This window comes from Embiotoca jacksoni, unplaced genomic scaffold (assembly GCF_022577435.1).
Source record: "Embiotoca jacksoni isolate LCO1_2020_lvr unplaced genomic scaffold, fEmbJac1.0.p SCAF_15, whole genome shotgun sequence".
NCBI classification, from domain to species: domain Eukaryota; kingdom Metazoa; phylum Chordata; class Actinopteri; family Embiotocidae; genus Embiotoca; species Embiotoca jacksoni.
Window position 1 is genome coordinate 14,788,668 of NW_027185285.1, and position 71,843 is coordinate 14,860,510.

The window sequence follows — 71,843 nt, forward strand, 5'->3', positions numbered from 1 at the left end:
TCAATTACTACCAAAAAAAACACACACACATTTCCCTCCGAGCACACACACACACACACACACACACACACACACACACACACACACACACACACACACACACACACAGCGGTTCTGTGAGCTTTGTGTTTAATTCTAGATGACAAACAGGTCTGTGTTAACATCAGCCTGCCGTTACACTTCCCTGCTGTTTGTCTGGGACTCTCAGCTCCTCTCTGTCATTACCGCCTTGCTGCTTCTGCCCTGTTTGTTTTGGTTTTTGGTGTTTTTTTCCTGAAAGAGAGGCCCAATATCAATCTTCTACAGACACATTCCCCCCAAAAACACTCAGCTTCTCAAGATCTTAGAAGGGGTTTATTTTGCTTTGCAAATGAAATTTCACTCAGCATATTAAACAGTTACTCTCGCACAAAGCAGTTTTGTGGTACCAGTAGCTGCCAATTCCACAAATAATAAAATTCAGCACAAGATTGGAAAGGGAGGGGTTTACAGCAGACTGACAGGATTATAAAGACGGCTGAGCAGACCTTGATCCTGCCTTTAAACGCCTTCAGTTCTGCTCGATGGCACTTCACACCACTAACTGTAAGTTATAGAAGGACAAAGCCTGCGTGTACAACCATAAAAGGCTCCGGTCGGCCAATGAAGTGTCGATGACGATGAGTGATTTTAGTGTTTGTTGAGGAGTGATGGTGGCCTGCACATTAGATGTTGGATGAATGAAATATTCTCCAACACATCTGCAACAGGTGCTCCAAACAGAGCGAGTAAAACAACATGACCACCTCACAATGGGATTCAGTTTCCTTTTCACATGTTCCTCATAATGACATCAAAGATTACATATATGGTCATGGAAAATATTTGTATTAACATAAACAGATAATTTCTCTTATTTTGTTTAAAAATAGTGAAATGGGTCCAAATATGCCTAAATATAAAATAAATGATACGTATTTATGTCGTGGCATGAATGGGTTCATCTCCAATGTATTCATTTTTGAGGTTGTATTTGTATCAAATTGCATTATATTATTTGGTATTGCTGTTTTTTTTTTCCTTTAAGCAAAGTATATATACCACAAAGTAAAAAAAAAAACTATTACAAGTTAAAAATCCTACTTAACTAAAATAAGTATTCCCAGCAAAACGTATTTAAAGTATCAAAAGTAAAAGTATCCATTCTCTGTAGTTTAATTCTGTGGTTCCCAACCGAGGAATCGGGCCCCTCCAAAGAGTCACAAGAGAAATCTGAGAACATTTATGTAGGAAAGAAGAAACAGCAAATTTGTAATTCACACAACTGTGTTATTATTCCTGAAATATGTACAGTTTAACCCCTTTGGTCCTCAAACATGCATTTCATATAGCATGAAGCCCTCTGAGAAGTTTATTAAGGCAATGTGATGCTGACAAGTCACAGACATCTAAAACATCACTAGGGCCACAGGTCATAATATCTTTCTGTTTATTTGTTTTGTTTTTTTCTTTATAAAATCTTAAGAGTATCTTACTTTATCCGTCAACAAATTCCATGCAGTACAATATCCCCCCCCCCCCCTGAAATGAAGGTGAGAAGAAAGCAGCATGAGATGGAAATATTCCAGAAAAGTACTTAAGTAGAGCACATAAGTAGGTGCTCTTCAGTCACTTTCCACCATGCAATTACTTGCCTTTGTCTTTGTAAGACTGGCCAGACATTTTGTTTTGACTCAACTGTCTCTAATTAGACACAATAATGATTAATTCAGGGTTATAAATTATAATAAACTACTGCTGTATGTGCTAATAAGCAGCATGTGTACTATCAGGCTACGGCCCCTTTCACCTGAAGAATCTCCTTAATCTGTATGCGTTGCAATCCGCTGAGGATTGGCTCTTATTCAGTGCACAACTGTGCACTCTGCGAGCCACTATCTGTTGCCTATGAAATTTTGTTGGAGGGCTTACCTGTCCTCTGCATTTCGTGTACTACACAGTGGTCAGAGGGGCTTCCAGCTCAAGTGCACTTAACTGTGGCCTGAAGGTTGTTTTGTGATGTGCTCTTGTACATAATGTACTCCACTGAGCTCCACAGAAACAATTTTTGGGCATGACCTGTATGCACTAGACTCTACCATCTCTTTTATAGCCAGGAGAAGCCTGTATTTTTTGCACTAGACAGTCTGCAGACTGTCTTTAATCCGAGGGGTTTCCTGCTCCACCGTAGCCCGCAGACTTGGTTCCAGCGCCTGCTTGTATGCAGTCTACCCCACTATACTGTTTTGAAGCCATATGTTTCAGTGGGTCCTGCAGAGAGGGCTCGGCCATCTGTAGCGGCCTGTGAGTTATTTAATACAATAAGCTATTTCTCCCAAAAATGTTTTAAAGGAGGCGAGATTGATAGACAAGTCATGGAATAAGACATTTAAAGATGCATGCAAGCGGTAGTAGCTGAAGTGGTGGTCTGTTTGTCTAATGGGAACATTTTCTCCCTCTGATCTGAAATGGTTTATTCATTCTTCTTCTGTGTTTTCTCTGTGTCCACCCTTAATCACACTCTGGGAAAATAAAATAAAATCACAGGAGAGGGACTGAGTCTTTTTGATTGGCCAGGTCACCGCTACTCAACCTGCACTGAATCTTTAATGGCTATGTAAAAGATTTGTAGGTGTCACAGAGGTCTAATTAAGCAGAATAATTGGGGATTGGTTGTCTGGGGTCTTTAAAAAATTGAATTGATGTCAGCCAATATAAACCATTTTAAATCAGTGGTTAAGAATAATAATAATGATAATAAAGTTCCCCTGTTGCTTTGTAAACTAATAACAATAAATTTATATTCATAAAGTCACCACATGCAAGAGAGGCACAATTCTGGACCAATTATTTATCATCAACACTGGCTCTTCTCATTCAAATGAGGCCCACCTCCAGTTTGAAACCTTTCCAGTGTGAGCACCAGTTAAAACGCTGCCATGAACTTTCTACAATTATACCAATTAGATAACAAGGGTCAGGTCATCTATAGCTTTTATAAGAAATGTATTCTTAGCTGAATTACTAGCTTCTATATTAACATCCTATCGGCACGAATTGCAATTCCTGCACTCGGGTCCCTACAGCATCCCTTGCTGTCTGTTGATAACTGTACTAAGCAGTTATGTATCAGTAGAAGCATCAGCAGCTCAGAGTGATCTATCTGCAGCTCTCTCTGGCTTCTCTCTGTATTGCCCACACATTAGAGTGGGCTGTGGAAGCGAAACATTGTTAGATGTTGCAGGGCTACATTGCCAATAGAAAAAAACAATTAGAAGAGCAGAGTCACACAGACAACCAGAATAGAATAGAATAGAATAGAATAGAATAGAATAGAATAGAATAGAATAGAATTCAGGTTTTACTAGTCCTCTCCACCCATGTATGTATATACCTGTATGTCTGTGTTGTGTGACATTGACGGTGATGTTGAACCTTAATCATCACAAGGCCAGCAGTATCATGTCTCACTTGAGAGGCAGGGTCACACAGATCCCTCTCCAAAAATCACAGATACCCCCCCCCCCCCTCTCTCTCTCTCTCTGCTGCAGTGCACAGGGGCTGGGGTCTCAACATGGGCTGTCAGTCTCCAATCACACCACTAATCTTCTCTGATACACCCCCATGCAATACAACCCCTCCTCTCCCGCTACCCACAGACACACTCATTGCATGTACTCATACACACATCAGTTAGGCCTTATAGTGGCCAACAGCCAACAATAGCTTTTTAACTATATTGAGTATTGCTTATAGCTTAGCACATGAAGAGGGATATTACCACAGAAAACCGTTGCTGTGTTATCATCTTAGGTTGTTTTTTAGGTCATAGGTAGCTTTTACGAATAGAATAAAATAGAATGTCTTACTTGCTTTCCCTGGCCGAGGCCTTTGCAGCAGCTTCTGCACTGTGAGCAGATCCTCGGTCTTCACCGCCTGCAGCAGTTCGTGGTCCTTCCCCATCTTCCGCTCTGAGCCGCTCTACTCCCGCAGCATCCTTCGACACAGCGGCGCTTCAGCCCAGCCTCAGCACGCGGAGGGTGCGTCTACCGCGGCCGCGAACAGCCTCCCGCCTCCCCCTGGGTCCCTGACTGGATGAGACCCCTAGAGCTCTGGCATATGACGGGGTGAGAGAGGCGTACAATGAGAGGGAGAGAGGGAGGGATACTGGGTGAGATGGAGGGATGCTCTCGGATCCCCCCCCTCCCGCTAGGTGCAGCTGGATGGAGACGAGACCAGGGGCTACTGGGCCGATCCAGATTCCAGTAAGAGCGTGCTGGCGTCTCAGCGTGCGTGATATTTTGACGGTGGAGATGAATGGTTGGGTTTCTACGGTTTGCTCGCGAACCTCATCTGCCTCATCGGCTGAAGGCTGAACGGTCTCCGCTGCAGCTGCGCTCCAAAACAACGATTAACCGAGTGTATCCTTGAGGAAGAAGACGTCAAACAGACTGATGTTACGAGAAGCCTCGCAGGCTCAGACGCTGCGTTGTAAATATAGTGCGTTTAAAAACGGGTACGCGCGGTGTTCGTTTCTCCCGAGGTTGTGCCGCTCTCGTGCTTTGCGTCGTAAACACAATCCAGTGGTGCTGCTGCTGCAGCCATCGCTCCGCGTGCGCTCTGTATTTGGTAATGATTTTCTCCGCGTGGGGGCAGGGGTAGTGAAGGGGGGCACGTACACGCGCCCGCGCGCTCTACAGCTGGCCCAGCTCGTACCGCTAAATGGCTCGTGCTGCAACTTGGGGGCGGACCAGGAGCGCGGTGCTCTCCCTCCTCCTTTTTCATCTCTCTCTGGCTCTGTTTCTGTGGCCCTTTCTCTTTGCTTTACGGAGAAGCTACAGAGATGCATCGAAGAAGAAACAGAAAAAGTGAATGCATTCAACGCATTTCTTCTTTTTGGTATGCTATAGCACTTAAATCAGGCTGCACACCTGCATTGACAGCTTGTTTAAATTACCCAATCGATGTCACAGGTATAGCCTAACCAAGAGATGCATGGGATTTCAGATGTGTGCAAACACACGGTGCTCTGTCACATTTCAAAAAGAAATCTACACATGCCTTCATCTAGGCCTACTGAGCAGGAATAAAGCTACGAATTGTACAGGTCCCCCCCACCCACCCCCCAAAAAAAAAAAAAAGAAAAAGAACAGACTGGTCCTCCTTCTCCCAGCAGGTTACAGGTATGGGCTTGTGCTGAGTATCATATTGCACTGACCTTAAACACAATCAACTATATGGTAACGATTATTATTATCCATATCCATATAAGTCATTTTATCCAATAGTAATTGAATTGTTATTATAAGAAATACATTCTGATGGCTGATATTTCATAAATGGCAGAAAAAATATCAGAGGTGCCATCAAAGCAATGCAAAAATTTCTACAAAGAAAGAAACGTTAAAATACGTTAAAAAGAAGTCCTATTTAAACAATGTTGCTTATAGCACGCTTACACACTGGAGTGAGATGTACATTATACCTGCTGAACATGCATGTGAGCATTGTCATTGTAAGCAAGTTCAGGAAATAGATTTGTTTCCTTTCTTGCCAATATGTGACAATCACTATAGAGTCAAACTAATCCTTGAACAACCAATTTTAGGTGACATAATTAGAATTGATATGTGGAATACTGAATGCATTTTTCAGCATTTAGTCTCCACACACGTCTGTATACCTTGCTTATAGTCGACGCATGGTACCTATTTATGTACATAATATGCTGTGTCTGTGAAGACAATTAGAGAGGCAAGAGTAGGCTACATATCAGTGAACATGACCCTGACTTCTATCTCCAACATTTAATGTGTTGTCTTTCTCTGTCCACCCTTCTCCAGATTCTTAACTCCACTCTCTTCTCCATTGTATGTGTGTTGTATGTGTGTTGTGTGTGTGTGTGTGTGTGTGTGTGTGTGTGTGTGTGTGTGTGTGTGTGTGTGTGTGTGTGTGTGTGTGTGTGTGTGGGCAGTGTGCAGTGCTTGGATGCTGCTCTCTGCCTCCTCCACATATCCAGTGAGTTATGTAAGAACACTAAAGAGTAGCCCATATGGTACTAGAGAGTATTTATAAATCTGTCACTGTTAATGCAAAAGCAGCTCACTACCGTGGAGCTGTGTTAACACTATTGTTGGATATATAAGTGCTTTCTTTGGAGTGTTTACCTGCAGCCCCTTCAGCCCTCTTTCTGTGTGTCTGTCTTCTGGTTTTGTCAGACGGGAACAGATCAAGGCTTTGAGACAAACTCAATGTCCAGGGGAGGAAACTAAATTAATGAGCCACTTACCGCATCTATTGCACTCAAAGAGAGTCCTGTCCCTTGTGTGTGTGTGTGTGTGTGTGTGTGTGTGTGTGTGTGTGTGTGTGTGTGTGTGTGTGTGTGTGTGTGTGTGTGTGTGTGTGTGTGTGAGCGTAGTTTTGGTTGGTCATGGGGGTAAGGTACCGTTTCTGGGAGTAAGTGAGAGGCTTATGCAGGGGTACATGAATGTCACATTCACCATTGCATCACCTCACAGTTAATAAAACACTGAGACTGTTCGAGAAAAAGCAAATACTGGAACCTGCCATGCTTTAGAGGACGAAGAATTCATTTTAAAAAACAAATGATAAAAACGTAGAAGCAGCACGAGAAGAAGAAGCAAATTAACATTAAGATATGCTGATGGGATCAGCAAATAATTCCATATGTCAGTGAACATTTTGCTCACTTAATGTAATATTCTCACAAGGGATTCACAATTGTGTGTTCTGTTCTTGTTTAATTTGAGAAATGTATAGCAATTCTTAATGTTTAGCAAAACAGTTGGACGTTAAGACACAGTACACATTAAAACCCTGTTTATTTAAAGCTTGAAAGTCACTTAATTTAACTGGAGCTGACATGGGTAAGGCTGTGTGATACTAGTTATATAAAATCATACTGCCCTCAAGTGGATGGTCACCACGCACACACCTCCACAAAAGGCTTTCAGTTTTTCGTGTCGTCATCAAGTCCTGTTCCGACTGTTAAAATGACTCCGTCACTTCGAAAATGGGTAAAGAGTAAAACACGTGTACTTTATACCCATTTAAATATCAAGCAATGGTTAGCATATTCATGTTCAGCTACATATTGTTATATAGGTGATAGAGGATCTCATACCAGTCAACGTACTAGCAGAGGAACAAATGATGTAATAAAACAATTGTTACACAGCACTGCTTTCGCATGAAATAAAATTTGTTTAGCTTTTAAAGCGTGAAAAAGTTAAGTTCAACATCATCAGAAATTCAGGAAGGCAACAAGCCTCCAGGCAGCCTCCACCATGGTAATTTGAAATAAAAATGATGACTTAAACCACTAATGAGGAAAACGACACAGACACCTTGCTGAAAAATAAAACCTTTACATTTAATTTTTTTTTTTTTTTTTTTTTTTTTTTTTTGGATCTCTCAAATGTATAGCCCTACTGGTAATAATGAATTGCTTATGTTGTCTTCTCAATCGTGTTTTTTACGTTTTTTTTTTTTTTTTTTTTTAAAAGAGTACCTAAATGCATCCCAAAACCTCCCCGTTTTAATTTCCTGTCCTGTAATTGGTCGAGCTGTACGTCCATCAAAACAGAACATCGCAGCCAGACGGATAGAAGGGAACAGGTTGAAAAGAGCGGAGAGACTCGTCTCATCATTATACTGTTGGTTGCAGGTTGTAACCGGACATAACACACAAGCTGGTGAGGAGCTGGTTTGTTTCATTTATTAATAGGGATTGTGTTTCTTGCTCGCCACACAGGAGGACTTGCTTTCCGATGCATGAAAAATCAATTCTCGCATTCACGAGCTTTACCCTGCCAAGATTATTTCTGGCGAGCTATCGCGTTAGTAGTTGTGTGTGTCTACCTCATGATGTTATAGGCAAACATTGTATATTGGCTGCTGTTAATTTCATTGTGTTAGTATAACTACTTTTATATAATAGGTCGTTACAGCCTGAACTCCAGCTCCTGGTTGAACTCGTCTACACAGTCACTGTCGAACAATAAACGTCATCGTAAAATAGAAAAATCCTGTGTTGTTCAGCTAGCTTAGCAACATGAGGAAGCTAACGTCGTGATTGTTGATAGCTGCGTGCAACGTTTTCCAGCCTCGATTCATGGATCCAGGACGGAACCGATCAAACAGCGCTGATCAGCCAAAGCAACACGCAACGCCAATATACACATTTAATGGAATAATTGTATCGTATAGTTTAAGTTTCACATTTTGTCGTTGCACATGGTTGCATATGGCACGTCATTGTGGTCCAACCGTGTTGTTATTGTGTTATTGTTCCAGGAATATCAAGTACACGTGTACGCAGACTTATTCCAACCTTGTCCTGATGTAGTTACTCCAAACTTTAATCTTTCACCTGATCGTAAACACACGCGCAGCCTCGTATTCTGACATACAAAGGAACATTCAATTTAAGGTCTGAGTAAAAACGTCAGCAATAAAATAATCAGGAAGTTGGACGGTTATTACGAAGTAAGGTAGCATGTTTTAAAAGAAAGATCTGTGAGAAAAAAATGTTTTAGTAGATTTGGATAGTACTGTATTGACAAAGGTGATCGGATGCTGGCAAGATGGTGGGGCCCTTCACAATAAAAGCTCATTCTTTTTTTTTAATGACTTGAATTTATTTTATGAAGCATCTGGTACAGAATTGGTTGAAATTGTTTGAAAAATTCTCTGGTGCTAATGTGGTCTGACCTTTGGTTTGGGACTTAATACATTTTATAATCTTTCTCCTTTCATCCAGGATGTTGGAGATGCACCCAATGCAACATGTAAGGATAGAGTCCATAATATATATATTTTTAAATGGTGTTAAGCTTTTCAAATGTTTGTATTCTAAGAAAAGAAGGAATTGCTCCATTAGTGTGTCACTTAATCCAAAAGGAGAACTATCTTTTTTTTGTCTGCAAGTCTTTAAGAGCTAACGAAAACGTGTTTCCTGTTCCTCTACTATTTGAGTAAAGAGAATATACACATTGGTTTTAAAGGAAGTAATGGCTCCTCCCTGTCCGCTGCAGGAAGGGCTCAGCGCAGCGTGGGTGCCCAGGGATCCACTGCCTGAGTGTGGGGAGAGCAGTGGCCGAAACCCCACAGACATGAACCACACTAAGGGTGGCCTGGTCATCTTCACCGCCAACTCGCATCCCTCAAGTCGTGAGCTGGGCAAGAGGATCGCAGAGTGAGTACAGGAGGCATTGGTCTCACACACACACACACACACACACACACACACACACACACACACACACACACACACACGCACACACACACACACACACACACAGATGACCTGCAGGGCACAGCAATGCTGGCAAAACTTTTTTTCTTATCTTCGAGTAAACAGTCAATATGAGTCCTTCAGAAACAGCTCTGTCACCTCTGTTGTCTCAGGCGCAACTTTAAACTCTTGAACTCTTGTTCATTTGTTATGAAAAAGCTTCACTTTCACTCATGCTTCCTCAGAGCTAAATTTGGTTGTGCTGCATTTACATCTGAATTGCGGCAGCTGTACATGTTCTTGTTAGCGTTACAATACAGCCAGTACTCAGCTTCCTGACTTACAATCATCATGCAGCAAAATGTGATCATGTTATAAAAAGAATCCTTTTTAGAATGACAATTTACTGCAGCTTGGTATCAGAATACATCATTTCCCTCCTTGTTTCATTCCTCGCTATTGCTAATGTGTTTAAAACAGCGAGTTTTCAACTTTCCTAAAGGAGGTAGAGATATTGTATAGTTCGTTCTTTCTTTCTTTCTTTCTTTCTTTCTTTCTTTCTTTCTTTCTTTCTTTCTTTCTTTCTTTCTGTATAAATTTAAACAAACTTTACCTCTGTAATGTTGTTGTAATAGTTTTTTAATATAATTAAATTGTTATTGTCTCCTTTCAGGCGGTTAGGGGTGGAGCTTGGCAAGGTGCAGGTGTATCAGGAAGCTAACAGAGGTAAGATGATGTCTTAACACATTTACTGGCAGTTAACACATAGTACACAATCCCAAAGTCTCTGCCTACCTTAAAAGGTTAGTCCTGCTAGTCATGCTTTATCGATTATAGACATAGCTGTTAGTTTTGTGTGTAGTGTGTTGTTATTTATGTGTATCGTAAATAAAATAGATATTACAGATTACCTGAGTTCTATCAGACATGACACCAGTTTTGAGCAAAGCTAAGACACATGGAGAGCTGCACACTGAATAATGATTGACAGTTCAGAATACTTTGTATGTCAGCAGATTCATTGTTGAACATTAAAATATGTTGAAAAGTGTAATGTGATATCATAATGTAGCAAGTTCTATGAGTTCTTTGACATTTTGAACATGTTACATAGTCCTTATATAATGTATAATATCTGGTGTTAGAGCACTGTAGCCATTAACAGAAATGAATGTAGATTTACTGGTTTAATTTTTTAACATGAGACTTTGTGTTCAGCTGCATAGTTTTAACTTTTTAAGAGCATTATGGTTCTTTTGTCTACTATTAGAACTGCGCAGAAATCCTTGTCTGGTGAATGTAATTAAACAGTAAAAAAACAAGCTCTTCAAAAGCAAAGCAGCAGTCGCCCGTTAACCAAAAAGCCCATTTTATTTGACATGAATTGACTGCCTACACGTCAGTATTAGTAGAAAAAGAGTAATGGTAATTTGTGGTACAAAACTAAATTAGGACCAGATTGTGATCCAAAGATCTCTGTCTGCAGGGAAACTAAAAAAAAAAAAAAGTGACGAGCAGCTATAGAAACAGTTTTTTGTTTTGTTTTCCTGAAGAAGAAAAGTTTTGTTTGTTATATATCTTAGGTATTACTGAAATCAAAGTCCAATCTATGTTTTGTTGCTTATTATAGGATAATTTAGTGGCTGTACTTTTAGTATTGTGTCCTTCGTGCCTGATGAACGTCTGACTGATTACTTATAGGGGTAGGCAAGGTTGTTGTTTTTTCCACCATTGGGCAAAAATTTCATAATAACCTTTCAGCTTATTGTATGATCTGAGAGAAAACTAGACTTCTGCCCCTCCTCTCGGCTCGGTACTCAGGCTTTAGAAAATCTATTCCGTGAAAGCGACTTTTGGCCAATCACGGGACATTTCAGTGAGAGGGTGTTTGTATCGGCTGTGCATTTACATTCCTTCAGATATTAACTCTGATTCAATGGCAAAAAAAAATCCTGAAGAAAAAAGTAGCTCTTTTAAGGTCTTTCATCATGACTGATTCATCTTCCGGATGTGTGCACATGCTCGTGGTCGTCTGGCAGGAGGACAGAGAGGGGTTTTCAAGTTCTGGCGGGTTTTTATTTGGTTGTTGTCATTTTCCCTTTTACAAAAAATTGCACACCCGAACTTTTAAGTGTTTTTAGGAGGGGAACTTTTTTGGTGTCGGATTTTGTCAAGTCTGGGAGAGGAGAGAAAGTTCTTGTTGTGGTGGATTTGATTGTCTTGCATCACAGCTGGTCAGTGCTTGTGCACCAGCAGGCTGCTGATTCTCAGGCAGACTTTCCAAACAGTCACTGCTTTATCGGCCAGTACACAATCCCGAAGCAAGTTTGACAAAACAAAGAAAGTTTCCAGGGGGGGGGGGGGCTACGGGCAGAATTAAGCGGTGTTACTAGGATAAATTGTATGCTTGTTTTGTAGTAGTAGAGGTAGTAAGATGTGTATTCCTCACTATGTATATGCAAAGATATTTCTTTCTGCAGCTCAGTTTGTACGAGATATCGAACTCTCCTAATCTCGTTTTGGGTCGACGGCAGTACTGTCTCCTGTGTCCTCTGTGTTTTGCTGGACATTTGGCTCTGGGTTGACGGCATTTTGTTTTCTAGTCTCTGTTCTGTGGGAGGCCCATTTTTGGAATTCTAGTATGTACGATTTCACGCAGTGAGGGCAGGGCGTGGTGGGGAGTGGCAGTTAAAGCTGACAAGGCGTTTGCAGGCTTTATCTATGAGATAGGAGTGTGCACTCGTGTGCCCGAATGTGTGTTTATGTGTGTGGGGTTTTTTGCCGCTCTTTCCCCTCTTACATCCTGTTTTGTTTCCATAGAAACGCGGGTGCAGATCCAAGAGTCGGTGAGAGGCAAAGATGTTTTTATCATTCAGACAGTGTCCAAGTAAGAAAAAAACACTTAATCATTTTCAAGATTTCAAAACCGTTCTTCACCTGACACATGTCACTCATACCTCATGTTTGATTAATCCCCACCCCCCACCCCCTGCCACACACACACACACACACACACACACACACACACACACACACACACACACACACACAATCACACACACACACACACACACACACACTCTCTCTTCCTCTTTTCAGGGATGTGAACACCACCATAATGGAGATGCTGATCATGGTATACGCATGCAGGACATCTTGTGCTCGAAGCATCACCGGCGTCCTCCCCTACTTCCCCTACAGCAAGCAGTGTAAAATGAGGAAGAGGGGGTCCATTGTCTCCAAGCTTATTGCCTCTATGATGTGTAAAGCTGGTAAGTTGGAGAGGACAATGACAACAACACGAAACAGTGGAGAAGACTCTTCTCGCATGCTTTTGTCTGTTTGTGGTGTAACATATTGTACAATTTTATCAGCAGAGCATTTGACATGCATAAAGTCATATGTAAAAAAAAAAAAAAAAAGGATGTTCACCAGACTAACATGACAGTGTTTGTGTAGGCCTCACACACCTGATCACCATGGACCTCCATCAGAAGGAGATTCAGGGCTTCTTCACCATCCCAGTCGACAATCTGAGAGCCTCTCCGTTCCTGCTGCAGTACATTCAGGAAGAGGTAAAAAAAAAAAAAAAAAAAAGTTTTTTTTTTTTTGTTGTTTTTTTTTGGTTTTTTTTACCTTAAGCTCCACTAGCTTCCTTAGTTTGTGCCTGTCAAACTCCTCATTCTTACACAGAACACATTCACTTTACAATAGCAGATAGCTTATTTGAACCTGCCATATTTTCCCATTATTGTGGCTTTTGTGGGTCATGTTAACTTTGTCATTGAGGTTCAGGGAAACGGGGATTTACACAACACCATATACATCAGGCAGAGGAGAACAAGCTCCCTGCAGCTTTCCAAAATCCTTTTTTTTAAACATGAATCATTTAACGTTTGTGTTCAAGTCTGACTGAAAACAAAGTAAACAGAAACCAGCTGCCTTTTTGCTGCATCAGAGGACGTTCCCATCTGGGTGTTTTTCTCAGTGTTTTTGAGTTTAAATCGGCACCGTCAAACATAAGCTAAAGAGTGACTAATGCTAACCAGTAGCTAGAAGGTTCATTGTCTCACGATAAGAAAGTGACACTTTCCTTTTAAACCTAATGTACTTCACTGAATTGATCTTTTTTTTTTTTTAATTAGTTAATCCCTCCATCATTTTCTGCTCATCCAGGTTCAGGTCATTCTGAAATTAGGACTGGCTGGGACGTACCACCACGTCTGAAACGGGTGTTAAATGGCCTTTTTGTGGTATTAAAGATCTTTAACGGACTTAAATGTACCTTTGTAAACTCTGCAGAAACCTCTTTTCATTGCAGCGTGTCCTTCATTTTAGACAGAGATGCAGTCCAAAGCGGAGTCTCATTTGTGGAGCTGGTGGCTGATTATTGACGACTGTTGCAAGCAGATTTAATCAGACATAGCTTGTTAACTAATTAAGCCGATGAGTTGGATAAAATCACTTCCTCCAGCTGAGTTTTTAACCTCTCTATCTTAAATACAAACTTAACGGCTACAGACTGAAACTGAATCTGCATTTCTGAGGCTAAAATGCTGGGAGAGTGGGGGGGGGCGCATTGTTGTCGTTTTGCAGTGTAGGGCTTGTGCGCCCTCGTGTTGTTGGTCTCACAAGCAAGAATGTAAAATGAAACTATTTTGTAGCTGCTGAGAATACACACTGAGACATGCAAAATTTAAGCTTTATTGTTTCTGTATTTACCTTTTGATCAACCGAGAAGAGGCTTTTTGGATGACGGACTGACCCATGTGTCAATGTTTGACCAATGTTTGTTATTCCAGATGAAGAGTTTGTGGGGGAGGGGTTATTGTAGTATGAACTTCCCCGCATCCAAGCGAGCCGGACTAACATTCGCTTGAACCCTGATAGCCTCCAGCAGACTGTGAATGGCTTGAATGGGGCATTTTTTTTGTTTGTTTATTGAGGTATCCTATAAATCCACTAAATAATGCGGTACAATTCTGTGACTGACACGTGGAAAGAAGTAACTTTCTATGATTAGTTGTCACAAAGTCAGAGGAATTTAGCAAATCGTCAATTAGATGCAAATCCAATGCTAATTCTGTGTCCTCGCTTTGTTTGAACCTCCAGATCCCTGACTACAGAAATGCTGTGATTGTTGCCAAATCCCCAGCTTCTGCCAAAAGGTAGACTCTCTTCACTCTCTGTGTTCATGAAATCCCAGCTGCGGAGCTGTAACTCATTATATTTGAGTTCACGAGTTAATTATATACCTGCTCTGTTCTCTCTCTCTCTCTCTCTCTCTCTCCACTCAGTAGAGACCTTCCCATGTTTCACACGGTAACTGTAATGAAGTTGTGTCCCATGTGTTAATGCTTTTTGGCCGTGCACGTCTCTGTCTGGGTGTGCAGGGCTCAGTCGTTTGCCGAGCGGCTACGTCTGGGTATCGCGGTGATCCACGGCGAGGCTCAGGACGCCGAGTCAGACCAGGTGGACGGGCGACACTCGCCGCCCGCCGTCAAGACCACCGGAGCCATTCACCCCAGCATGGACATACCATGTAATACGCACGCGCCGATATTTTTGCACACCGTCACTGAGACGCTGCTTCTGGATGACAGATACGCTGCGATGCAGCGGCTCTCACTCTCCCTACGCCCGTTTGTTTGTCTTTCAGTGTTGATCCCGAAAGAGAAGCCTCCCATCACTGTGGTCGGAGATGTGGGAGGACGCATCGCCATCATCGTGGTGAGAAAGATGAGCAGTTCCACTGGTTTTGAACGCACGGTTTTGTTGTGAACGTCGATATACAAACAACCGTCAGCATGTGTATATACGACGTCTAAAGCTTTTATCATAAAATAAGTGCAAGTGAGCAAAAATAAGATGTCAGCCACGAAGCAGTTTCCCAAACAATAGCTGAGCACAGTAAAGTTGAATATGATGGATGAAGGTGTGCGGGTCTTCATCTGGCAGCTCACTCGAGCTGCTGCTTTGTTTTTTTTGTCCTGCAATAATTAATGCATGAACACCATCTGCTGGGACAAAGTCAATTCTGTTTCCTGTGACTGCTTCATAATAAAAGCCACCAAATGTGAACGCAGAGTTAAATCCAGCTCTGATAGAGCGTTGGAGGGAATGGGGGACAGTGGGGGACAGTGAGGTCAGGCAGGATCACACACAGTCAGATTCACTATATGCATTTAAATGTTGGGCTGTGGATCATTTTAACAGATGTTTTTCATGATTTAATCAATTTGCTTTTGCTGCACACCTTGATATTGATGTGAATATACAACAAACAACGTTCACTGTGCCTCTGCCAAATATTTAAGCTCTGAAGATGATGTCCATGTGAAGGCTCTCCCTAGAGGGCGCCGTGCTCCTGAACAAGTTGAATGTCGACATGCTTTAAAAAGGCTCGTTTATCTCACAGGATGACATCATCGATGATGTCGACAGTTTTGTCGCCGCTGCCGAGACGCTGAAAGAAAGAGGAGCCTACAAGATCTTCGTCATGGCAACGCACGGCATCCTCTCCTCCGATGCGCCCCGGTTGATCGAAGAGTCGGCCATCGACGAGGTGAGCGCGCAAATGCTTTTCTCAACGCGAGCGGCGTGGCGATGTCATCCCCACCTCCGACCTCACAACTGCCCCCCCTCCCCCGATACTGTCTCCCTCAGGTGGTGGTGACCAACACGATTCCCCACGAGCTGCAGAAGTTGCAGTGTCCAAAAATCAAAACGGTGGACATCAGCATGATCCTGTCGGAGGCCATCCGCCGCATCCACAACGGAGAGTCCATGTCCTACTTGTTCCGCAACATAGGAGTGGATGACTGAACGATCTGTGACACGCACGCACGCACACACGCACGCACACACACACACACGTAAATACCATTTGCCTTCTCAAACTTCTCCAGAAACATAGAGATGACTGATAATCATAGTGTAGCAATCTGCTCAAACTGACACACAGATACCCTTCTTGTATCATAATGTATAAATATGAATGCTAAACTTTTCCTTTGAGTGCAGCTTTACACAGAAAACGACTGAACACATGCGAACACACACGAACACACACCCCTTTGTGGACTACTGCCTAGCTCTCCAATGGCTGACCTCTTATTAAAACAATTCTCACCTCAGAACATTCTTTAGTTCCTTCTCCATCTCATTTACATTTTGTTTCCATAGAAGTTGCTGTTGATGTTAAATCCGTGTATTTGATGCATCTTCGTTAGTGCTGAATGTCACTCTCTGATATTATTAGTAGAGGAGATTGTACTGATAGTGTCAGTGCCTTCTACAGGATATACTCGCAACACACACGCCTTCATTGTTCTAACACACCACTGTGTTTCAGCTGATGTTACTATTTCTTTTGTTACTAACCCTGGAATATGCAGATTCCCAGCTAATTAATTTCTGTTACATATCAGAGTGCATGTTTAAATCCAAATCTCTGTTTTTGTTTTATTTATTTGGTGTCTGAATGTGCAACTAATCCAGATATCTTAGACCTCTACCAGCGAGCCATATTTGTGTGTGTGGTTGCCATAGCATTAGATTGCTGATTTGTTAAATCTACTAATTGCTAAAGTTGAACTGGAATTAACAGGGGAAATATTTTTTTCAATCTGTTTTATTGGATGTTACGTTTTATGGCAGTGCACCTGTGAAATATGTTTCCATAAGTCATGCATTTAACATTATGTGCCATCATTTCAAAGCTTCTGTTTAATATTTAAAGGTTAATATTTGTTCATGCCACAAATAAGCACTGTCCCTCGCTCCCAGCCAGAGGCCTCTGGATCATAGACTCACGATTACACAGTTTTCTGAAGATCAAGTTTCCAGATTTGAAGTTGCAAAAAAAAAGAAAAAAACAATTGGAAGGTTGTTCCTCAATACTTGGAAATGGGTAAATTAATCCTTTGATCCTTAGATCACTGCAGAGAGAAAAAAAAAAGGATGAAATTTCCTTTCAGAAAAGCAGCTTCAAACTGTGGCTCAAGCTTGAAAAGTAAATTGAAACTTTTTCTGACAAGAAAAACTTGACTGAAGCAGGTCTTTGTCACTTTGCCAGATGTTCCAAAAATGTTTTGTATTTATTTTCAGCACTTAATATGAATAAAAAGGACTGATGAAAGTAAAGCACTTTGTTTTGTGATGTTTTGGAGCTTCACATTTTCTTGCAAGCAGGATAGCAACTCGATAATTCTCTACTTTAGCAGATATGGTTACCATGACCACCATTTTAACTTAGCATGCTTACGCTTGGTAATTAACTAAAAGTACAGCTGGGGCTTTTCAGATTTCTTAATTTTCATACCCGTCGGAAATGTGTGAAAATATCTTTTCTTTCACAAAAAAAGCAAAGAAAAGAGGAAATTCCAAGAAATGTTTTTAACACAGAAGCATAAGTAACTTTTTTTTCTAACTTCCACGAATAAAGGAGTGATACATCAGGCTAAAAAGCAGCATGTAACCACACTGACGTCTCGGAGTCCTTAACATGTTCGTCGCTTCTGCACGGAGACAAGTTATGTTGCTCTGTCATTATCTCATATCATCTACTCCCAATTATTTAATGAAGCTAAAATGGGCTCCATCTCTACCAGCTACGACAGGATGATGCTGCTCTGGATGGAAACATCAGTATTAGTAGTGTGATAACATGTAGCAGCTGCAGCAGCCTTTTTGTAAAGGAAGATAACTTTGAAATCAAACACTTTAAGTACAAAAATGTCCATATTTTAATAGTTGAGAGGTTATTTGTTTGATAAATGGCATTTGAAAAAGATCTGAATTTCTCTTCTACCACGTGTAGCTGTTTGTAAATGCACAGTGTGTCCCAGCTCTCCCTTGAAGACAGCACGTTGAGGTCTTTATACGTCTCCTCTTCCTCTTTCAGTACTCTCTGAATGACGGGACAATTAACGAGGGGTGGGCAGTCAAAATCTAAAAACATTTGCAAAGTCATGCAGCAATGGAATACTGAGTTAAATCAAGTGTCCTCCTTTGTTTCCTGTTCACAACATGTTTCCTGTTTATTTATTGATGCCGACAGACAGCTGTTGGTTCAGACAAATATGGTGGCATCAGTGGAGAACAGAAGCAGGCAGAGGATCTGTTTCAGACCGGAGACACACAGCTCACAACACTGTCAGACTGTTCTTCTCGTGCTGCATCTATGACCAAGCATCTAACCAACCACACGACGCCCACGATTCTATCATTCCTTATTCGAAGAAGTTCAAGTCAATGGTTAATATCATAAAACAAAGCAATGAACTGCTCCAGAATGTGGCAAATTTGAGGTGTTGTAAGCATCTTACAATGTTGCAAATAAAAAACAATTTAACAAACGAGCACATTTCCTGTGGTGCTTTTGTTTGTCGCATTTTATACTCTCAAAACACACATTATGTGAGCACAAGGTCGTATTTGTTCGATGTTCTTCGAGTTCTTTAGACTGTGGCTGTGTGTTTAAAGATTGGTTACCAATGGTTACTAGGCAGAACTTGTTTAGTCCGAGTCTAGTTTTTGACCCTGACCATCAAAAATGGTCCTTATGTCAACAAGTTCAGAAGGAATGAGACTCACAAGCAAAATGAAGAGGTCTTTGAACCTCAATGAAGTTTGGGTTCGGAGGCCAGTGTCCAAAGACTCCTTGCAGGAGACTGGGAGTGTTTGTTTTGAGCTTGGCTGTGAATCTACAGTGCTGATTCATTGTTAAAAATACATTAACACACCATAACAGAGACATTCATAATATCAGTGGTGTCTACGGGCCGCTGCTCTTTACCGGACTGAACTGCTTGAATTAACAGGACACTGAACAAAAGACTGAACTGAAGGGCAATCTGACACACGTGGGACCGTCTGACCGCTGATACATTGACTTACTGAAGGGCCTTCCAATGGCAGCGTGTTCACTTACTGATGCAGGCGCTGCAGTCCATTTGAACAATGACGCAACTGCTTAAAAAAAAAATTAACAAATCCGACTCTTTGAACTAAACTGAACAAAGCGAATCAAATAAGCACTGTCTACTCTCAACAACCACTCTCCTCGTGTCTCCTGAGGCCGCTGCTGGGAAGGTGTTTTCGAAGGTCAGTCTCAGAATATGAAGCAGAGGAAAAAGCTTGATTAATATCTACAAAATATGGAGGGTAATAACAAAACACCAGAACAGCAACATAGTGAAAGACTTCAATCTGTCGACAATCTGAAAGGACAAGTGAGTGGAGGGTTTACTGGCATCTAGTGGCGAGATTGATCATCGCGACCAACGGACCGCCGCAGCAAAAACACTTTGAACACAGTAATGACAGCCTTGACTTTGTTTTTTTTTTTTAATGCAGACATGATGGGAAACAACTGACAGTCAGCTACAGGGTAGAGCACATCCGAAGGCTTTGTAGAGGCAGAAGCAGCATGTTAACGTAAAAGTCATAAAAAAAGGCAAACTGATCACTTACTGTGTTTAGACAATAAACCCAAAGTGACCAGGATTGGATTTGGTGATACAACAGCGATTGTACAGCTCACATTGTTTTGACATAGAGATGAAACTGCAATAAATATACTTAAGAAATAAAAATACTCAAGTGAGTTGCCTATGGCTGATTTTCATTCCTTTAAAAATGATCTCTCTCAAACGCTCTTGTTCCCGTCGAGTAAGACGACAAAGATACTGAAAGTTTTAAACAAATGCATGGTGTCTTTAAAAAAAAAAAGAAGAAAAGAACAAATCTTGCATGAAATCAAGTGTATACTGTGAGTTTGGAGTCGCTCTCCCTTGTTCATCGGCCAAACACTTGTACAAAGACAAACATTTCTCTTATTCTGGTACTAAACTGTTCTTCAGCTGTGAAGTACACAAACTTTGCTCCCATATAGTCACTGAACATATTGTGGACACACAAATACTACAAATCATTTCCTGTAGGTCAAAGGTGAAGTACAGATTCAGATCAGCTTCAGGTCGAACACGCTGTTGGGACGCTGGGTGTGAGGTGTTCGGCCGGACTGCTGCTGAAGGCGGAGGCAGATTATTGGTCCGTGCAAAAGAAGCTTTAAGAGCAAATACTTTGACATGAAAAGAAAAAAAAAAAACATGATTCTACAGAGCAGTCAGTCAGCTTCCAAGTGCAACATTTAATTTTCAAGACAGGCAGAACTGCTTTCATCCACGTTTGTGATTTGTGAAAATTATTTTGGGGTTTCCAAGATATTTAAGCAAACAAAACACGAGTTGTTGTTTTTTTATTTAGTTTTTTTTTTTTTTAATTTTTTTTTATGAAAATAAGAATGTGAGGATCAATTTAGGCACAGCAGTGCTTCGAGCTTGATGCTAACGTTAGAATGCAAACATGCTCACAATCACAATGCCAATGTGCTGATGTTACGCAGGTTTAAAGTTAATTTAACATGTTAGCATGCTAACATTAGCTAATCAGATAACCTAAGTTTCGAAAACAATTAACTTTTGTAACCTGCTGGTGGTGCTCGAGGATCAGTCACTTCATCTTCTGGGCTCCGTGACTGACCCGTCAATAGTTTTAGAGATATTTCAGTCCCAGAACCAGGGTGCTAACATGGCTAAAATATAACATGCCCTGTATACTGCAATTTTGTTTTGGGGCAAAGAAAGGACAAAGCTGGAGAAGGTGATTTTTAGCTGCTCTGAGTCTCTCCGTATTGTAACCGAGTCAAAATCGAGAATATTTTGCACTCATACTGATTGGAACTTAAAGTAGCCAAATTACCTTTTTGGATTGAACTGTACTCACAGTATTTTCAAGTAATGTGACCGAATCAGAGCTTGCCAGCAAGCTGCATTATCTCCATTAACACACACATGATAATAACTGCTGCGGTGAATGACGCAGCAAAATATATCATCTGCCTGTTCAAAATGTCATTCCTTGAGTGTGACCATCGTCTTTCTGAACGCTTTCTGATCTTGCTGTCCACATAAATACAAATCTCATATTTGAACATCACACAGTTCAAGCACTCAATCGTTTCCATATCAGAATAGTTAAAAACATGATTGTATAAACATACAGACTGTGTTGTAACCACAATGTGACAGGTTCAATACTTCGCCAATTAGTCTATTCTCATCACATTTCAAGTACTTCTAACAACCCTTTTTTCCCACTGACAATCTCAAAAGGACTTGTAACTGATGATTTATGTGACCAAAGAAGATATTTGATACAACAACAAAAAAATCCGACATTTTCTATGTGGATGAGCTTGATACACCCGCAGTGGTTCTTGGATTCCCGAAAATCCTCTGACCTTTATGACCACAGTAACACTTTTGTATTCAACTGATATTTGGACTATATCAGGCATGTATCACTAACTTAAGTTTATTTTCTATTGGCATAATACTGGCACTGGGACCTTTCTACTGTTCTCCTAATGCAAGAGATGTGGAGTGTGTTTACATGCACACAGTTTCCTGATTAACACTGCAGCTCATATTAATGGGAAGGTCTCTTCATACAAACATTTCTCAGAGGCAAAACTATCCTCATACTGCAGTATTAAAACATTTCACTAGCTATCGCAAAAGGACAAATAGTGATTAACATATTAATAAAAATGGAACTGCCAAATACTCTTTTATGATAGTTTATCATAGTAAATTAGCATAAACTGATAGCCATTAGTATGCCCATTTGAAACTTCTGTTGAGCTAACTATAGCTATACAGCATAACTAAAACATTGGCAGGCCCATTACCTCTACTAAATACATTATATTGAAACAGAAATACTACTTCACAGAATGGAAATATAGTGCACTCATAATATGGCGTTTATCACGTTACTTGAAATGATCAAATCATTAGAGCGTAACTTCAGGTTGAACGTCAAATTTGATTTTCATATACTTTTTAAAGATTCATAAATTCAAATAGAAATTTCAAGCATCCGCTATCAACACAATTCAAATATAGTTTGTTAATTCAGATCGAAAGATTTAAGCCAGCTTACAAATTCAGGTTGTTTTAAATTTGATTTGTTACATTTGGAAACCAAAACTCAAAAAGAATATTGTAAACATCAACAGCTGCTGAGGATAATCAGATGAGCCTGTCGGAATAAATATTTTAAAATGTAATATTTCAATCCCTTAAATTCTGTGTCATTTAACTTTTAACTTTAGGTGTTGGTAATGGCTTAACCTTAAAGTGACATTTTTAATAACTTACATCATTTTTATTTCTTTCATATCGACCTACCAGTTTATTGGTCAAGCTGGCATTATTAAGTTTTTAGTGGTGACTGAAATGTTACAGTTGAATATACAACACTGTATTTGCTTGGTGGATATTAGCTGATACGTAATAGTAACTGTGGCACAGAAAAACTGAAAATATGTTTGAGGTTATCTAGAAACAGTGTTGCCATTAAACAGTTTGCAGAGAACTGACAAGTTTATTTTTCTGGAGAAAAAGGTTTTGTTTTGTATAAATCCATAATACAATTCTTTAATAACTAGATCTAAGCATCCTTTAAAGACATGCTCGTGCATTAGGTGTTCATCTATTTTGAAAAATAAAGAGAATAGCCTCCATTACATCATTATTGGATTGTTAAAATGGCAATTCACTAATACAAGTTGGGCTTTTCTGGCACTTTGGCTCCATCAAGTGATTGTTAACATTCTAAGTATTTCTCTGCCTCCAAGAGATGTTTGAGTGACTTTTACTGATTTCTGAATATTCTCAGTTAACCATGTAGCCTTGACTACTGTACACATACAGCCTGAGAATACCAGAGTTTTTAAAGTAGGATATTCAGTGCTTTGGGGAAACCAACTCAACACTTTACCTGAATAACAGGACGTTGGTGTGCATGTAAACCCACAGATACTGTAGTAAACACCAATGAATATACACCATTAGAAGCTTTATAAGCACATATTAGACTATTCACACCCTGTTTGCCATTGATGTTGATAGAAAAGAGATGAAACAGACTACTGAACCATTCTCTCCACAGCACGGCATCATCATGGACTTACACCGCCTCACTCCCGGATGTCAGATCCACTTCATTGCTTAAGTCATTTAAACACTTTTAAATAAATGTATAGAATATATACAAACATTGCTCCACCACTGTTCAGATCTCAAAACGCACGCATCTGATTCCGTCCGTTGCTTGCAGAGAGTTAGGCTGGAAAAGAGCAGCCAAAGGCAGGGCTTTCTGGGAAATTCTGTACTTTCACAGTTTTTGATCGGAAGTTGTCGGCCATCTCGTTTCATAGTTTTTATTACCTCACTATCGGTGGTATTGTAGCTGTTTCCTTTTCAAAGCTTGGTTGCATGTTACTACCAAGGTTCCACTTCTCAATTTTGCGCTGTCTGTAAAAATGAGGTGGCCACGTCTCCTTGTAGTTTTTGATTTAAACGATCAATGCCAAAGACCAGAAAACACATTTGTCCTCTTCATAAGGATCCTGTCAGGTCCCCCCCCCCCCTCCCTCCCCCACCCCCAAAAAAAGAAAAAAAGACAGCGATAGTTCGACGACCTCCCAGTTCAAAAGTTGTAGAATGACAATCGTTTGTCTTTTCTGGTTTGTTCTGGTTTGTTCTGCTTTCTTCTGCGTGTATGTCCTCTGTCACTCTATAAAGCACTTTGTGACGAGCCTGGTTATTAAAAGCGCTTTCTTAAAATAAATTTGAATCATTAATAGAACCTGGTAGGATACTGTTAATGAGAAGAGGGGAAATGTTTATGAAGGTGGTTTCCGTGTTGATTGCCAAGCCGGTTGCCAGGAAGACACACGAGGAGGATTCTTGTTATAACAGAAGGTGCATTCTGGGATTGTTTTTTTTTTCACTGATGAAGCACTAGGCAACTGGCAGATGTCAGATGAGAGGTTGCTTCCTTTGTCTTTGTTCCAAGTGTCATCCTTTGTTATCCCCCCCCCCTCCTCCTCCGCTACCTGTCTGTGCGTGAATGGTTGATTGGAATGAACTGCAGTCCGGGTCAGAGTGAAGGCAGAACTCCTCCTCTTCCAGTCACAAACAGGAGGTAGGAAGTAGCAGCAGTCTACGAGGTTTTGGGGGACTTCAAGGCATCCACTTTGGTCTCCAAGTCTGTAATCTGTGGTAACGACACAGTGGAGGATAACTTAATTACATTTGAACTATACCGTTCATAAGAAACACAACCGTTTCACGCTGAAGTAAATGTAAATAAGTCTTATTTAGTCAGATAGTTGGTGTTGTGTGTAGTTGACTTGTTATTTCTCGATGTAAATTTCTATAATAATTAATAAACCAAATCAGCCCCAGAGGCTTGTATGTCTTGTCCTGCCATCAGTCAACATATCAGTAGCTCTGGTCCTCATGAGCCAAATGAGCAACCATGCTTGTTTTTGAACCTCCTCTTACATCTAATGGCGGAGGCTACCGTCAACATGTGCACATCGGATTGAGGAACCTGCGAAGACCCACAGACCAGAGCTGTTTAACAATTATAGGAAAGTGATTGTGGTAAAGCTACGAGACGTTTGGATAGAAAAATATTAGCTGCATCACTTCACACAGTAATTTTTCCTTCTCGACATTGAGACTTTATTGTTAAAACTACTTTTAAAGAAAATTTAGATCTTATGGGCATTTATGAGGAATCCCTGGAAACTGGTATTCTCGCCATTACAAAGAGAGTCACTGATTATACTTATACCTAACTCCATCTATCAGAAGACCATCTATCGGTGATCATTAAAATTAATGACCAAAAGGGATTCGTGAACAACCAACATTATTTACAGCGAGTAAAGACTATCATCCACAAAAAAGACAGATGCTAAAGACGACTACATTTTAATATGAATAATGAGCTGAAGTTGTTACAAATGATTTAATTTCAGAGCCCGTCGCTGGGCATTCAGTTTAGATGTGTGCACTGTACGTATGTAAGTACTTTATTTTCATCATCATCGCTGTAACTTTGGAAACAAGCCTTTATGTTATTATCTACTGTGATGGCTAAAAGTTCACAGATTTTAAAGGTGGTCCATCGAGAAGGAGGGAAGATGTTTGGAGGGAGACATGACTGCAATCAACCCATTTTGGAAAAGTGATCATTCACGTTCAAAATCAATCAAACTGTCATACAAAAAAAAAAGTTGACTTTATGTTAATAATGACTTCCTCTCGATGAAATCACAACTTTTTATTAAAATTTTTACACTATTTTCAAAAAAAAATTAATTATTTTCCTATTTATCAGTTTTGTTTTCCACAACAGTCTACAGATACAGTCATGTGAGAGGATCAGTATATCTAATGGAAACTGTTGACTTTTTCAACATACTTGAAAACACTTGATCCTGTATCCTGTAGAGATGTGAAGTTGTACTTTGGCACACTGGTGCTCTGAGCTAACATCAGCGTGCTAACATACTCAAATCCCTAATGATACCTTGTGTTCACCATATTAGCTAGCATTTGCTCATGAGCATTAAACAACTGAAGATGGGAATATGAGTCGACCTGTAGACATTTGGGGATGAATCAAAGTACTGGACATGTCTGAGTTGTTACCTGACAATGGTGCTACATGAAAAGTTAAGAGATCACCAAAATTATTACATAAATGTGTGTGGCACATTTCACATCAATCCAATTAATAGTTGTTGAGATATTTCAGTCTGGATGAAAAAGATGATGACCGACCGACACCGCCATCCCTAAATCTGGCGTTTTCTTTTTCACAGTGAGCCTGTGTTTTTTGGGGTAATTTGGGTGAACCAACACTTAATGGGAGATGTGTCAGGATCTGTTTCTGTTTTCATTTTTGTTGTGTACCAACTTAAACTTAAAAATATAAGCCCGATCGGTGAAATGCAATTCCTCACTGCAGACATTTTATTTGGAATACTTGTGCTTTCCCTGCTGTAAAAAGGACTATTACAGGCCTCTACTTCTGAAAGATTAATCTTGTCACCTGTCATTCATGTCATTAAGGTGAGTATGTTATTTACCTTTTCCTGCAGGTTGTCCGTCTCCTCTTTGTGTGTTGCCTCGCTCTCTTCCTGTGCTCGGCGCTGAGCCGTCTCCTTCTTCAAGTACTCGATCTCCCTACAATACACACACGCGCACACACACACACACACACACACACACACACACACACACACACACACACACACACACACACACACACACACATTTAAGTGTTGGTATCTTTTACTCCTCTCAACCCTTTGTTTTGTCCCTCCTTCCTTACTTCTGCTGGTATTCTTTAATCAGTCTCTTCGCTTTGCTATATTTCCTTTCCAGAGTTTGGTACTGAGCCTGGGTTTCCTTCAGGTGCTCGTCCACAGCCTGAAAACACACATGCTCACTATCAGTAACTAAAAACAAAATAACTTGGTTTTGGGGAGTTTATGAGCCGATTATTCCGACTGAGCTTTTAAATCTGTTCATGACCGATAGCGTCCTCCTTGGTTTCAAATGTTTATTTCGCTGAGAAATTACCTTACACAGGGACTGCGCCTCCATCCAGTAGCCCTCTAGTTTCTCCATCCTCTCTTTACTGTCTCGGATATTTTGCTCCAATTGAGCACGCTCCATCCGCCAACGCAACTTATCTTGCTCCGCGTGAGCCAACTGGACATAAGGGGGTCGGTGTGGGAGGGAGGAGGTGGGATGTGGGAGGTAGAGCAAGCAATCAGTCATCGTTGAGCCAGCAAAAAAGATCTCATGTTATGCCTGTGTACATCCTCCACTGCAGTACAAACTGGTTATTGGGTGGTTTCTCATTTCTGCACATTAAGTGAAAATTCAATGGACTCACCTTCCTCTTTAGCAGCTGGATCTCTGCCTGGGTTACTGCATGTTTAATCTGGAGCTACAGGCAGAGACAGATGACAACAATCTCAAAACTAATGCAAGTTATCTTAAAGAGGAAAACAACAAAAACCTGATAAAATTAGGGAACAGATTAGCTATGACTGCAACAAATGAATAAATAAAAGAATTACATTCAGGACCCAAATAATCAAAAATGTACATACTTCCTTGAATTTGTGGGCCAGCTTCTCAGGGTCCAGCTCCACAGGAGACAACGTGTCCTGGTTCTCTGCCAGGTCAAAAACCTCAATGGAGTTTGGAAACATCGGACTCATCTCCTCTTCCTCGTCCGTTGCATATTCTCCTGTCTGTAGGTAAACGGAGAGAAATTTAGTTTGACAAAAAAGGATTTGAATTTCCTAATAATATACTTTATTGTGGGAGAAGAAATACACCACCTACGTGTCTCTATGGTAATATGAAGCTACAGCCAGCATCTAATTAGCAAAAGATTAAAGCCTGATTTACTAAAGGGTGCGTCTGTATAATCACGGGCAAACTTCACACCACCCGCAAAAAAATGTCCCAAGCTGATCTACTAACGACATGCGGTGAGGATTGTGCCTCTCAAATGTGCAATTTAACACACGTTGTCCATTTCGCGTGTTTGCCTGAATGCATATGTAATATTGGGCGTTTCTATCGTCTGAACGTGCAAAATACTGGGAGGGGAAATGCAAATAGATCAATTTAGCACGTGTAATGATATTTACTAAACCTGAAAGTAGAAATAGGAGAAGGATTGCGTGTGTGTGTTAGTACGACTGAAAGACATGTATTAATCAGATGCACATTAGGTGAGATGGCTGCTCTTATTGTGGTGAGAAGGAGACGCAGGGAAATCAAAGAATACGTTAGAGAACGTGGTTTTCCACCCATGGAAACATTTCTGAGATGCCAGAGGAAAAAATATTAAGACATTTCGTCTTTCCAGCGTTGAAATTTCTGAGTTATTGAATGTACTGAATGATGATTGACAGCCAACAACAAGAAGGAGCCATGAAATAGGCTACCAGCAATTAAAAAACTTCTTACGACTCAGCATTTTCTTGCCTGTGGGTTGTTCCAGCATATCGCTGCGGGAATATCACACCCACTCAAATGCATTGACTTCCTCGCTTATAATCTCCTATATAGCGTTTTTTTCTTGGTATATTTATAGGCTATTTATTAATTTCAGTGGGATCAGATTTCCTTTTACGGTCGTTCTGTTATAACGACTGGAATCACTTTAACACACGCAAATACCTCATTTAAATACAGCGATTTGTACCTGATATTAAAGACACAATTACTTTTAGTAAATCCCCTGCAGAATGGGTGCAAAATAAATGCGCAAACTTTTGAAATAAACACGCAATTTAGTACCCTTTTTTTGAGATCTTGGTAAATCAGGCCCTAAGAGTTATCAGTAGCCACCAAGTAACATCTCTAAAGCTATGTAATGTTAAAGTTTGCTTGAAAATGGCGCAAATATATATATATGTATATACACAGCACAAAGTGGGATCAACAAAGCAAATAAGTGATACCAAACAAAGTTCAGTCCAAGATCAACTCCTTTGTCTTCATTAGCGGCTGCATAATACAATCTGGACGAATATGTGTCATATAAAGTGATATAAATGGGAGTTAGCTTTAGTACGGAGTTACAAATGAAGCGATTTAGCGAGTGGTCGGACGGTTCAGACTCGGTTCTTTGAAACTAAATGCAGCCTCTGATTCTGTCCTCCACTAAAAGCGTTCACATAATTGATTAAAGTCTGCTGATAATTTATCTTCTTCTCTTCTACGTTACAAAGTAAACTACAGCTTCACATTACCTCATGTCCACCATGTTGTTCCAGGTTGACAGATTACATATGTACATCAACTAAAATGCAGCAGGATATATCAGTCATTGATGTGATGACCATCCTGTGTCTTACACCGCTCTACTCTGACAAGCTGCATATCTGACTGCTTTTATTAGGAGTCTACATCAAACCTGAGTGCATGCTGCTGTCTGTATTAATATCCTCTGCTAAATACAGCTGGCCCACCACACAGAGAGACCATGAGCCACGAGTTTAGGAAATATTTCCTCCAACAAAAATGAACGCTTTCATTTTCAGGCTCTGTGCTGGTGAAACATTAACAGTCTATTTCTGACACATACAGACGCACAAAGCAGCTTGTCAGTCACAGTTTGACTGAAACCGCAACAGTGTTCACAGAAAATCTTCGAGGCAGCATTCCAGAGATGAGGGTAATAACCTGGCTAATAAAAGATGCTACTTGGTTGCATCACAGGAATTGTAGGTGAGTAAGTGAGCCTTTGACTAATACTAGGACTTCTAAGTCAGGATATCTTTGCCTGTGCTGCGCCAGTGTTGATTATTTTACCACCTAAAAAGTATACCGTATATAACTCATCATATTTCAGTTTTGGTTGACTGGAGATTCTTTAAGTTGTAAGGAGTTCTAAAGTTTCTATCCTTACATCGTGTGGCAAATGTGTGTTTGGCAAAACTGTGTTGACCTATCAAGGTTGTGAGCAGAAGTCCGTCTGTAGATGAGTGATGAGCAGGGCAGTAGAGTTCAAAATGTCCTGGCAGAACCACACTCTGGTAAGAAAGCAATGTCAAGCCACACACCAAAGTCTATAGTATTTTCTGAGTATATAAAATATGTGTATTAATTTAACTATCCAGTTATAATTCCTGTGATTTATATCACTCCACACTATGGTCTTGTGACAGTTATCAAATTATGATGGAAATTCTCATAGATTTTTAAGATTTTTGAAGAAGAGACAGATTTTGACAATGAAATATCACATTCAGCAGCTTTAAAAAAAAATCCCCAGAATTTTCAGAAGTATTACCAGACATGGGGGAAGGCAACTTTCAGTGGTCAGTTTAATTGCTTTGGACTATCCCATTTACTCTGTAGTTATGATGTAATTATTGGAAGAATTATCATTTAGTTCAGTACAGCGAGCCCACTCTTAAGGAAATAGGAGCATAACACTGAAATAATTAATTACATTTTCACTGGTAGACCAGCCATTTAAATGGTTGGTGATACTGTCATCCTCTCTGACCACAAGGTGGAGAAGCTGGACTAAGTTTGAAACAACAGGCCACGTGGTGGCACACAGACGGACATTTTGTCACACGCACACACACACACACACACACACGCACACACACTGACTTCCTGCAGCTAACAAAGGCTGACAAAGCAACATCAGCTGAAGATGTCCGGAGTTACGAGAGGACGACTGGAGAAAAGTAGCTCATGAATACAATCTGGAGAAATGACTGAGCAGAACTGTCCTTCCATTTTAGTCTGCTTTTATTCTCACATGTTTGCCTGTCTGTGTTTGCTGACCACAAACAACCATTGGATAATTTCAAAAGACGAACCATTCTGTATGTGTGTGTGTGTCACATGTACCTCTTCATCATCGTCCATGTACTGTTTGTATCGCTGCTCCATCATTTCCCTCTGCCATCTCTCCTGTTCTAGAGTCTGCTGGATCAGCTGAGCCACTTCACTCTGCTCCCCCGGCTTCTCCCGGCCAATCACAAACCTAGAAAACATTTCACGAAACATTTAGAATTCGTCACACAAGTTACTGAACACAAAATCATACATCTGAGAAATTAAAACATTAAAAACATTTTCACACGCACAAATCAAACAGATGAAACCATTTGAACGCATTCAAAACAAACAGGAAGAAAAACAATACTGCAAACCTGAAACATAACATACACCCATCACAAACCTGAGAATTTCAGCACACACCAACCAAAAACCTGTAAAATATTCAGTTCATACAACACATCTGCTAATAATAGCGTCCAGAAAAAAATAATGTGTCAGCAAAAGAAAAATTGGAATATTCTATATTGAAGTTTTGTATGTAGGATAAAGAGAGTGTGTGTGTGTGTGTGTGTGTGTGTGTGTGTGTGTGTGTGTGTGTGCGTGCGTGCGTGCGTGCGTGCGTGCGTGCGTGCGTGCGTCCAACCTGACTGTGCCGGTGGTGTTGCGGAGGACAGATGCCGCAAAACTCTGAGTAACACCGACCAGGCTGGTCCCGTCAACCTCCACTATCAGATCATTGACCAGGATCCTACCAACACAAACACAAAGAGAATACAGTGCACAGAAACAGTGTTTGACAAAGACAGAGGTCAAGCTGGGAACAGACATTTGTGTTTTGTATGATGCACATATCTGATTTTGCTTCATATTAGCCGGATGTGTTAATAGGCAAATGTTGTCTAACAAGTTATCCAAGTTCGCTGATGAGATATGTCAACATGTCGGTGTTACGTACCGAGAAAAATCAGTTATTGCACGTTTAAAGAATTTGTGGGAAAATGAAATCAAATAGAAACTAGAATTACTGCCTCACAGTTCAATACCTCCGCTAACCAGTCGAGTTACAGTCGTATTTTGTGAAGTTACAGTGACCTTTGACCCCCAAAATCTAATCACTTCGTCCTTGGGTCCAAGTGAATGTGCCACATTTGAAGAAATTCCCTCAAGGCGTTCCAAAGATATCAAGTTCATGAGAACGGGATGGACAGACGGACAACCCATAAACACCTATGGCCACAGACACTGGACAAAATATCAATATATCATATTGTGATCTCAGATTATATATCATCTTAGATTTTGGATATTGTAATATCGTGATATGCCATAATTGTTGTCTTTCCCTGGTCTGCAGTACATTACAGTACAGTGATGTAAGTTTCCTGTCAATGTAGGATTTTCTTATTTTCCTATTTTTAAGTCATTTTATCCACATTATTGATGATTATTTATCAGAAACCTCAAAAACAATCATCCCTACAATACCGTTGCTTAATATCAAAGTATTTGGTCCAAAATGTCAGAATTTTTTTATTTAGTCCATATCACCCAGTCCTAATAGAGACATAATCATTTAGTGTTGCATTTGGGCTTTTATAATAGAGTTTACTGTAAACAATAAGAGCATCTGTCCTGTGACCATTTTCCTGGGTCCCTCAAGCTTCTCCCTCGCCTCCAGTCAGTCAGTCAGTCAGGTCATGTTAACATGGTATAAACACGTCTCAGGACAGGTGGACGAGGTGGACAGGGTACCTGTTGTCTCTCTGTGCGGCTCCTCCCTCAGTGACGGTCTTGACAAAGATCCCCAGTTTCTCCAGGCCCATATCAGCTCCTGCACCCATTCCAATGATGCTGATACCCAGACCGTCATTGTCTGAGAGACACACAGGCAGAAAACATAATGATCAAAATGTAAACACTGAAACACATTTCACTGAATTGGTGTCTTCATAAATTTATTATTACTATGAATTATGTTTACTTTTTGGCTATTGTAATCAAGAATCACATTGTAGCGTGACAGAAAAAAACATAAAAAAAAACATTCATTCACATCCAATGCTTATCAAACATTAGTGAGTTTTATAGCTGCTATGCCGTGCTGTGAGCAGCTGTCACGCACGATTGCTGGTTCAAATCCCTTACCTCCAGAATTACTAGCTGCTAATTAGGCTAATCCGCGCTAACTTTAATCCCATAAAGGGATAATGGAGTTGTTAGCGGACACTATGGATGTCCACCAACAGCATCCTGTCAGTTACTGTGTGCATGTGTGTGAGTGTGTGTGGTTACATAAGAGGCTTGACTGAGTGACTCTCAATGGCTGTAAAGATGTGTGCAAACCTTTCTCCAGCTCGACGGGAAACAGGTCCAACTTCTCCACTCTCTTCTCCAGCTCGTATTCAGCCGATGCCGCCATGGGGTCGACATCATCGTTACGCCGGTCGTAGTCTTCGTTCGAGTAGGTGGTGAAAACCTACACGCAGGGCAAAGGTCAAAGGTTAGATAGCCTTCTTATCTAGCTGCATTTGGATTAGCTTTTAATTAACTACTACACAAAACATGATTTTCCGACATTGTGAAACCAGAGAACCCAGAAATTCCTTCATAAAAGCCCCCGAACATCTATTTGACTCTATTTAACATGTTCATGTAATATGTCCCAAATATCTATTCCATTATGAAAATGTAATAAATCCAACTTAATTATTATCAATTTTATCAACTAATTTAAATCGCACTACAGTTTTCCAAGCAATCTTTTAGGATTTCTTTTTTTTCATATTTCTTTTTGGCGCCCTGCTGTACAGCTGTGGATGTATTTAGTCAACCCTCACAGATATACTGTAAATAGGGTGGACACAATATTAGAAACACCGTTCAGTTGCAAGATAATTTAACATTGTTACAAACTGCCTCCAATAATGATATTATAAATGTGCTATTATTTATGCATGTATATTGCCATCAGCTTGGTAACCTTAATTATATTTTTGTTTTCATGTTTGCAGTATTAGGAGTGGAATCTAACAATGGTTTGGTAATATCTTAAATATTTTTTTAAAAGGTGTAGGGGGTTGCACTTCCAGGATGAAGAAATTGCAAGAAATTGCATTTTTACACCAGCAGATGTTGAGCAACATGAGCGTTTAGAGTCTTTGTTTCCATCTACTCGATGTATGCAAGTCCAATATTCTTTCCCTTTACCGCTGGATTGACCTCGACCAAATCCTCAGGCTAATTTAGAGCTCTCCAAGTGGAAAGCCGACTATGAGAACTGCAGGAGGTAATCGCCAAAATGTTCTGTAGAGGTGACGGGGAACTGTACGCTTTGAAACCTGCTTTGAGTTTTTGTTAAGTTCTACTTAACATCACCAGTCACACCAACTTCTCATGTTTTAAGCTGATGTAGTTCTTCATTGTATATCATTAGCATACCTGTCTTTGTCTGTCCAAATGATTAACCAGCTCTGTACTTGTTCAAGGCCAGCGCTGTCAACGTGGTAACACGTCAAGCTAAATCTCATTCTGGCCACTGCACCTCTAAAGAGAGCCCAAGTGAATCTTCCAAACCTGCATCATTTACCAAAAATCACTGTAGCCTCTCCATAATTTTCTCCATCCTTTCTCCCGCTTTTTATTATACCCCTCCCCCAACTTTAAAAGGTCAGCAGCATCTGTCTCCCGAGTGACCATCTCTGTGATCACGTTGGTTTTATTTCCATGGCAACCACAGCTTTGCCCAGTGTGAGTTTGGCACTGGCACTTACCCGCTCTCTCTTTGTCCCTGTCTGGTACAAATGCTAATATGTGTGTCTGTGTGAGACAGACAGAGCTGAGACAGACAGAGCGTGAGACAGAGCCAAGGGCCTCCATGTGTAGGAGGTGGCTGCCACAGTATTATTTACATTCCTCTGAGTGCACAAGACACACACATAAGAGGACACAAACAGGGTCAGAGGGCGGGATTGTTAAACTGTTTCCTGTTGACATGTTTCCTTCCTCTGTTGAGTAACTTTAAAGCTCTGTGTGTGTGTGTGTGTGTGTGTGTGTGTGTGTGTGTGTGTGTGTGTGTGTGCGTGCGTGTGTGTGTGCATTAAGCTTCAAGAGCATCATGAACACGCAATCTCTACTTAGCCACAGAAAAACAAACACAACCACAACAAAAAGCCAACAACTGGAGAAACAACAAAACGTAACGTGAAGCACACCCACTGACACGACACTAAAATCCATAACCTGCTAAAATGTTCTCTTTTAAGGTACCATGTTGTATATAAATTCTAATTTCCATTTCTTGTTTGATAATAAGGTCTAGTTGCTCAATAAATACTGCCAAAGTAACACTTGGAAAAATGCACACAGCCCAGCTGTTTGGACTTTTATGAGTTTATGATGTCATGAACTCACAGTGATTGTTGTATGCCAGCCCCCTAGCATATTGACAAAGATGTAGGAAAAGTAGGTTTTTACAGGTTGAATATAGAGCAGAGAATATAGTAGTTTGCACATCCCACTGTTGTATCAGGTCTGTTGGCAAGAAGGCACTGTGCGCTGTGACACTGCCCACAGGCTGATGCTCCAAAAAAAATAAGCATACAACAAAGCCAAGACATTTTGAGATTAAAAGGGTAAAAAAAATATCATCAGGTGCATACCACTCATATGAAGAAATGATTACATCTAATTAATATGTTGGCTTTTTGGACATATTTGGACAAGCAAACACTTGTTTCTCTTTGAAACAGTCTCTACAGATAAAGGTGAGATACTGAAAACAAATGACATGAAATAAACATTTTGTAGTAATTTCATTATTTAAATAAACAAAAAACAGATCAATCACATCTTTAAAAAATAATATGAATGTATTACGTAGTCATCTGTGCAAAAGCTGAAGTTCAACTGGGGGGTGGACCTTTAAGCAGGATAATGATCCTAAATACACATAATCCACTAAGGAACGGCTCAAAGAGAAGAGATGGCTGGTTTTGGAATGGTTAAGGCAGAGCTCTTTATCCCATTGAAATATTGTTGTCGGGGTGATTTAAATACTCGGTACATACAACCCTCAAACATTTTGCAACTGTAGGAATCTTGCATGAAAGAGTGATCGGAAATGTCTGCAAGCCAATTTCAGAGAAAGGTGCACAATTTTGTAAAATGCCAACAAGAAGTTTACTTCTTTTTGCAACTTCCCTGCATGGGGTCAATATATATTTTATGCTGACACCAGCTATTTAGAAACACCTAAATAGTTATCAGTTGTCAATAAATGTGAAAACAAAGTGCTTGACGGGAGAATCAGGACATCATGAAGATGTCTAATGTCAAAGTCATTGAAGAGGATCAGTTCATTGTGTTGGTTTCCTTTTATCCACAAACCTACACACAAGGCTATATAAGAGCTTGATGTAAAAGATATTCATTTTGACTTGGTAATGCCAACAAGAAGTGATGTCCCAATTTACTTGTGCAGAAGGAAACATCTCTAAATTAACTAAACCACAAAGTATTCAGTTTATGATGAACTAAAACTGAGAGAAGCAGCAATTTATCCATTTTGTCAAATAGTCACATCAAGGCTTGTATGGCAACAATATGTATTTTGTTTAGTTGGCGAACCCTGTGTCAGATCCACTTAAAACAAACATTTAAACTCACATTCCACTAAATAGATTTGAATAGTTGGAAAGAAAAAAACCCGATGGATATTGCAAACGAAGAACTGATCATATTGTAAAATGGTCGATAAATCAACAAATCAATTCTGCAGGTCTCCCGTTCAGACTGAGCTTCACTCATCCCCAAAGGCACTTTACAGCTGAATTAGAGTATTCATTGATTAAAATATACAAGTAAAGGCTATCAAGAACTAGTTGTGAAAAGTTATAAATCCTCGCAGAGCGGCTCGACTTCAGCCCTTAGTGCTCAGCAGACTGAATCCAAAACGGTCCAAACACAACAAACATCTTGCTTTTCACCAACACCACTGTGTCTTGAATGACAGAGTCTGCTGCCCAATAACTGAGTCACAAGCTTACTACACTGGATAAAAGCCAAGCCCCCAGGGAAGTCCCGCAGGAGGCAGGCTGGCCCTTCAACACAAAGCCGTGCCGCCTCTCTCTAGGCTACATGTGGCTTTTAGTTTATTCTCGTGGGTCATGTCTCGACTCAAGGCCACCTTCACTTTACAACCAATCCAACATGGCAAATATCACTCAGGACATCACCTGAACAGTTGGAAGGTGGAACGCATAAAGTCAAACTGTTGACTCTGTTCACTCACTCTCAGTGTGCTCTCCAATTATAACAATGACTAGAATAGATATTAGCTTCTAGGATCACTCCATGAAGTCCGACAGTTTAAATTTGAAACTCGCACGGCTGGCATCAAAAAACAACAACAGAAATACAAATTCTCCATCAAATATACACTCTGAAGCTATAAACTTTCACACTGCTAATCAATGTAGGTTAAGTAGTGAATGGACTCAGTGGGCTCAGACGGATGTCAGACAGGAAGCTGGAACAAGAAGAGAGAGTCTCGACGTTCGGCCGGGTTTTACCAGCACCAAAGCTAACATGACACGTTACTGATCCAATGCAAAAAAGCTACATCCTGGTATACCAATGTAGTTCTGATTTGCATAAAATAAAGCAATATGTCAATATTTTGGGAAACTGCCTTTCTTGGACAAAGTAGAAAAACCATCTCAATGGTAGCGATGCAGCTGGAAACATCAGCTGGGCAGGTTAGCTTAGCATAAAGACTGGAAATAAAAGGACACAACAAGCATAGTTTTTGTCTGCCGAGAAAACCCCATCAAACAGCTAATTGTTGTTTCAAAACTTAATTTTTTTGTATGAACTAAACAAAAAAAATATGACATGTTATATAGTGAGCTTTAGAGGTGCTGGTAGGCCGATTTTGTTATTTTTGAACAAAGCCAGCTGGCTTCTTTGTATTTGGCATCTGGAAAGAAAGTGAATAAGCATGTTTTAATAGTAACATTTGGGGGTGTATCTTATCCTAACATTTATTCATTTGTCAAGCTAAAGCAATCAATCAAGCATTGACTCAAAAACAACAATAAAATTATGAGGAATTATTCTGATTATCTCATTGCAGTTTCTGGAATGTGTGGATTTGCTGCTTTTTTTTATTAAAAAAAAATAAATCCTATTCTATGTGGTAATAAACTGAGAAACTTTTGGTTCAGGAGAGACAAAACAAGCTTGTTGCATTTTTCACTGTTTTTGAACCAAACTAATCATGGACCTGTCTTTCAGCGGGTCCTCCCTGACGAGTGGGTTTGTGTTCCCCTGCAGGTCTGTCTGTCTCAGAGGGTTTTACAGCCAGTGTTTTGCTGAGGGCTTTGTCAGTTTGAGGTCAGTCACAGTGATCTCTAACTTTGCACTTTCTGTTTAAGGCCAAATACTGTTTGTCTCAAATATGTTTGGATTTTGCCATTTTCTTTACAATATAATACTTTCATTCGTTGCAAATTACACGGCCAAGTGAAGTAGAAGTCACGTACTAATGTACTAACTAATTGTCTTTTTTGTGTCAACAAATCTCAAAGGATAACGGAGGCAATGGCTTGAGATTTGATCCACTGCAGACAAAAAACAAGTCCAATTTGGTGACATGCTTTTGTTTTTGAATGAAGAGTGTCATGGTCGCCATCCGCGGTGCTGATCCAGAAGCAGTCTGGGATTCAGTCAGAGTTCTTTTGACAGCACAGAGCCAGCTGGTAGAGGAAACCTTCTTACTGGTCAATGATGGGATTCACGGAAAGATAACAAGTTCTCAGGTGAAGATAGAACTTTTAACTAGTTCAAGCAATTGAGCTGAATTCCCCATGTACCCATTAGGTTTGAATGCAGGTGTGTACCTTGAATGCATTTCATCGTCTTCACTTACGCTAATTTGGATTGGGATTGGAACTGCGCCTGAAAGACCTTTGATGGACAGAAGGTGCTATATGAAGCCAAATGAGTCTTCACTGTCAAAAATGTTTGACACAAAAGTACAGCACTCTGAGCGAGTGACCAGCGAGTGGACCTTGAAGCGTTTAAAATAAATAAAGAGCAGGCCTCAGATTGTATCAATTCCAATCAGCAATGGGACAGCGAGGATAAGTGAGCGATGAGGCCAGTTTCTTTGTTCCTGTCATTTTTAAATGGAGCACAGATATTTCCAAACCTTCCTGCTACATCAGATCCACATTGACACTCCTCTGTCCTCCACATTTTAAAAGAGTACCGTAATTTCCGGGCTATTGAGCGCACCTGAATATAAGCCGCACCCACTGAATTTTTTAAAAATAATTATTTTGAACATAAATAAGCCGCACGTCTATAAGCCGCAGGTGCCTACCGGTACATTGAAACAAATTAACTTTACACAGGCTTTAACGAAACACGGCTTGTAACAAAAATAAAAAAAAATTGTGGTAAACAGTAGCCTACCAAGAAAGTCATTGGTCACTATCTTCCTCCTCCTGTGCACTGAAACCACTGAAGTCATCTCCTTCGGTGTTGGAGTTGAATAGCCTCAGAATTGCTTCATCCGATGTTGGATCGTTTTCATTGTCGCTCTCGTTACTTTTATCCGGAGGCAAATTCCCCGCTGAGCTCATGCTGCCCTCTTCAACACGCCAAGTCCAGCCTTTCGAAACCCGTTGAATCCATAAATTAGCCGCGTCATTGTTTAAGCCGCGAGGTTCAAAGCGTGGGAAAAAAGTAGCGGCTTATAGTCCGGAAAGTACGGTACTCCACTGATTTACAATTGGATTCCTAAACATCAAAATCAATGCAGCACAATCATTGTCATATTCCAGGCAGTTTTCTTCTACATCAACGAGAGGCTTTGATACAACTTCTTTCACATGTTTGGAAGAACACCTGTAATCAGACTTAATGTGTAAAATCAGATAATTTAGCTTTTCACTGAATCCATTTCAGTCACGATTGAATTCATCCTTTCTCTCTGGAAAAAGATTTTCAGCTCACACACACCAGGTGTTTTTTTTTTTGTTTTTTTTAAACCAAACAAAGCTCTATTCTATGATTCTTATCAACCTGCTTCCCCTGCTTGAGTGAGTGAGTGAGTGAGTGAGTGAGTGAGTGAGTGAGTGAGTGAGTGAGTGAGTGAGTGTGAGCACATGCTTTTTTTCAAGGAAAACAAACACACCCAGCCACATTCCAACTGCTTTTTACAGGGTAACAGAGGTGGCCTTGTATGCAACTCAGCATACCTTTCAAATAAGGTCTGGTTGATTTATAAACTGCAGTAGTCATAGGGCATTTCAACTGCTGAGGACATGTTTAAAAAATGATGCTCAGTGGAAGCAGGCTGGAGACTTGCTGAGCACCAGTGTGGGGGGGGGGGGGGGGGTGCTGGCTGAATTTCACTTCATGAAGTAACTCATGACGTCAGAACAACAATTAGCAACCAGTTTTGATATAGAGTTACAACCCAACATGCATGGACAATTAGTTTTTTGACTAGTTCTTTGTTCCCTGCAGCAGAACACCTCTCTGACCGAGGTCGAAAAAAAAGTTGCTGTTTTAAATCCAACAAGGCAGGACACGCATGATGTCACTTTCTCTCATATGGCTTTATGGATTAAACTATGTTTATTCCAGTCCGATCAAAACTGGTCTTAACTTTGGTTTTAACAAAAACGATGACTTAATGGAGTTCAAACTTTTGTCACATACTCCAGTCCAGGTTTTTATATCTCCCGCTTAATGACTGTTAGAAGTTGAAAGTGTGCATGTGCGTACGTGTGTGTGCATGTGTGTCTGGCAGAGGCACACAGGAAGCTTTTGGACGCCTACAGTCAGGTAAGTTCAGAGTAGAGTAGCTTTAGTGGTTCAAGCTGCTGAACTTTGTCCCCTTCCTGCTTTAAGTACCCTTGTCAATCAAATTAATAAAACTGCATTAACTGTATGAGAATTATTAATAGTTACTCGCTTACTGCTGCAATTCTTTAAAACAGAATTTTGAAAAATTGCACATAGTTGAACAAAAAACAGTCCGCACCAGTTGTTCTTTTCTTTTTTTTTCCTGCTGTAAATATGTAGTTGGTTTGCCTCATGAATAAATTACATTATACAAATAAAATGTGCGCGATTAAAGCTATTAGCCTTTGAAATTACGTGATGTAATGTCACAATTTTAGCTGCGCTTGGAAAGAAAACTAATAAATACAGATAAAATTGTATCGAGATGGACAGTAAGACAAAAAACACTGCAGAGGAACACTTCAACACTTGGGTGAGACATAAACACTCTCATGTCTGTACTGTAAATGTGTACGCAGATACCACTAGCAACTGGGAAGCTTAGCTGAGCATACCCCGGCGCCATTTTGTTAGTCCTGAGCGGTTTGGAGCCAGTAATGACTATATTTGGGTGAGCTGGGAGGGAGGGAACAAGCAGGGGACCTGACTCAATCTGATTAGAAACCCGGCGATACTACGTCCCGTCCACCGATAGCCGTAACCTAACTGCACCACAGGCCTGTCAATCAAACAGACGCATCCTAAACCCAAAACCAGTCTTTTTGAGGCTTATTTTATAATTAATGACGGGATTCTTTTCAGATGGACGGCCAGAAAACTAATCTGGAAGAGTGAATTTAGTGAATGACATCCAACAAACTGGAGAAATTTTATTGACTGAGCACTTTATGAGAGAATTTGAATGGGTGTCTATGGAGCCAGAAGCTTTTTGGAGCCGACCTCTAGCGGCACCTCGTTGTATTACAGTTTAAGGCGCTTGCGTATCGGCCTCATTTTTTAGAGCCAGAAGCTATGTCCACTTTTATGTGCAGTCTGTGGTCATTACATACAAAGTCAGTGAAAAGACATAAGTCAGCTTTACTAGATTGCTTATTCCAGGGCTTTATGAGTCTGCCTCAGCAATAAAATGCCTCAGAAAGAAAATAACAGAAGGAAATTGAAGTCCGATTGAGGGACTCCACACAAACACAGTCTGTTTCTAGCTTGCTAAGAGCCAACGTCTGTAAAATTGGTGTATTGGCTGTTTGGAGTAAAACATCACAGACTGCAGAGACAGCAAGGCGGTTAAATTAGTAAAGACATATTTTTCCTCTCTGTTTTCACCCTCAGTTCTCCCATGAATAAGGACATTTTCCAGAATGTGCTGTGTGTAATTCAGAAATCACCAGCATGGCGTCGTATGGTGCAGAACAGAGCTCATATCAAAGACACAATAAATGGTTGCAGTATTGCAGCATTTCATTGTTGACTTGAATCAAACCAGAGGAAAGAAAATGTTTTAAAACTTTATACTTAATGTTAACTTCTAAAGTTTATTTCCTGGTATTGAGCAAACCCTTAAAAACTCATCTCTGTTCCTCAAAATTACACATTTAGAAGTTATTTTTGAAGAAAAAAAAAAATCCCTTTATGCCTTTAAGTGGCTTAGATGGAACTACTACACCTTTGACTTGATGGAGTACGCTTGGATCTATTCAAATGTAACTAGTCCCAGACTCTATCACCACCCGGCCGTCCACCGCTCACCTGCAGTTTGAGCATTCCTGCTCACCTTCGACCCATCAAATGCACAAACCTCTTCAGGTACTGCAGGACCTGAGTTTCGCTGCGGGATTGCGGGTATAGCACATAATTTACTCAATTCCTGCAAATCTGACATGTATAATGCAGGAAATTCCCACACACATCTGCAGTGATATCACATTAGGTTCAGCTAAGTTCAGCTAATTAAAAGTCCAGAATGAAAGGCACCATAGACTTTATATAAAAGTGGACGCAGCTTTCGGCTCTGAAAAATGAGGCCGATGCCGAAGTGACTTACGCGACGATACCGCCGGGTGCCGCTAGAGGTTGGCTCCATAGACACCCATTCAACTGGTCTCATAAAATTCTCAGACAATAAAATTTCTCCATGAGTTATCTCGGTTTTACTATCTGAAGTCACTCCTTTTTATTAGTTTTCTGGCCATCCATTTTAAAATAATCTGTGTTTTGGGGGTGGCGGGGGGAAGGGGGTGTCTGTTTGATTGACAGGCCTGTGGTGCAGTCAGGTTACGGCTGTCGGTGGGCGGGACGTAGTATCGACGGAGCTCCAATCAGATCGAGTCACATCCCACGAAACAGAGTGATCATTAGCAACTTTTCCATCGGAAACTTTTAAAACCTCGTCATCGCAAACCTATTGTTGAATCTTTACACTGGGTACTTAACTTAGGCATTTAAAGCGTCATTTTATCAGCTTGTCATATGGGCATACATTTTAATTTCAGGCCAAAGCCCCATTTTCATTTTTAACCAGCTGATACAAATGACGTTCTTTGACGATATTATCTGGTATCCTTAGTCATGAATTTTACATGAGAAGTAATGGTTATTAATCCCACTCTCAGTATGCTGATGTTATGGAAAGCCACACGCCGCAGATTGATGCAATTTGATACTTTAGCTATGTGACATATTAAATACTGGCTGTGTGAATCAGTGTTTGTGAGACTGTCATTGGTACACTGCATTTCCAAAGAGAATTCTCAGCCATGGCGCAGTCATGTACTCATGTTATATCTTCTAACACATAAAGACCACCCCGAGGTTAAAACCTTGATTTTGATTGGAAGTAGTTTCACTTCAGGCTGTTCTGTGAAGAAGCCACAACTCGAAACTTTTTGCTTGCAATAGACAATGCGTTAAAGATATTTTTAAAAAGTGCCAATGGAAAAAGTAGATGCTCACTAATCAAGTTCTATCCCACTTTAAAAGGGATAGTTGGTTTTCTAAAATCTAAATGTAAAATCTTACAGGCTGTTGCACCTTGTTCACAGTGAGACCAGACTCTCCAGAGATGGAGAGCTGAGGCAGGGAGCAAATGATAGTGTGCTGCTGAAAAGCTGGTTTCATTTTCTGAGCTCGCAAACAGCTGAATCATCGTGACTGAAATGTTTAGCCACCAGTGCTTACGCTTTATCTCCAATAAATACCGTTTCATCTTGATAGAATTTGTCAAATTCAAGTTAAGCATGTGTTTGAGTATAAAACAAATGTTTTTTGTTCCTGCTCTGTGAAAAAAAAATCACATTTGGACAATTATGATGCTTAATCTCTGTTTGTGTCATTATATCAAACAACAACAACAACAACAAAAATGTAAATCTGAGAAAAGGAAGTTCCACATCTGTAGCACATGGTGATTTGACAGGATTGACCCGGTAGCTAACTGTAGTGAACCTCTGTTGTAAACAACAACGCCTCAGGCCACAAGTCTACTTTTAGCTGCAGTGTGGCTAAAGAGGTCAGTAGTTAAATATTTCAAGGTCCAAGAAAATGAAAAGAATTCCTTTTTGACCCGACGCCTGGCCTGAAATAAAAAACCTCCTCCCACATAAGTGGACTCGATTGATGAGGAAAAGTGATCCTCGCTGTCAGCGTCCATTATCTTCCTCCCTAATGATATCAAATTCTGCCTCAACATGCTGCATTTCAATACCAAGACCGCTCCGTTTCCTGTTCTCATGTATATTATCATACTTTGCGGTATGCTATTCAAAGTTCTGTCTCTCAGGAGGTATGTTGTTAATGTGACAGCTCTATAATTGCTTGTTGAGACATGTTACACACAGCTCCCAGCTCAAGTAGCTGACTGCTGCAGGGTTGTACCAGAAACAAGCATCGCTCTCCAGAAAAGAGAAAAGACATTTTGTTAAATCATCTCTGTTCTCTATTCTCTCTCTTTCTCACACACACACACACACACACACACACACACACACACACACACACACACACACACACACACACACACACACACACACACACACACACACACACACACACACACACACACACAGTTTGAGCTCCAGTCAGCAGGAAATGGTGTGGCGAAATCAAAGAGCGAAAATCCCCTCAGCATCTTGAGAGAGAGAGAGTGTGTGTGTGTGTGTGTGTGTGTGTGTGTGTGTGTGTGTGTGTGTGTGTGTGTGTGAGATGTTAAAGACGGAGGAAGTCAATGTGTCTTTTCAATCATTTTCTTATGCTCTTAATTCCTCCTGTTTCAGTTTCCCTGGTTTAATAGAGCAGAGCACACCCGAGGCGTTTAGTATCACTAAAGGCACTCATCTTCTTTTAATCCATTTTATGATTTAATTTACCAGATACAAAGGGTCTTGTTCTCAAAATCAAACAACTGCAGTCCAATGGCCTTATAAATATGCAAACAAAAAGCTGCCTGCATACATGCGACAATATTAGCATTTTTTTCACTACATGATAAATGTCCAGTATTTGATATTCTCTTGGCTCTATTTTGGTCTCCACCAACTCTTTTTGACTGTTTTTGACTGCTAGATGACAGTTGCTAACTTCAGCAGGTAGTACAGAGGTTGAATTAGAGTTTTCTTGATGAAAACGGCCACGTGCTGCTGCTAAGGTTGATGATACTGAACCAGAACGCTGAAATTGCGGACCACCCAACCAAAACAAATAGCTGCAGGATGCTAAAATGCTTTGTAAAGCTGAGGCAAACTATGGAGTTGAGTGATCATTTTCTATCACTTGGTGGACCACCTTGCACATTAGAAATAGCTATTCAACCAGTAAATATAAAAAATTCACCTTAAAAAAAAAAGAAGAAAATTAAGTGAATTATCTAACCCTTAATTTTTTTATAATGTCATTGGCTGAATTTGTTCAACAACATCAACAACAACACTGGTGCGGATATTTATAGAATTCCGAAAGATGAACACTTATGTAATGCAGACACCCTGACCTTTTGTCTAGTGCTACTCTCAAGTCAAAATTTGCCCTTGAACATCATTTTAGTATATATATAGTAACAGGTGGCTTAAAAATGGCCAGATTTTCAGGATAAGTGCTTTTGATTTTCTCAATCCTCAGGCAATGAATCCTAATTAGTTGGTAACTCCTTGGCGTTTCCTCTTCTTCCACCATCAGTCAAAAATTTTCACATGTACACAAAAAAAAAAAAATCTAAAAATGTAATCAGATTGCATTTGAATTTAAGAAGCTTCAAGATGATTATTAACTATTCGAAGGCTTTAAGAACAGCATAATAGTCACTATTTGGACATTGTTTCATATTATGGTGTGTAATAAACACTGAAGAGTTTTGGGGCTCCTGGACCATTAACCTTATTAAAAATGAAGTGCCAGTAAAGAGATAACTATCATGGCTGAAAGGTGAAGCCACACGGGAGGTGTCTTAAGCAGGAGTTCCTCTTGTGAGCTCCGAGTACTGGAACCCATAAACCAAGTTTGCTGACATATGAGAAGCGTCCAAAGCTACAAATCAAATCATGTTTGTTTTTCCCAGCAGGTCGTGGGCACTTCTAATGTCTGTAATGGTTTGTATTTTAAAAACCACCGCTCTGTTGAGATATTAAGTGGCATGAGAAGAGTAGGCCAACAAAAACTAACCTTGATTGGCTCAGTGCTGAAACAAATCTTCCTATTGGACGGTGCAGGCTCCTCTTCCTCAGGGAGGCCCGGCATTTCGGAGCAACTTGTTTCCGGCTGATACACCTCCTCATCTTCTTCATCCTCATCATCGTCCAGCTGGCTTCCCCCAGAGTCCTCCTCCCCGAGACCACTGTACGCACTAATATCTACCAGATCCCCCTCTGAGTAATCCTCCTTCCTCGAGCCATCTTCGTCGTCGTCATCGTCGTTCTCCTCCTCCTCCTCCTCCATTTCCTTGCCCTTCCCCTCGGGGTCTGCTCCTTTGTCCTCTGGGGAGGGAGATGAAGACGGAGCCTCTTTCTCTCCATTTTCCAGGGAGGCATGAACCTCGGCCTGCACCAACCTGCATCCGGCCTCCGATCCGCCGGTGGAGCCGTCCCGCTCTCCAGCCTGTGGCTCCAGCTCGGGGGCAGCCACCGTACTGGAGCCCCTGGCTTCAGTGGCTGCCGGCTGGGCCTCAGACCCCGGTTTGGCCTCAGATGATGAAGAACAAGACGTGACAGTCACTGAGGATGATGAGGAGTGGGAGGAGTTGGAGAGCTGGTCTCCTGACTGTCCAAATCCATCCTTGTCTTCGCTTGACAGTGGTCCCCCGATGTCCCTCTGTAGAGAACCCGTTACCACTGCTAGTTCTGCTGCCTCAGTGCTCTCAGCTCCAGCGGTTACCTCGTCCTTCTCCTCCCCACCTGGAGGAAGCACCTTTGTCTGTAGGAAAGAGACAAAGAGAGATCATATCGTCATTTAATTAATTCATCACAGCTTCCTTGCAAGTGTTTGATTCTAAAGCAAACTCTTTTCACCTTTTTGTCGGCAGCGTCCGCTCTGGCTGGAGGTTTGGGTTTTGGCGCCAAGGCGGGGGCTGACCTCCGCTGGGGGAGGTTGTTGGGGGGGAGATTGCTTTGCATCTCGCCCTTCTCAAACGCAGCACTGAGCTGGCTGACAGTGGGGCTGACGGCATCAGCGGGGCCGACCGCAGCTGCAGCAGCACAGGGAATACTAGGAGGCAGGGGAGGCGGGGGGTCATCCAGCCGGTCCAAAGCTTCGGTGGAACCGTTAAAGCGAGCCACAACGTCTAGACGGCTGTCCTGGAAGCCCGACGCCCGCTCCTTCTTCAGCAAGATGCGGTTCGTTGCAGCTTGTTTCTCCTAAAGGAGACAAAACTTGATGGTCTCAGGCCAACTGGAGGAAACGAAAAATCGACACGAGTGAGGAAAACAACCGACCTGTAGAGTCCGCTGTTCAAAGATCCTCCTGGTCTCCTGGAGCTTGGAGAAACCCCCCGAAGAGCTCCCACACTCCCCGCCAGATTTAGTGTCGAAACGGTTGACTCTCTCTGAGACCGTGCCCCCGAATTTCATCAGGGCACTGTTGTCCACATTATCATTGAGGCTGGAGGCCCTCGGCAGAGACAGTTTCACTGCCAGATCCTTACCTACAAATGACCAGAGAGTTAATTGGAAGCTTGACCAAAAAAAAAAAAAAAAAAATCCCCAAAATATATTTTAAAACCCAAGTTGTAATAAAACCAAAAATCTCCTATAAGTGAAGTACAGGTTAATGAGACCTCTCCCCCTTTTAGGGAAGGACAGTATCAGTGTATTCAGGGTTTTTTGGACATTTACCATTTTTCAATTCAAATTTTTCTGTTTCATTTTACTGCCGTGTTTGTTTGCTTTTGTTTTTTTCAGTTGGATTGTTTTTGTTGTAATGGACAGTTAAATGTAGTCTGACCACAGATAATGTAGATCATCTATGGAAATGTTTATTTTAATTGAACACAGTAGCACAGTATCAATATTATCAAATGCAGAAAATTAAAATGAGGCTGCTCTTGTCTCCACCTGTGTGAATAAGTCAGCTTCATTTACTTTGAGTGAATGAGGTTCTTTAATTCTTATCAAAGGAAATTCAGTCAGTTCTGTTCATTTAGTCATTTAATCCACTACGTTATACAACTAAACACAGAAATATATCTTTTTTTATATCTGCTACTCTTTAGTCAGTACACATGAAATGTTGTTAGCTCAATTTAATAAGCAGTAACTATAAAAAATTAAGCTGAATTGTGTGAGGAAATTGGTTAAAAAGCTTGGTATGTTGCTGACTTTTGACATTTCCAGCCGACTCCATTTAAAACCACAACACTTTAAAAGGGTTCTTTCTCGTCACATGACTGTCAGTATACATGGTATTGTTCTAAAACTGAGAAAAGAAGTAATTATCCTCTCTGGTTGATAATCCACGTAAAAGACCAGTGATTAAAGAAACGGCTAATAAACTCTAGGGTTTAGGAAAAAATATAAAATGCAAAAGCTATTCAAGTTTCACTCTTAAAATTTAGATAATTTAGGTGCTCGGCTCATAGTTGTACAAGCAAGACAAATGTCAGTTTAATCGTGACAAGAGAAAAGACTGAGTGCGTTCGATACATGCGTTTGGTAAACTGCTCAGAATGCTCAGGTAATAGCTGGAAACACAGCTGCAATAAATAGCAACCAATCAGCCTATAAAAAAAAAAAAGCCTACTCAGCTAATGATATGTTAACGCTTAGCCTTGGTGGTGGCTGTAAGTGCATGGTAAAATAGCTAAGCTGGATTTAAGGTCGCTCTGAGTCGGACATCTTCAGAACTCCCCCTCCCCCAGCGCCTCTGCATCAGATAGCGGGTGTCTGCGTTTCCTTTTTCTCTGTGGCCAGACATGTTAACTTTTACAGCTTACATCAGAGCACATCCACATTAAATCCATTTAGCACAGTTTTCTCATTAAACTGTTAAAACGGCAAATATTGTTCGTTTTGTGAGGGCTGGAGAATTATATTTTGCAGTCTACTTACAGTTGCTAAGCTATGCTTCATTCGGGGGAGGGATTATCTGATCATTTCCAGGTATAGACCCACCAACCTTCCATCTGACTTACAGGTCTACTCAGCTGGGGGTTGGGATTCCCCTGCCACCACTTATGTTAAAGGAGTTTGATATAAATCTTAGCAGTGGGATTCCTCACCGATCATTTTGGCTCCCTCCTCCTCATCACCGGGAGACTGCATCTGCATGAACATGTTCTTGATGCGGTGAACATTCGATCCATATTTCCTGCCCCTCCCGGTTGGGCGGGGCAGGGGAGCAGGTTTCGAGGCCGGGTCGGCGCCTCCGTTCGCTGCGTTGTTGAGGTGGTCGGTGGCCTTCTTCAGCGCCGCCAACCCTGCCTCGTAGGCGTTGCGGTGGGGCGAGGGACTCCGAAGATTGGAGCTCCCGCTGCTGCCGCCGGAGGCCCCGTTGCCCCCCGTGGCCGACGGGGGCTCAGTCTTCATCATGTTTGGTAAGTCAGATGCACCCTGGTGAACGGTAGGTTAGCAGGGACGAGGGCGGCAGCATCCTGGAACTGTTTGACAATCACCTGCTGAATCACGCAGAGACAGAGAGAGAGAGAAAAACAGATTAGGTGTTAATACTTGTGTGTGTGTGTGTGTGTGTGTGTGTGTGTGTGTGTGTGTGTGTGTGTGTGTATATTGTGATGATGGTGAATGATGTGCAACAAAGGCCCACGTCCAGATTTCCAACACAGGTGTTCACAGTGAAAACCAGACGGCCTTCAGTTTCTTCCATTAAGTAAGCTATTGAGCAAAAATGACGCTAGCTCCTCAAAGATAAATATTACCTAGTTTAAACTGGATACCTGCTGTTGGTCAAACAAAACAAGTTGTTTGATACATAAGGGTAGTTTGGACAAAATTATAAGGGTGAATATTCACCATTTTCTGGCATTTCATATTGATTAACCAAAGGAAACATTCATTAAAAGATCCATTTAGCATTGGTGTCAAACCTCGTCTAAACCCGCAGTAGGACAGACCTGTAATTAAACACTTCTGGGTTTTAACTCTGACATAAATATAATAAGCTGTAAATGAGCAAAGCTGTTGCTGAACGTGACATCAAACAGCACAACTGCTTGACATCGTGCTCAACATCCCCGCGACGCTACAGGAGTCGTCAAAACAATCCAATTACAAACCATGACGCACTCTGCCCTCACGTGCCGTTTGTGTCTTCATGCTGCCGCTCTGAACGCCAAACTTACTTTTGTGACAGAGTCTGTGCATGAATACAGAACACCCCCGCCCCCCCCCCCCGCCGGTCCCCTCAGACATCAAACTGCTTTCTCATGATCACCATCTAATTTACTGGATGACTGAGTTTGCAGTTTGTGCCATCAGATCTTTGCTACAGAGACGCCTGATGTTTTTTATCAGGCTTGATTTCTAGTGCTGCGTTTCATAACAGCCACAGCTGAGAGACCAAAGCTGATTATTAATTTAGTTCACTGTATAAATAAAATAATTACCTCGAGAAACAGAGTGAAAATAGACATGAGCGCAACCAGAGGGGAAAAAAAAAAGTTTTTAGTCAAATGATGGAGATGACGTTTATGAACGGAGAACAAAATTCAACAGGTTGATACAAAAATGTGACTTCACCATAAAGTATTTGACTACAACATAATCTTAGTACAGGTAGAGGTCTCAAGAAAATGTCTCCTCAGGATTATTTGCATATAATTTATGTATTTTAAATATATTTTTGGGAAAAAGAAATGTGAAAATTTCAGGGCTGACGAAAAATCCAATCTATTAGCATTGTCTTACGTTACAGAGAAATACAAAAACCACGATAATCAGCTTTTGAAATAAAACAAGCCGCCTGTCAATCACAACACCAACGGCAAATGCAGTACTTATTCTGAATGTGTGATAAGACTGAACATGATGTTAATTTTGTCTAAACAGTAAACTGTATCTTTGCCAAAGAGCATCCATCTCTTGGCTACTAACTACTAAGTGATTATTGACAGCCAGAGCATAAATGGACCTGCGCCCTCCAGCGTGCGTGCGTGTGACTCCGTATAGCCTTGCATGAACACAGTGTACAACATTTTCAATGCCGTTATACTGAATCTCTGGTCTGTCCCCACAGTTTAAAGAGTCCCTTACGTCCCACAACAAGGGCCCACTGGACATATACGTCACACGTTACACCCACAAGGCCACCCTCCAAAAGGGGAGGCCGGTAACAAATGGGTCTGGAAGGTATTTGCGATGTCTCTGACCAGGCGCAGTTTGAGTTTTTGACGTTTGGTTAACTTAGAAAACAACTCTTGCCCTGTGGACTATTTGGGAGTAGCCGTAATGTAAACTTAATGAGTGCAATGTGTTTTACAAATGTAGTTTGTTCATCCTCAATATGTGTAATGAATCCTTAGCATGAACAGTTAGAGCCAACACAACCAAACACGTAAAGAGCTCCATCTACAGCTAAACTCAAATATCCTCAATAAAACATTCACCATGTGAGATGTAACAGATTCGAATCCACCGGCTGATCTCTGGCAGGAGAACAGTGGAGCCAAGAGGGCTAAATAGCACAGTAGGCCACTAATAAAACAATATGAAGCTTTAAAAACAAAACAAAAAAAATAAATGGTTTTGTAACTCCGAGGATTATTTAATTGGACAGAGCCGGAGACATGTCTCATTTTTCCAACAGGCTCTGTGGGATTTGTGTGAAAATTCACAGCTGAGGTGTGAAGATTCATAATGTCATTTAAAGTTCCATTGTCACAATGATGCGACACGTACATCCTTTAATTCAACACGCTCAATGCAGAGCGAGCACAATCAAAGTAGTCTGACAGTGTGCAGCTTTTGCTTTCAATTTCCCTGTTTTGAGTCTAAACAAGTAAAACACTTCAGTCAGATTTTCCACTTGGGTTCAGACCAAAGAGATCTAAACGAGGATGCCATGCAAAACGGCATCGTGTGATTTCATCGTTAATTAAGGGTGTGTGAGGTTGTTTTTTTCCTCAACTCAAATTTACAAGGTCACCATGCTGCCCCGAAGGCTTTTTGCTTCTTAACAAAATGTTCCAATAGCTTTTAAGACCTGTTGATGTGTTTGGCGTGAGGACGGACAGATTCACTGCAGCCTGAAGCACATCGTGAACATATGAAGGGTCACTGCTGCAATTAAATGTTGAACTTTTAATAAAGTTCACCGCAAGAGTCACTCCATTTCCTAGTATGGATTAAGCCCCAGAAGGACTGTATCCTACATTTCCCATAATGCATCTCTCGCCCTATTGATTCACACGTAAACAAAAGAGAAACTGTGACTAGAAAACTTATGATATCTTTGCATGAAAAAGGAAATCAACAATCAACGGTTTGTGTTGGCACTCATTCATAGAAGCGGCCGGTTACACTGCAACATGAAGCGACGTGCCTCTGAGCTGAGGAGTGGACGAAACAAGTCGGGTCATGCTGCCGTTTGTCTGGACGCTACAATCCTTTTCCATGGCGATGCTAACAAACTGGATTTTGACGGAGACGCTGTGTTCTACAGAACGAAACGGTTGCTAGGGAGGCAAAACAAATACTAAACCAAACTGGAGCTGCAACACGTACTCGATTAATTCATTAGTCAACCGACAGAAAATTAACCAGCAACTTCATTTTTTATTATCAAATAATCTTTTTTTTTTTTTTTTTTTTTTTTTTAAGCATTAATGTCAAACTTTAGCAGTTTCTAGCGCCTCAGATGTGATGCTTTAATTATATTTTTTTATTTCAAATGATAGTAAACTTAATAATTTACTATTTGGATTTGGAAATATTGCTGAAAGGCATTCTGTGCAATGTAGGAAAGACAGTTTAAACTACAGTCTAGGCACACACTGACTCCAGATGGCACTGCTGTCCACGGGGGGACAGAGACAAAGACACGTACACACACACACACACACACACACACACACACACACACACACAGCAACCACAGTCTTGTGACACTGTCTTGCCAAATAGTAGATTCTCACATACTGATCATGTGAAGTCAAGTGAGCAAATCCAATGAAATGCAAATAACCTTTATAGACACCTCCAGAAACAAACACAAACACACACACACACACACACACACACACACACACACACACACACACACACACACACACACACACACTTTCTTAGCCTCTTTCCTGTTATTGTTAAGATGAAGGTGGTGGCTCCTGGTCCGACTAATAAACACAACCTGACACACACAAACCCCCAAAATGCACAACACAGGAAAACAAAATCTGATTCCAGTGGGCGATCCCGCTCTTCTTCGGTGGTAGTGCTACCAGTAAAGAAGAAATAACTAAATACAGGCCAAGCATAAGCCATAAGCTTCGCTTTCGAAGAACAAATTTATCTGCCTCCTGCCTACCCATAATCCCTTGTGGTTGGGGGGGGGGGGGGTGCTTCCTGACATTCAGATGGGATTCTCACTTGAGGACACAGATATTTTCATGCTTCTTCTTCAATCTTGTTGCTGCTATTTGGTGAACGGCATCACTCTCATCAAGCCAAAAAGATGAACTAACAGGTTCAGCAGTGCAGAAACCAAATGATGATTCCAGTCTATTACAACCCATATGTTTTGATCTCAGAAGCGTGGTGTCGTCGATTCATCTCAGCTCCTCTGATGTGCCTCACTTCTACATCATCTCCTCTGTCTGCACTGATTTATCTCATCTCTACCTAGATACCAATGGATAGTGTTTACCTGTATTTTCTAGATAGAGCTCCCATCTTCCTCCCACGGATGTTACACACACACACACATACACACACACACACACACACACACACACACACACACACACACACACACACACACACACACACACAGTCTCAGTCAGGTCAATACGATCTAAAATAAAAACAATGCAGCACAACTGCCTACACCAATCATCCTCAGCATATGGAGGCAAATGACTATTGACTTCCAATCTATTTCTGGGAGGTCCCTGAACCATCCTCCCATCTCTAAATACATGCTACACCACAAAGCATGCACACACACACACACACACACACACACACACTGGCCTGTGTTTTTTTTTTAAGTGTTTAGGTGGTTAGTGTGGCAAAAATGACCATGTCTCATGATAAACTATAACAGAGAGGACTGGAGCTCTGTAACCAGTAACATCTGTCTGTCTGTGTGTGTGTGTGTGTGTGTGTGTGTGTGTGTGTGTGTGTGTGTGTGTGTGTGTGTGTGTGTGTGTGTGTGTGCATATTCATTCGACACAGCCTATGAAACAGTCACTGCTGTGTATGGTTCGAAACAGCCATAGTAATACAGTCTATTCAGACATGAGTAATAAGTCGTCCATTCCTGCACAGCATCTTTGTATCTCTGCATGTCTACGTGCGTCACGCTCATATGTTCAACAGAAGGCACATTATGGTAAATACAATGCCTCCATCTATTCACACGACAATCCCCGCATCTGTCGAGGAGACTCCCAGGCGGGCCTAGTGCAAAGGTTCATTCTGGCAGACACACTGCGTGCTCCCGCTGCTGCTATTGGCTAGCTCGAGAGAGGCTTTGTTGGCATACCCGACATATGCTGCACGCTCCGAACTCGCATCCGAAAACTGTCGTTTTTTTGAAGTGCTGCTTTTCTAGCAAACATATATTGGCCACTAAATAAGATTTAACAGCTGGTTAGAATCATCACATATTGCTTAATAATTCGGCGTCCATGTAACACATTGAGCAGCATTTACTACAGGTAAAATGTCAACTATTATTTGCAGGTTGCGTGCTGTTCCCCCACAATCCTCTTCAATCAAAAAAAAAAAATCCACCGTAGCGAAAGGCGACGTGCCGTAAACTCGCACTTTATGATAGGTTTTAATTTGAATTTAAACTCGTTTTGTGAATCACTCCAATGCTGACTTCAACAGAAGACTTCAATGAATCCATAGAAATATCCGGTAGAAAATAGGAAATATAAAATAGCCGGTTTTTGCAAAGGAGTTCGGCGTGACGTTCTCTGGAGAAAAGTCAACGCGTATCTCATGTTCCGGAAGTGTTTTCTTGTTGTGATTTACCAACGTCGTTCAAATCCAACACATTAAGAGACATTAACGGTGAACGTAGAGAGTAGTAACTGTTATTATCCGGTGTCACCGACAGGTTTAGGACCCGGAGGCTGACGGCTGGCAGGCCCTGCTGGGTGTCTGTCTTTCTGCGCTGGGTCGCTTCCTTCCTGCAGCCTCTCCTCTTCCACAGACAAACGGCAGTGTTTGGGTTTTTTTCAACGCAGGTATAAACCGTGTTGAGACCGAGACCGCGAGAGATTCTGCGCGCCGTTTCGCTCCGTCAGCCATACCTTTTATTGTGGTTTGTTGAATCAGCCCGGTGCCCGTTAGGATCCGTGGTGGAGACTGTCCATTGTCCTGCCGCTGCTACTGATTCCTCCTGCGAGCGAACAGACTGAGCGCCTGCCTCCTCTCTGCTCCTCCTCCTCCTCCCCACTCACATCATCTGGTTTCATCTCTCTCTCTCTCTCCCCTACTGCTCTGCGTCCTTCCCGTCATCCTCCCTCCCCTCCTTTATCTTTCTTCTCCCTAGTTTCCCTACTCATTCATACCGGCATCCTTCCACTCTGTCTACCAGCACCACTTTCATCACCTCCCCGTGTTTGAACAACTGCATGATTTAACATGTGTACCTCTAATACACTGTAGAGTGTCAGATAGTGTCATTATGGAATTTAACCAACAGTGAAGCTTTCCACCGCTATGCAGTGGTGAAAATAATCTCAATACATTTACTAAAGTACTGTACTTAATTAGCTTAATATTTAAGTACTTGTACTTTGCTTATTTCCATTTGACTTTATATTTCCGCTCCATCACATTTCAGAAGAAGATCCACTACATTTATTTGACAGTTTTAGTTAGGCTAATTTTCAGATGAAGATTAATGGATGATATAACAAGTTTTTAAAAATACAACACGTTGTTAATGATTAAACCAGTGGTTTCCAACCTTCTTGTCTTCTGATGTCCTATAAAAACGAGTGTGCAGTCACGGTCACGTTTCAGATGTTTATCAGTTGTTAACAGCTGCACCAAATAGTGATTTCTCCCTCTAAATGTCTCACATGGTTTCACTTCAAGAAATGTTCACATGTTCCGATATCTCAAAAAAAATAAAAATCTAAGATCAGAGAAAAAGTCTTAAAACTAAAATAGATTTGTCTATCAGGAGGGTTTTTTTTCTTTTCTCTCCCAGTAACCCAGTGAGATGATTCATCCGTTGTATATAAAACTGGATATATGGAAATTCAAACTAGCTCCACCTGCACCAGCTACAACAGTAACATATTCTTACACACTGATGCTTCACTATTGATGATCTAAATATGTCATATAACCAGGAGCCCATACTTTTACTTTAATACTTTAATAAGTCGGGTTTTTTAGGCAGGACTTTTTTGTACTTGTGGTTTATGTTTACATTACAGTATTGGTATAGTTAAATTAAGGCTCTGAATTCTTCTTCCTCACCTGATAGATTACCCAGAATCCTGCTGATTGCCACACTGGTTAGCTGTTTTGGTGGCTAATTGACTTTTACAAGCTCTTTAGCAGAAATTACAGCTCATGAGGCTTTCAGTTATAAAAGAGTTTCAGCGACCTCTGCTGGCAAATACTGTTTAAAAGCAGGGTACAGTTCCACTACTGTTGCAGAAGGAGGTTCAATAACCCAACATGGCTGAACATCAAGTACAACGTTCTGCAGGTTTGAGCTCATGAGACCATCCTCTGTTTTTCAGCAGGACAATGGGCCAAAAATGCTCCTCCAGGCTCCGTAAGACTGTTGGAAGAACCTTGTGAAGTTGGTTTATTGCATACTAAATAAATACAAATTTATCTTTTCATGGTTTCCATGTCTGTTTGTGTTGTAGCCAGTAGTTAAAATAAAGATAAAAAAAAAAAAACAACTAATGTGTAGGTGTGACCAGACTTTGAACGGGTACTTTCTTGTTACTTTCTTGTTGGACAGCAAGATATGCCGTGTGATATTGTATCATGTTCTCCGGGAAGTATTTAAAGGTCATGAATCTCTTTGAAATCTGAAATTACAGAGTGGAACTTGTTGTCGTAAAGGTTCCTGACTTTAATGAATGTTGTTTTACATGTAGGAGGCCGTACATATCTGTCTCAACCTCACCTGTCGAACAGTGACCACATATTCTGTTGTTTTTGTTTGATTTGCCATGGACTTTATTTCCTTGTTCGATTCCTAATTAGTGGTCATTGAAGCAGAGAATAGGATTTTTGTATTCTTTCTATCTCTGACAGTAGAGAGATATTCTATCAATCTTTTTTAAGAAGTAGATAACATTCTCTACTTTGGCTTTTAGTTTTGTCTGCCCAGTGTTTCTTTTCATTGTGTTACACTTTGGTTCACTCTGACTGGTGTTCGGAAAGTGTTGTTGTGAGACTGGTCGGTGTGTGATGGACATCAGTGTGTCTCAGCACCAGCTGACAAAAGGGACTCTTTTCCTGGATCATGCAGCTCTTGGGTTTGTGGAGCTTCAGAATGTAGGGTGTCTTTGGAGCTGGATTGAAGGTGAATAAAATATTTCAGTGCTATCTTTTGAATATTCATAATTCATGTTCTGCTCTGCATGTTGATGTTTTTCTGTGTATGCGTAAAATGTATCTATGTGTAAAGATTCTGGTGGATGTTTTTCCCAATGGGTACTATAGTGACTGAGTGGACCATTACTTCACCAGTGCAGTGCAATGGGCTGTATGATACCATTAAACATTTTTAGCCAAATTTGTACTGACATTTTGACAATTTTCCCAGGTAAATCGAGAAAAGCTGCACTTTTATTTATCAGAAGTATGAAATCAAAGCTAACATAGGGAAGGATTTAATTCTCTCCTAATTCATTTAAATCAAATTGAATATTTGTCTGTTTGAATCGGACCTGCTGACAGTCAGAAGTTGTCATTCATTCCGTTTTGTCTCTCCACCGTTGGTGTGAGAGAGATACGCACAATATGCCCTTTGGCGTCTGAGATATACACACAAGGTATCTTAAGTGTCTTGACGAGGCTGGTCGAAAAAGGGTCCTTTGACAAAATACAGAAAGGGCAAAGTCTGTGTAAGTAGCAGGTCGGGGGTGATTATCCCATGATTCCCTGCAGAGTGGTGTTTGAGTCCATGATGAAGCAAAAGGCAACGTGGATTTTCTAAAATAACCCAAGTAAGTTTTTAATGTCTAAACACAGGGCCCGTGGCACCTTGTGTGTCTGAGACGCAAACGTCAGTATTTGATGGTCTGGAATCGACATAATTTGACACACTGGGAATGAGACTGTGTTGCAGTTTGCCACTGTAAAACTGAGAGTGCACAGTCTCCTTTTAAAATCCATCTCTTAAATACGTTTATAAGAAATTCTATGCCACATTCAAATCTGTGGAAAATAACCGTCTACAGAAGATTATGCGTAAACATGTCAAAGTAGCATTTTACCTGGGGAAATAATCTTATTGGTAAAACTGGAGCAAACAGTTCTGTGCAAAATGCTGATACTCACTGAACAAGGCTAACCATCTGTTTACAAGGCAAGGCCATCGTTTTACAATTCTAGAGTCCGTCCTGGACCTTCTGACTGCTTCAGAACGCTTCTGCATTTCGTCCTTGACCACAGCTTGATTGGTTTTGTTTTTCTCCTTTATCCAAAAAGTTACTGTTTCATTGTCAACACTCCCACCGCTCGGGAGGGATGGGAGGGAGTTAACCTCAGTTTTTCTTGGGTTTGTGATGTTTGCAGCTGCTTTTTTTTTTCTTCTTGTTTTTACTTGTTCTTGAGAGTCTACACTGATCTCAGGTTGTCCAGTCTTCAAGGTTTTGTTCAAACTTTAGATACTGTTTCCATCCCTCTGGCTGGCAATAGTTTGTCTCACCCTCAAGTACAGATTGGCATGCACCCAGACGTCAGCGGCCTCTTCATTTTGTACATTTGAAGATCTCTTCCGCCATGCGTTCAAGGATATCAATTCTTAGCTTTGGCGGTGAGAGTAGAAACAATGCTGTTTGCTCTGAATTCTCTGTTTGCTCGTTTGAGCTGAATTCCAACAACATTTATAAAGTGAGGATCTAAGACAACTAGAGGCTAAGAAGAGGTTCTTAACTCTGGAGCTGGATCTAAAATGCACTGCCAACTGACTGGTCAGAAGACAAAACTGCCTCTGTGAGGAGATGGAGGGCTGAGAAGTCCTTCGAGGTCAGAGAGCTGTGGGGTGTAGTTGGTTATTGGCACTCTGGTGCTGCAAGGGGGTGGAGGCCCTGGAATAATGGAGCTAGTTTCTTCATACAAAATAAAACCACTCTAACAAGATCCCTGTCTCTAAGTTGTCTGGTCAATATAAGGCTGAATTATTTGTTTCAAAGTCTGTGTCATTGTATTCAAAAACAAGAATTTATGTCGAGAACAAGTTGATGCATCGACGCTGGGATGAACGAAAGATGAATGGGTGAGTGGGACTTGACAGTGTTCACTTGATGTAACCAAGGGAACAGATACAGGAAACAAAGGTAATTGGAGGATTCCCAGTGGGTCACTACTGCGGTTGAGTTCAGCCTATAATCTTCTATTCATATATTCAGTGCAGCCTGCAGCAGTAAAACTTAGCTCACCGTCCTGCATGGACCCTCTTTTGCTCACTGGATTCTTTGAAATGAAAACAAACTATTTGTCAGTTATTCAAAGTGGCACATTATGCAAAAATAATACTTCAAGAGTGACATAACTCTTGAGATTTACATATAAATCATAGCAGAATGTGGATACAAATACCGACTGCAGATTTACAATAATGATACTGTTAGTATTGTTTTGACAAAGGTGCAAATCTTTCTCTTTACAGAACATTTCTGTTTTAGGAATTAAGCAAATTAAACTTCAATGGATTGTGAATTAGCTGAAATGATGTGAAGACAGTATTTACTTTCATCTGAGTGCATCCCGACTTAATAACATTAGTAAGAAAGAAAATGGTCTGAGGCACTCATGACACCACACACACAATATTCTTACAGCAAACTTCAAACTGTTTTTCATGATGCACGTTTGAAGAATTTTTTGCAAACTCAAACTGCAGACCACCAGTGAAACCATTTAGGAATTAGCGTACCAATTCTGGAGGATGATTCTTGGATCATCGACATCCACATGAAGCATGGAAAACTTTACAACTTCCCATGTGGATTGAAGGTGGGATACACTGACATGATATGCAATTATAAGCTGATATTTGGCTGCTAATGTGAGTGATATCAAGCAACTTGCTTAAAGATGCTTTGCTTGACCTCACACTTCATAGCTCACCACCCTGCTAGAGCGCAAAACATCCCATCATTTGAGGGTAAAGTTTAAGATGGTGATGTTTTGATAAGAGTTGTGCAGATAAAACCTTAAAGCATTTCTGTGTTGTGTGATTTCGCAGTCCAGGTTGGCAATAAACTATTTTTAATGAAGCATGGCAACAATTTATTTTAAATGAAGCATCACAAACCAAGCAGGTTCTGCCTCCAGTATTGAGTCTGCAACTATAACTGCAAGAGACCTCAATAAATTCTGACTTTTAACTGTCCCTTTAGAGGCGTAGGTGTGCGGTATGAAAAGAGGTTTAACCCTCCCGTTGTCGTTGGATCAAAATGACCCGCAGCTGTGTTCAACCAAGTTCTATTATATTTTCACATTTTTTTGGGATCATTGATGACAAGGAGGCTGTGAGGGTTTCTTTAAAGAATGATGACCAATGATCCCAAAAAATATAAAAATATAGAAATAAAACAGAACTTGGTTGAACACAGCTGTGGGTCATTTTGACCCGAGGACAATGGGTGGGTTAATAGTTCTTTCCCCCCACTTATATGGGAAGTTAGATTAAGCTATTAAGAATGTAAGAGAAGATACTTTTTGGAAATGAATATACGAATGCAGAGGGAAATCTTATCAGGAATAAAATACTCACAGAAGTGATGTACAATGTGAGGCCCCCGGTAACATAGAAATACACTCTTTCTGTACTCCATAACAGACAGTTGGTTTCTCCCTTGTAAATCTGATGTGTCTTGTCTTTTGTTCAGAGGTTTAAATGAGCTAAGGGAACAGCCTTCACCTGAATAACTGATCTTATACCTGCACAAAGCCTGCAGAAGCAGATACATCTTCAATGAAGCCTGCTATCCCAGATCTGAAATAAAAACTCAACGCTTCTCTAATATAACCAGGTCTTGTGAACGGGGCTCTTTAACTTGTTCGTACCTTGTTTGTATCAGTAGTCCTGCAAAATACAGCCAAGTACAGTGGATGGAAAAAAAGAGCTGAATGAGATCCAGGTGGTAAATTATTCAACATCCAGAAGACACCGCAAAGTTTATGAAGTTTTCTTGATGTGCCAAAAGGGTTGCAAACCTCAAAGTAAACAAAGTATAGTGATACTGCAAGAAATTTTTTTTTTTATTATTATTTTTTTAAAGTAAATTCCACCTCTTATTGATTTGTAATGCTCGACAGCTGAAGTATTTTTCCGTGTCTTGTGGATTTAGATTAGGCCTTCTAAAACATCATTGTCAGATGCTACAGAGAACACAGAATAGGAACACATTCAAATGTCCTTGTGGTTTATGTGATCAAGCAAATGTGCAACACACTGAAACGTTTTAGTAAATTCTGTTTCCATCTGTAAGCTGTAGCCAGAGGACATCTTTTACAAAGGTTTTGGCCAAAAGGTTGGAATAGTAACGTTTTTAAGAATGTTAGACAGGCTAATAAAGGTGAGCAAAACAGATGGTGAGCTTACATAATGCATGTCATGCAGTAATTCATCAATAGCTGTGGCCGACACGCAACAAAACGTGTTCCAGTATAATCGAGAGGATGTTCTGCTCAAGATCCTTGGGCAGATCTGATCTTTATTAAATATTACAAATTATTGAAATGAAAAGGGTAATAAAAAACATGGAGTTTGAAATCTAATGTGTGTTTTATGTAACTGCATCTGAACTTTAGGTCAGACTATTTTGTTTTTATCCATCATTTATTATTTTATTCTATAAAATACATATCCACCTTAAATTATTGTGTCGACATTTGTCGGCTTTTTGGCCATCCAGAATCTTAACATTTGAAATAAAATTGTTACATTATGATTCAAGGAAAGGTAGATAAAACATTTGCTGGACATAAATAAAACCTCTGATATCTGCTAATAATTAACATTTATGATTAAGCAGCCCACAGTAGCTCAGCTTATGCTAGGTATAGGTTCGGTCATCTCTTTTTTTCTACATTTAATTTTGGCCATTATTATCCTGACATCTAAGTTTGCCTTTTAATTTTAATTTGAGACCCAATTATTGTCCAAAGTGGAAATGAAGGTTGCCTGTGAGCAAGCTGTAGTAAACAATAGTGGCCAGATGAGGGCAGCAGATCATGATTCTTCAGTAGTGGTTACGTGACTGTATTTCAGTTGAGTCATCATTTTGTAACAAGATGCTGTACAGAAGCTCACAAAAGATATTAGCTATAATTTACCTTTTTCAGAGTATTGATGTTCCTCAAAGTGAATCTTGTTTCCCCTTCCGTGTAAAGAATCCGAGCTTGAACACATAAGTCACTTCCCCTGTCACTCTTTTGTGTTTTACTCACCGGTCAGTGTTCAGGGCTGCTCTTAAGATCCGAGCCCAGGTCACACATTTTCACGAGAAGTGGCTTCGGCACAGACAAAAGTCGATTCCACTCACCCTCAGTATTGGATTTGTCCTTTATGTTTAAACAGAGTTAAGTATATAATTTATAGTGAGATAGTATCAAATCAATTGGCCACATCTGTACATAAGTGTGACGACGATACATTGAACCAGTTAGTATTAAGTTGATAGCAACCTTTGTGTATATTCCCCCCCTATATAGCTGATGGTATTACTTTTGCTCTATTCTGAGTTTAGTTCTCTTTTGTTCACCTTCTTTAGGGTCCCAGTTAGTTGATAATTAGATTTTTTTTTCTTTTTTTGGGATAATTCAAAATAAACTGGTATTACTAGTCCCAAATTCACTGCATGAATATCTTAGTCTGGACACGCTTCATTGAGGATTGTTCCCAGGCATTGCATCTTACTGGGCCTAGACCTCGAGTTACTTTTGGCATTTAACCAATCGGCATTTACCACCATATATCGTGCACCAAAACTCTACCAGGCTCAATTGTTAGAACTACATCTAGAGACAAATGTTTCACTTGTCGCTGAGTGCCCTTCAGTGTGGCTGAGCAAACCTTAATGTGAACAGCATTTAAAAATCATAATCACAGTGAAGACTGAGGCTTTCAGCAGCATTTGGGTGGAGCCAGGCTAAAATGAAAACTTAATTAAAAAATGTTCAACCCTTCATCCAAATTTTGCTGCTCAGTTGGAGACAGATGCCCTTTTCATTTCAGACTAATTTAAAAAAATGTCCCCTCGGGGATTAATAAAGTAAATACCTACCTACCTACCTAAAGTCAGTGTTTGTCACAGCTGCCTGTACAATGTAGAAAAAAAAATGCCCAAAACACAAAGACGTACCAGTTTAAAAATGATTTAATTCACTTCTATGGCCACCCAAACATGACCAAATACACATGATTGATTGATATAATTAGGCACAAATAGAGCTGTAAGATCTCTGGGTAGAAGTAGGCACACACAGTTTACCTGGGAAATAACCTTCTGGTGCTGCAACCATATCTGTGACCACAGCTGGTTTTCCCCCCAGATGCTGCAAAGTTGTGCAAGTTGTCTGTCATAAAGCAAAATTCCCAAATGCATCTCAGTCCAATTTCAAACAATGTGCTATCAAATTTAAACACAGGGCTCTAAAATGCAAAGCAAAAAAAAACCTACAGGGAAGTAGTTCCATGATAAACATCTCTTCCACAGAAATCAGAAATCTATTCAAATATCACTCAAACCTTTGTTTGACAAAACATAGTTATCTACTGTGTTTACTGAGAAAGGCTGAGGAAGCCGCCCACATGAGTCAGTTAAGAGCTTGTCGAGAATTAGACCTTTACCCACCACCACAGAGTTTTAAACAAAAGTCTCCCACTCTGACCCCGATAAAGCCCTTCAAGCCCGCTCCCCCAATCATCAGCCAGTATTCCCTTTAACCATCCCTCCCAGTTTTCTTTATTTAAAATACTTTCCTTCCACCACCTGCCTCGGCCTCGCCCCCCCCCTGTACCCGCGAGGGTCAGTGCTCAGCTGTTGATGACGTGTCCTGCCCAGGTCTCGTGTTTGGTTCCTGGGTTGAGATGGGTGATGGTCACTTCCACCGCCTGCACCTTCTCGTATTTGGGAGGGATGGAGCACACCTTGTAGCTCATCTCGTCGCCTTCCACCGGCACGTACTCTCCCTCGATGCTGGAGAGGAGGAAAGGAAAGAAATGACAATTTACAAAAGCAGTGGAAGCAAAGAGCAAGTATGGCATGTTGTAGTGATGTACTGAAGTCTTTCATTTCTTCAATCCTATTTAGTGCAGGAGTAACTGCGCATGTTTATTCAGATACTCTTTTTCACATGCACAGTGTTGTTTCGGGATAACAGCAGCACTGATGGGGAAAAAAGAAAGAGTTTATTTTCCAGCCAATTAAAGCAGCAACATAAACTCAGCAGCAGAGGTTTGCTGGTTGTGTGTGGTTCTGCTGCTAATATTTTCAAGTAGAGTTTGCCCATGAAGTGCCCATTTGACTGCAAAACAGTAAAGTGGTGGAGTGAACTGTTAAACAATGAGCTGAAATTCACTTTAAATCTCTGTGAAGATGAAGGCAGCAGCAGGAAGTATTGTATTGTGGTCAGAGTTTTTTTTTTACACACACACACACACACACACACACACACACACACACACACACACACACACACACACACACACACACACAAACAGCCTTTTGGCTGGTTGGAGAAGAACACGTGTCCAAACCGACTCTAGAAGGAAGACTTTGTGAACTATTTAACCGTGTCCTGTTCTAAAGTATACATTGTGCTGCTTTTTTTCCCCCACCCCTGTGTGTGCGTAGGTGTTTAAGTGTGTGTGCATGTGTGCACTAGCGACGTCACTGTGTTTTAAGCCTGTCGGTGATAACAAAGGCACTGTGGTGAAGGTCATCAGATATTCTGTTGTCCTCCTACACACTCCTGCAGCTGCCGCCAAGCCCTGTGTGTGTGTGTGTGTGTGTGTGTGTGTGTGTGTGTGTGTGTGTGTGTGTGTGTGTGTGTGTGCATGTGTTTCCCCTGTACACCTACACACAGCCGTGACATTGCTCAATGTCAGTAATTAAAACCAAAGCAGCCCTCTCACACTTCATCAGTGACAAAGAGGAAAAACCCACTCACCAGTTCAACCACTGTGTGAGTGCTCATTCACAACCGCCAATCCCACCACACACTTACTCTGAGATGTGGACAAAGATGTCTCTGCCCCCGTCCGATGGCGTGATGAAGCCGTGGCCTTTGGAGCGGGAAAAATATTTACACACGCCAGAAAACAGAGGACCCTCCGACGCACGAGCCGTCCTAAACAGAGAGAGCGAAACAGACGAAGGCACGGAGGAAGAGGACGAGAGAAACAACAGCGAAGTGATCAAGAGTGACCAACTTGGTCCAAATCAACTCTGAGCCACTTGATGAGTTAGCAGATTCAGAGTCTTTTCTTTTATGTCATAACTTGGAATCATATGGCAGTTTAACTAACAAATAATTTGTCATGTAGTTTTTACATTAACAAGGAAGGGAAGTTCTTATATTTTCAAATAAAAATAGAACTCCTTTCAGCAAAATTAATTCATTAGCTTTTTTAATCAAAGAACTACATATTTTGGACTGATGATGTACTCGGGCGTCTCCTGCCAATAAAAGCAGTAGAAGTGCTCCCACTCGGAGTCATTTAACATTTTCTATTGAAGAAATTCATTGGATTTTTACTTCTAGAAGCAAGGGCATCCAAAATACCTATTTGGATACGTGTTTCTGCCCTCCGATGAATTAAAAGTGCAACATTCACTTTCTTTTCAGCTGTGTTACAGGTTGGTGGAGATCAACCTGTAAGGGAAATATTTACTGTATGTTCATCAGCTAGTCTCTAATTTTGTCCGCTGTTTACCGGAGCCTTTCTCCTGTGAAACAGCTGCAATTAGTTTTAATTAAAGCAAAAACAATGTGCTAAAAAAAAAAAGGCTCAAACTATGCTCAGATCTGAGGATAGTTTGAGAGACCATTTGATCAACTGTATACAGTATATAGAAATATTGATAAGTGCGGCTTTAAGAACTTAGGAGAACACAGAGACCCCGACCTCATTATGGATTTTGTTATACACATCATCAGTAATGTAAGCGTGCGCCGCCTTTTGTTTCCAGCAATCACGTCTCATACATGTATACATGCCTTCCAACATATCCCTTGGAATACACAACAAGCAGGCAAATGACTACTGTTGAAATGAGTTGTGTCAAAATAAGAGTTTTTAAATATGAAAAAACTTGGAGCAGTTTCTGTTTATAATCAGCAATACTTCTCCCAAAGAAAAAGCTTCCTGCGCTGGCTGGAAGTTCCCACACGAGATGACGGGATGTCACTGTCCACGGATCGTTTCATTGCTTCCACACGAGTGCTCACTAAACGGGGTCATCCGACATGCTCTAAAGGGTCCTTTCCCTGGATCTGAAAAAACTGATTAAGTCAGAGTGTCCGACAGGAAACAGTCGAACAGTTTGCCTCTGTTTTGTTCAACAGATTTTCTATCTGTAAATAATGCATTCAACCAGATTGACTTACAATGCTGCAAACATAGCATAATATTAAATACCGTTTTATCTCATTTAGATCTACAGTGTGTGTGTGTGTGTGTGTGTGTGTGTGTGTGTGTGTGTGTGTGTGTGTGCGCGCGTGCGTGCGTGTGTGTGTGCGTGTGCGTTTGTGTCCTTACGCTGAGCAGGTCCTGTTTCTGCGTGTAGGCAGAGGGCTGGGGATGAGGTAGCCTCTCATGGGGGAAGGCGAGCGGTCTCTATGTCTGCAGGCTGGAGGCTGCAGGGACTCTTATGGGACAAAAGAACAGTGTGTTACATCATAACAAATATCACACCTCATTACGGTACGTCACTGTCGGTTCCAGTACTACACCTCCCTACACCGGGTACCACTGTGGGACAGCGGAGGGACTGAGCACGTGCATTGATAACATTTTACAGCTTGATTGTCTTATATATGTAGTAATATCCCAGTTTATGTCCGAGGGGCAGAAACACTCTCTCTAGCTTTAAGGTTAGACTCAAAACTTTCCTTTTTGCAAAAGCTTATAGTTCGGGCCGGCTCAGGTGGCCCTGAACCATCCTGCAGTTATGCTGTTATAGGCCCAGCCGCTGGGGGACACTGAGCTTCTTTCCTCTCACTCTTTAGCTCTCTGTAGACTCATATCTCACCATCACGTCATTAACTTCATGCTTTTTCTCTCCCATAGTTTCTGCTTATTGTCCGTTGCCTCTCCATTCAGTTCCCTCGCTCACGTAGTTTTCTGTTCTTTATTTTTGCAGATGTCCCAGCCATGGAGCTGCATGGCTCTGCTCTGCTGGATTAAGTTACCGCTGATGCAACATATCCAACTGCTGCTTTACGTTACAGACGTTCAACTGGTGAAGCATCTCTTGTGTTTTACAGAGTAACGGGACAAGCAGAAGCAGCCACAGTGAGCTGTCAGGTGAAGAGGTGCAGACGACAAGCTGTACAGCTCCGACTCCTAAAGCAAGGTCAGCGAGGCGTGACACAAAAAGACTAATTTCTAGTCTTTCGAAGGACACACTACTTATTCTGACAAAGCAGCTGCTCAAAAGGTGGCTCAAGTATGAAACAGCACTTGTTTTGACCACTTATAATATTTAATCAACAGGACTGAAAAAAGTGGTCAAAATGGAGACATCTGAGGCCAAGATAGTCTGAATTTTATTAACTTCTGTGGCCTCCAAATGTCCTGGTTTCAACTTTTCAACAAAATTCAACTTGATAGCATCTTTTATGCCGTCTGGCTGAGGTTTTTTCCAACTTCAATATTACAGGACACTGCTATTCATTGTGTTAAATCAGTGGACTGCCTCTTTAAGACAGACGGTGCTGTATGTGTTGTCAACAGTCTAAAAGTTCCTAAAAAAATATATGTCTTTACCTGGAGAACGTGGAGATCCCGCAGAGGGCAGCGGAGGGGTCACAGGTCGAGCCCCCTGGATGGGCGTGGCCTGGGAGGACATGATGAAAGACGCAGAGCCAAAGGGTGGGGAGGAAGGAAGGGGGTGTCACTCAAACGTTGGCACAGCAAAGCTTGTTGAAAAACCTGGGGAGAAGATAATAGGAGAAGATTTAGAGTTGTCACACAAACAACACATTTATTACTGTCTGCTTAAGACATGAACACAGACACACACACACACACACACACACACACACACACACACACACACACACACACACACACACACACACACACACACACACACACACACACACACGTGTTAGAGTGTCACTCTGAGCCAGGTATAATTTCAAAGCACTTTTGTTTCAGTCCCTCAAAGAATATAATCTTTTCAAATTTACCTCCTGAAGCACAGACACACACACACACACACTGAAAGCCCTCATTTCCACAGCAACAATAATTTGAGGACAGGTCGATGACACTGCGACCCATCAGAGATGGAGAAGGAGAACAGTCCCCTTATTCACCTCGGCCCGGGGGCTTACATCATCGGTTGTTACATCACCTTAGCCATCTTAACCAATTAGGGAGAGGCAGAGAAGAAAACCTCCATTGATTTCTCCTTTCCATTACGGGGAAAAACACTGGGGACGGTAACACAAATATAAGAAAAGGATACAATGACAGAGGCACAAGAAGAGAAGTTCAGTGCCTGGATTCAATGTCAGTGTTACTACAGTTGTTAAGAAATAAGGGAGAAGCAGATTTTCCATTTTCCAGGCTACCAAACGCGGCATTTAATACTATTACAGGTGAATCCAATTAATAGAAATTTAAAGCTGCATTAACTAATATTTTTACACCTCTAGTGGATCAAATGACAAACCCAAAGCAAATTATAACACAATTCTTTAGGTCTGCCCAGCTGAGCGCTCTAGCTTCTTTTAGCTCCTTGTTTTGGTTATCTGGCCCACAAACTTTGCCCTCAGCAAAATCTCAGCAGAAAACATTTTTCTGTAAAGTTCTAGTAAAAATCCCTTTAAACTACATGTTCAACACCAAACAGCAGATTAACAAAGTTGGTGGCTAGTTGGTGAAGAGGGTGACGCATTTAGCTGCTATAATATTCATGTTTTTCCATAAGGAGTTGGTGGGACCGACTTAGTTTTTCCAGGCAGATCAGGGAAAGACTTTCTACAGTCAAAAAGGGTGGTTGTGCCATAAACAAAGAACGGAGGAATAATGTAACTTCAGCTTTTTCTTTTTTTCCCCCCTTGGTTTTAACATTAACAGTAAAATATTTAGCTAATAATTCCCAGGGCCCAACTGGCCAAAAAAATAAATAAATCGATAAATGCAGCTTTTGGTTAAATATTTCTAGGAAACGAATAGTTAAATGATCATTTTAACAAAGCAAAGAGTGAGCAAAGAGAGATTGTGAACACTTCTAAAAAGGTACATGAAACCTTAATATCTTTGTTATTTACAAACAAATAATTACTGCTGTGTAGTTTTAGTTTAGTTTTTGCTTTAGGGATTATATCAGTTTTAGTTTGTCGGTCAGTCCACCGTACTGATCCAGACATATCTCAACAACTGTTTGGTGGATTGTCATGACATTGTGCGGACATACTGGACCACCCAGACGATGAATCCTACCAACTTTGGAAATTGAATTAGTCTAATAACTTTTTCAGACTAAACACCTGTAACATTAACATTCACATCTGCCTCGGCCGCGCTTCACAGAGGCCGAACTACAGCCCCACAGAGCTGCTAGCACGCTTTGAATTGTTTTTGATTATTAATGCTCCGTGTAAATTCTTTGTCAAACTGTGGTCTGACTATAGGGCTAAACTGAAGAGGCAATAAAGTGTGCAATACAACAACAGAGAACCTCTGTGACTTCCTGTGGGTGTCAGGTAACGGACAGAAAACAGCCCTGATAAGAAAACAGGCACAATAACCGACAGGCAGATGAAGGCTGCTTGCTTGTTTTGATGGATTATCTAACACAGTGGAATCTGGTTTTTGTACTGGAAAAGGATGATTAATAGATATTGAAGGGCAGAAAAACAACCACCAATAACTTCAACTGGAACAACTGTGTGCAGACGAGACAGACATATCTGTCTAAATCTGCTTCCAGATGTTAACGGGCTCTTTGAAGATCTGCAGATGCACAGCTAATTTCCGGGTTTCTTATCTCTGCGTGGGAGTTTTATCAAATCTACAGCACATGTATATTTTATCTGGGAAGGTTTGATCAGCGCACAGCTACTTGTTTATCATTCATTCTACGGGGGACACACACACACTGGCGAGCAGAGGTCTGAATATACACACAGTACATACACAGTTTCCAACCCGAGAGAGCAGTGAGCATGGCGTCGGATCCATCTTGACTCAATAGATGAGAAGTTAATGCAATCAGGACAGCACGCATCCTTCATGACCATGACCGACCATCAACACACACTTGCAAACATTTTTCGATCTTCTGTTTACTGGGACATAGGAAACACCCTCCAGAAAAAAAACCTGACCTAAATTCATTAAAAGGTGTAGAAAGAAAGAAAGTAGCTTCTCCAGAACCCCTGCAGGGAAGCAGGGAGGGTCTATAGAAGGACATGAGAGGGAAATGAAGCAGAAAAGTAGCAGATAAGGATGAGATATTGGCCTGAGGGAGGTTTGGAAAACATGATAAGGTGAGGACAGATTTAGCCTGCAAAATCTTCACTTCAGGCTGCTGTTAAAGGGCCACAATCACGGTTTTTGACTGCCTGCAACACCGTTGTTTTAACTCCTCAGGACAATTTCTGCAGCACACGGTACGTTTTCAGGTTGCGTTTGATTTCAGCTGATCCACGAAAACCAACTTGAAACTTGCAGTACGATGCTTTGCTCACTGTCTTTGGTGGTGCACGCAAGGGTACTGACTTTAAAAAGGTTTGGCATTCATAAGCTCTATGCTTTTCAGAATCTTAAAGCAAACCAAACCTGAAACCATTAAGGCTGCAACCATCACTTTTTTCCATTGGTGATTAATCTCTTGATTATTTTATTGGTAAGTGTGTTATGATTTCCCAGATTCCACAGTGCTAACTTCCAGTCCCTTGTTATATGACCACTAGTCCAAACATTCAAAGATATTCTGTTTACTTTGTATGACAACAAGAGGCAAACTTCAGGAGTTTTGCACCTTTGCTTAAAAAGGATTGTAATCATTAAAAGATTGTCAAATCTCTATTTCAAACTGTCAAAACAAAAATTTTCTAGCAACTGACACATCCAACTCATTATTCAATATGTATCATTGCCAGTTAACATTTATCATATTAGCTGGCTTCATCCTCTCTGTTGGGCTCTGTAGAAGGGTTTGGGTCTCAGACTCATGGACGAACACTGAATCCTCTTTGGGTAACAAGTATAGCTGGCTCTCATTACAGTTTGAAAAGTGACAGTTTAATTCCTTATTAAGTATTTCATTTTCATCGGTTGCCATGACAAAGTGTCATTTGTCAAAGTCACAAGACAAAAGAATAATCGGGCATGCTAGAGACTCTGCTGTGCTGACACAGCCGTTGTTTGAGCTAAATGCTAATGTGCTCACAATGTTTAAATGCTGCCGTTTAGCATGCAGTGATGTG

General features: G+C 40.9%; 4 protein-coding genes across 14 annotated transcripts in view; 1 reads left to right on the forward strand and 3 right to left on the reverse strand.

The window, feature by feature from the left end:
• Positions 1–4,772, reverse strand: part of caskin1 (CASK interacting protein 1) — a 111,380-nt gene extending 106,608 nt beyond the window's left edge. For 5 of the 7 annotated variants that reach the window (XM_069149841.1, XM_069149838.1, XM_069149839.1 and 2 more), the window contains exon 1: positions 3,888–4,771. In XM_069149841.1, the coding sequence (XP_069005942.1) occupies positions 3,888–3,981 (94 nt within the window). In that variant the 5' untranslated portion in view covers positions 3,982–4,771. Of the gene's footprint in view, positions 1–3,887 lie in introns of all 7 variants that reach the window. The other 2 variants (XM_069149835.1, XM_069149842.1) reach the window with 2 other exon arrangements.
• Positions 4,773–7,623: 2,851 nt separating this feature from the next.
• Positions 7,624–17,419, forward strand: LOC138198415 (phosphoribosyl pyrophosphate synthase-associated protein 2). 2 transcript variants are annotated; one of them, XM_069149845.1, is made up of 12 exons: positions 7,624–7,733; positions 8,801–8,828; positions 9,075–9,235; positions 9,948–10,000; positions 12,095–12,161; positions 12,374–12,546; positions 12,734–12,849; positions 14,387–14,442; positions 14,668–14,816; positions 14,934–15,004; positions 15,693–15,839; positions 15,941–17,419. In XM_069149845.1, the coding sequence occupies exons 2-12, from the start codon at positions 8,802–8,804 to the stop codon at positions 16,097–16,099; spliced, it is 1,179 nt and encodes a 392-aa protein (XP_069005946.1). In that variant the 5' UTR covers positions 7,624–7,733; position 8,801; the 3' UTR covers positions 16,100–17,419. The 2 variants fall into 2 exon arrangements, with proteins under 2 accessions (XP_069005946.1, XP_069005947.1); XM_069149846.1 differs by lacking the exon at positions 8,801–8,828.
• A 6,369-nt stretch (positions 17,420–23,788) lies between these two features.
• On the reverse strand, positions 23,789–55,397 carry LOC138198414 (neurabin-2-like). 2 transcript variants are annotated; one of them, XM_069149844.1, is made up of 15 exons: positions 55,268–55,397; positions 49,052–49,444; positions 47,271–47,479; positions 46,848–47,192; positions 46,006–46,752; positions 32,884–33,016; positions 32,293–32,413; positions 31,184–31,288; positions 30,607–30,742; positions 27,330–27,473; positions 27,110–27,163; positions 26,791–26,922; positions 26,540–26,637; positions 26,295–26,391; positions 23,789–24,406 (listed from the first exon to the last, which is right to left on the reverse strand). In XM_069149844.1, exons 2-15 carry the CDS (start codon positions 49,359–49,361, stop codon positions 24,353–24,355), a joined length of 2,685 nt encoding a protein of 894 aa, XP_069005945.1. In that variant the 5' UTR covers positions 49,362–49,444; positions 55,268–55,397; the 3' UTR covers positions 23,789–24,352. The 2 variants fall into 2 exon arrangements, with proteins under 2 accessions (XP_069005945.1, XP_069005944.1); XM_069149843.1 differs by having other exon boundaries at positions 49,052–49,447.
• An 8,135-nt stretch (positions 55,398–63,532) lies between these two features.
• Positions 63,533–71,843, reverse strand: part of carhsp1 (calcium regulated heat stable protein 1) — a 20,806-nt gene continuing 12,495 nt past the window's right edge. For all 3 annotated transcript variants that reach the window (XM_069149847.1, XM_069149848.1, XM_069149849.1), the window contains 4 exons: positions 68,167–68,331; positions 66,937–67,045; positions 65,403–65,525; positions 63,533–64,372 (listed from right to left, as the gene is read on the reverse strand). In XM_069149847.1, the coding sequence (XP_069005948.1) occupies positions 64,210–64,372; positions 65,403–65,525; positions 66,937–67,045; positions 68,167–68,248 (477 nt within the window). In that variant the 5' untranslated portion in view covers positions 68,249–68,331 and the 3' untranslated portion in view covers positions 63,533–64,209. The remainder of the gene's footprint in view (positions 64,373–65,402; positions 65,526–66,936; positions 67,046–68,166; positions 68,332–71,843) is intronic.

Coding starts and splice junctions, on each gene's coding strand:
- LOC138198415 (XM_069149845.1), top strand. CDS start 8,802: ATGTTGGAGATGCACCCAATGCAACAT. Junction 12,547..12,733: donor CTCTATGATGTGTAAAGCTG/GTAAGTTGGAGA, acceptor GTGTTTGTGTAG/GCCTCACACACCTGATCACC. Junction 12,850..14,386: donor TGCAGTACATTCAGGAAGAG/GTAAAAAAAAAA, acceptor TTGAACCTCCAG/ATCCCTGACTACAGAAATGC.
- LOC138198414 (XM_069149844.1), bottom strand. CDS start 49,361: ATGATGAAGACTGAGCCCCCGTCGGCCACGGGGGGCAACGGGGCCTCC. Junction 46,753..46,847: donor CGGACGCTGCCGACAAAAAG/GTGAAAAGAGTT, acceptor TCTTTCCTACAG/ACAAAGGTGCTTCCTCCAGG. Junction 33,017..46,005: donor TCAGCACTGAGCCAATCAAG/GTTAGTTTTTGT, acceptor CCCTGCGTGTAG/GTTTTCACCACCTACTCGAA.